At 43.2% G+C, this 60,424-nt stretch overlaps 3 protein-coding genes across 3 annotated transcripts; all 3 read right to left on the bottom strand.

Annotated features, from left to right (window-relative positions):
- Positions 1-4,203: 4,203 nt before the first annotated feature.
- Positions 4,204-11,399, bottom strand: LOC132592038 (vitelline membrane outer layer protein 1-like). The gene is made up of 3 exons (XM_060274005.2): positions 11,229-11,399; positions 7,888-7,985; positions 4,204-4,501 (listed from the first exon to the last, which is right to left on the bottom strand). The coding sequence occupies exons 1-3, from the start codon at positions 11,397-11,399 to the stop codon at positions 4,204-4,206; spliced, it is 567 nt and encodes a 188-aa protein (XP_060129988.2).
- A 5,402-nt stretch (positions 11,400-16,801) lies between these two features.
- On the bottom strand, positions 16,802-40,758 carry LOC132591962 (vitelline membrane outer layer protein 1-like). Its single transcript, XM_088669001.1, has 5 exons — positions 40,704-40,758; positions 39,599-39,614; positions 37,523-37,748; positions 18,244-18,341; positions 16,802-17,093 (listed from the first exon to the last, which is right to left on the bottom strand). The coding sequence occupies exons 1-5, from the start codon at positions 40,756-40,758 to the stop codon at positions 16,802-16,804; spliced, it is 687 nt and encodes a 228-aa protein (XP_088525127.1).
- A 12,510-nt stretch (positions 40,759-53,268) lies between these two features.
- Positions 53,269-55,733, bottom strand: LOC148686025 (vitelline membrane outer layer protein 1-like). Its single transcript, XM_088668992.1, has 3 exons — positions 55,563-55,733; positions 53,934-54,034; positions 53,269-53,554 (listed from the first exon to the last, which is right to left on the bottom strand). Exons 1-3 carry the CDS (start codon positions 55,731-55,733, stop codon positions 53,269-53,271), a joined length of 558 nt encoding a protein of 185 aa, XP_088525118.1.
- Between the last annotated feature and the right edge of the window lie 4,691 nt (positions 55,734-60,424).

The following is a 60,424-nucleotide window of genomic DNA, read 5'->3' as shown; positions in this document are numbered from 1 at the left end:
ATGAATTTTTATCAGCTTAATCTGATAGTCTGGAGGTGTCTTGTGTCCATTATCCAGGAACTTCCTGTTAGATTAACTGCAGTGAGTTATGGGTGGGGTGACTTTGAAAAGAGTACAGAAAGTTCCACATAGGGTACCAAGACTCTTAAAGGGCTTGTGGACAATTTCACTATATTGCACTAGTGATTTATGTCTACTCTGGCTTCCAGTCATTTCTGGTTCCCGTTCAAGGCACTGCTCTTGACGATTAAAGTCCTTAAATGGCCTGGGAGCAGCTTACCTCAAGGATCACCTCCTCCCAGGTGTACCTACCTGGACCCCAATATCACCATCAGAGGCTCTCTTCCAGTGCTCCTGGATACAGGGTTGTATAGATGGTGTCAGCCTGGTTATGAAATGCCTTCCCTGGAAAGGCCAACTTTGTGGTCATTATTGTCCGATGTTTTAAAACTGAACCTTTGAATCCTCAGCGTTTTAGATATGGCTGTATACTTTTTAGTGATGTTGTATATTCATCTTTATATTGTCTTATGCATCACTATTGAAACTGTTGCTTTTTAATGCTGGAATGCGGAGGCTGCTTTATTGAGATTTCTTTTCTATTGATTAAATGTGTTTGCCCAGAGCAGCACAAAGTAATTACAACCAGCCATTAGTGCATTTTAGGAAGCACTCCTATGTTTCTTAGAGGGCCCCCTAGGGGCCTATGAAGTGGGGCATTCGCCAGGCCCCGGTTCTCTTTTGGCAACATCTCTTCCCCCACCTCTTCATTTCACTTTAGTAAGCAGTTGTGCAAACTTCTGGCTTGCTGCATTCTGAGGCCTTTCCCTCCTCTTAGCCAGGTGACCTCTGCATCTTCCTAGGGCTGAGCACTATGAGAAGCAGCTCCTCCTAACCCACTTCTGTCTGCCATGACCACAAGAGGTGAATGTTTCACCTTATCACCCCTAATTTGCTCACACACACTCTGACATATTTTTCGCTCCATAAGACACACCTAGTTTTTAGAGGAAGCAAACATGGGGGACTTTTTTTCTAGCAAGCCTTCAACGGCTCAGAAGAAGGAATGAAGGAGGGAGGGAAGGGGTGAGAAAGAGAAAGAAAGAGAGACAAGGAAGGAAGGGGTGAAAGAGAGAGAGAGGAGAGAAAGAGGGAAGGGAGGAGGGGGAGGGAGGGAGGGTAGAGAAATAGAGAGAAGGAAGGAAGGAAGGAAGGAAGGAAGGAAGGAAGGAAGGAAGGAAGGAGAGGGGGGAGGGAGGGAGGGGTGAGAGAGAGTGAAAGAAAGAGGAGGGAGGGAGGGAGGAGGGAGGGAGGGAGAGGGGGGAGGAAGTTCTGCACCTACCAAGTCTCCTCTTGCGAGAAGCGATGGCAGGATCAGCGCCCCGAAAGGAGCCCCTTTAGGGCACTGATCCTGCCACTGGCTCTCGCAGGGGCAACCGCAGCTACTCCCCCGAGAGCCGGTTTCCCTCTGCGAGCGGCTCTGGCTTGGAGAGCTGTGCGTAGTGGATAAGTGGCTCGGGGTCAACCCGCTTTACAACGAGCTGGGAGAAGCCCTCCTGGCATGCTGTAAAGCGGGCGGGCAGAGAGCCGCTTAGGTACTGTGCCTAAAGATTGGCAGATGAAATTAGTGGGATATAAAAATTTGGCTATTCAAAATGGGATTTCTAAAGGATTGGGAAGGGAAAAAGCGGGTAAAAATTGGGAATCCTTTGAATCATATATGAAAAATAGGGTAGGATAAGCGAATCTTGTGGCAGAGGTATGAAGGGCAAGGAAATTAGAGGAAAGGAAAAAAGTGAATTAAGTATGCATCAGAAGAAAGAACTATAATCAACATATAGGAATGACTGGAAGTCAACAGGGGCGGAGGGCAGGGGGGAGGGTAATCACGCTTTTTTTTAACAGAACAAATGGTTAAGGTGAACAAGACTAGAACTTGGAAAGAACAGTGGGTTAAGCATGAATGACTTTTTGAATGAAGATTTAATTTGCTTATTTTTATTTGTCATCATTATAAAAAATTTCTTCTGTCTGATGATTAAGATTTTCATGTTAGCTTTGTTATAATTATGATTTGGATATATTACAAATATTGTTTTATTTACGTTATTGTTTTTGGTTATCAGTTTGATTTTTTTTATTTTTTTCTCAGTTTTTCTTCTTCTTTTCAATGTTATATCTTTTATATTTTAAATGGTTTGTATGGTCATTATCTTTTTAGTATGTTTGTGAGTGCATTGTCTAAATAATTCTAATTCTAAATAATTTTAAATAAAGGTTGTTTTATTTATTTTTTAAAAAAGGTACTGTACCCACTGCGCATGGCTCTAGCTTTGCTTGAGCGAGAGCCGCACGCAGCGGGTACCCTTCACTTCATAAGACGCACAGGCATTTCCCCATCCTTGTTAGGAGGAAAAAAGTGCCTCTTATGGAGCAAAAAAAATATGGTACATGTTCCCTGTATCTCCTCTTCCTGCTCCTCTCACAGCTGATAAGAAGGCACACACTTATTCTTCATTTTATTTTATTTCATTTTCATTGGTGAAAGAACAGAATAGGCAATCAACGAAAGTATTATAGAAAGATGTCTCTCCTGTACTTGTGTATGAGAGAAATAATCAAAAGGAATTCTGAAAGAGAAAATAACATACATAGTCTTTATTGTCACAAAATTTGGTATCCCAGTGATTCATAAATGACCTTCATTCCATCTTTCAATAAATTTGTCTGGAGTAGGAATATGTGTACCTTCCCCCCCCCCTCTCTCTTTCTCTCTTTCTTTCTTTCTTTCTTTCTTTCATTCTTTCTTTCTTTCTTTCTCCCTCCCTCTGTTGCTTTCCCTTTCTGCATCTGTGTCTCTTCCAGTTTGTCCTCTTTCAGTTTTTTTAAAAAATATTAATGGTTTCCCGATGAGATCCCTGGATTAAGCATTCCACTCTAACACAATACTTTGATCTGAGTGCTTGGGTAGGTTTGATCAAACTCTAAATGTCTGAATTTAAAACTGATATTTTTTTAAAAAAATTAAAAACCCCATTTTTTAATAACTTCTCCACTTAGAAAAATGGCGAGATGGATCCAGCTCAGTGACATCATAAATGAAAGAGCAATCCTGTCTCCTGAGATTTGCTGTTTGGAGGAGTAAAGGTATCCAGTAGTAGGAACAATGAAGTCCAGGATATTACAGGAATGAGGTTGGGGTGGTGCAGACCAGGCAATGATTCCACTAGATCCAAAGCTGCCACATTCTGCCAAGAGGGTGGCAGTCTGGGTCACTCGTCTACAACAGCCGTTTACCAGTGCAGCAAACGGAAGAGGGGAAGCCTTCTATTCTGGCCACCTGAGACTTTGGGACCACAGATGTGATCATGGATCCACTGCTCCACTGCTCTCTAACCATAGTTTTGATTGCTGTGCTTCAGGACTCAGAAGAATATAACATAATATATCCATTTGTCAATCCCTATATGACAGGAGCAGGGAAGCAATTTCACCCCAAGGGTTAGATTGGAATGTGGCCAATCTTCCATGCGTGGATGGGGCCAAAAGCAGAATAAAAATCCAAATAAATAAATAAATAGAAATAGAAAATATTGCACTTTGGGCTCTTGGTGGTGCTTGGTGCCAGGGGTGCCGACTTGAATACAATATGGGGGGAGGCAGGTAAGCTCCACCCCACATAATTGATCACATGATGCACGCCATTTGAATGGCAATGCCCATCAAGTGGGGGGGTGGAGGCATGACCCCCTCAAATAGTTTATGGGGGAGGCAAAGGACCACGGCCCCTAGGAGTTGGCTGCTATGCTTGGTGCTAAGATTCCTTCAAATCCTCAAATCTCACCGCATGGTTCTTAGATCAGTCATGAGAGATCTCTGTGCCTGAGATGGCTGGTGATTCGCAAGTGGGTGTGGTTTGTTCAAAGCAACCTCATGGGACAAATTGAGAGACGGGTGGGCCTGGTTAGATCAATGAACTAAAGATATCACACTACGGCTCTAGGATGGTACCCTCTTTGACATTGCATTGGCCTCCTATCCAAAACCAATTCATGCAGGATTAAAGAATTGAGATCAGGAAGGGACAAAGCTCCAAAAGGTACACACAACTCTTTTGTTAAGATTTATTGTTGGTTAAGTTTCATGCCAACAAACCATTGGAACACAGGCAGCTGTGTTGTAGCAGGATGAAGCCCAGGTGATTCAGTCGCAGCAGAAGAACTTGACATCATTAAGTCCTGTGTTATCACCTGCAACTAAACCCTCCACCTTTGTTTGGATCCCGCAGATGGCACCAGCGGGGCAGCGCTTGCTCCACGGGCCGTATTCACCGATATCAAATCCGTCGCCCTCCAGTCTAGTCCCATCTCCACAGTTGAAGTCGATGTTGCTGGCTGCTGTATCATCACGTAGTTTCCCTTTGTCGGGTTCCACTCTCAGAGAGAAGGCAACCAGGTAGGCCTTGCGGGGGCATTTCCTAACCTCTCCCCACCCTCCCCAACTGCAAAAAATCAAAAAGACAATATGGTAATGTCTGCCTCTCTGGAAATTCGAAATTGGAGACATCCTTTAACATTCATTCATATCTTATACAGTACGATATTTTTTTTTGTACTTCCATCAAACCGTCTAAAGATTTACAATCCTCCTAACTTATCCTTGTGTCCCCTAATTCACTATTACTTTTAATAAACAATAACCAATTGGTCCCGCCGGTTTTGAATTCTCCCTGTCATCTTGTCCAATTTTGTGTAGTCCATTAACTTCGTCTGCCATTCTTCTATCTTCGGTAATTCTTCTTGTTTCACATACAAAAACAGTTTTTTTAAATCTTGTCTTCTAATATCCTCTCCTACAATACCAAGTAGAAAAGCTGGGGTTTTTTTTAATGAATGTATATCTTAACATCTTTTTCATCTCATTATATATCATTTTCCAGAAGTTTTTCACTTTCTTACATTCCCACCACATATGACAAAACGTTCCTTCTTTTTCCTTACATTTCCAACATTTATTACCTGTTTTATACATTTTGGCTAATTTCACTGGTGTTATATACTATACATCATTTTCAAACATTACAAGCAGTAAATTTTACTCCTTTTCACAATTTCTCCCAATCCTCTAACAGTATATTATATCCAAAATCTTTGGCCCAATGTATCATGACCAAATTTACTTCTTCATCTTTCAAGTGCCATTCCAACAGCATTTTATACATTTTGGACAATATTTTACAACTATTACTAAGTATTTCAATTTCAAATTTTAATTTATTATGATCAAATCCAATTCTTTTAAATTCTCTTTGAACATTTCAGTGACTTGGTGATAGTGCAACCAATCATTTACGTACTCCTTAACGTCTTCATACAATTTCATTTTCCATTTTTTTCCTTCCTCTTTTATCAGTTTTTCACATGTAACCCATTTTTCACTCATATTTATCTTTTTCACACTCATAACTTCCAAGGGTAATAACTACCAAGGTGTTTTACCTTCTAATAGGCTTTTATACCTATCCCAAACTTCGAATAGAGATCTTCAGAATGTATGGTTGCCAAATCCTTTATGAACCTTTGTTTTATTATACCATAAATATCCGTGCCAACCAAACCTATTATCAAAACCTTCTAAGTCCAACAAATCTGTATTTTTTAACAATATCCATTCCTTTAACTAACAAATGCATGATGCTTCATAGTATATTTTCAAGTCTGGCAAGGCAAAGCCCCCTTTTTCTTTAATATCTGTTAATAATTTAAATTGAATTCTTGGTTTCTTCCCCTACCAGATAAATCTTGAAATCATTTTTTGCCATTCCTTAAATATCGCTGCCCCCTTGATTATTGGAATTGATTGAAATAAAAATAACATTTTTGGTAGCTCATTCATTTTAATAGCCGATATCCTACCCCATAGGGATAGTTTCATCCTTCCCCATACTTCCAGATCTCTCTTTATTCCATTCCACACCTGTGTATTATTGTTCTGAAATAAATCTCTATTCTTTGACGTTAACCAAATTCCGAAATACTTTACTTTTTTGACTATTTCTATACCAGTCTGTTGTTGCAACCTATCCACCAAATCTTGTTTCACATTTTTAGCCAACATTTTAGTTTTCTTTTTGTTTAATTTAAAACCTGCAACTTGTCCGAATTGTTCAATTTCTTCTAATACCTCATTAATACTGCATAATGGGTCTTCCACTGTCAATACCAAGTCGTCTGCAAAGGCTTTATACTCTTTTCTGCCCACTGAAATTCCTTTTATTTTCTCATTTTCCCTTATAGTCCTTAGCAGGCATCCCCAAACTCCGGCGCTCCAGATGTTTGGACTACAATTCCCATCATCCCTGACCACTGGTCCTGTTAGCTAGGGATCATGGGAGTTGTAGGCCAGAACATCTGGAGGGCCGCAGTTTGGGGGTGTCTGGTCTTTAGGAAGACTTCCAGAACCGAGATGGATAACAATGGTGACAATGGACATCCCTGTCTTGTACCTTTCGTAATCTCAATATTTTCTGTTACTACATTATTTACTATTAATTTTGCTTTTCGATTAGAATATATCGCTATAATTCCTCTTATACACAATTGTCCAATATCCATTAATAAATTCCCAGGATATGTTATCAAAGACCTTCTCTGCATCCAAAAAGATTAATCATAGAATCATAGAGTTGGAAGAGACCAGTCCAACCCCCTGCCCAGCAGGAAACACCATCAAAGCATTCCTGACAGATGGCTGTCAAGCCTCTGCTTAAAGACCTTCAAAGAAGGAGACTCCAACACACTCCTTGGCAGCAGATGTCTTCTAAAAGTTTGGTAGTTGTTTTTCTCTTTGACATCTGGTGGGAGGGTGGGTGCCACTTACCAAAAAGCCCTCTGCCTGGTTCCCTGTAACTTGACTTCTGGCAGCGAGGGAACCATCAGAAGGCCCTCGGCACTGGACCTCAGTGTCCGGGCAGAGCGATGGAGGTGGAGATGCTCCTTCAGGTATACTGGACCAAGGCCGTTTAGGGCTTTAAAGGTCAGCACCAACACTTTGAAATGTGCTCGGAAACATACTTCATCTAACGTTTCCCCATAAAGTAGGAGATTATAAATTTTTTTAAAGTAATTTCGTATCACTCTTGACTATCTCTTTTTGAAAGTTTGAAACTGTATAACTAAAACCTTTCTTACTGTCTTCCTTAAACTGTTCATTTAATTGTCTATGATGTAACCAGCTCTGTAAGTGGTAGTGACTCTCCTGCAAGAAAGCCACTGGCAAAGCAGCACCTGCACCCCACAGGATCAAGGTCTCTGCTAAACAGCTGTTGAGTGGAGGCATTGATCTTTTAGGCCAGTTCCTCTGGCAGGTAGGAGAGCTTCAGTATTGTGCCTACTTTCTCTCAGGAATGCACAGCCACTGGTAAAGGTAGGTCTTGGCCTTTTCATACAGCTTTTTTGCTCAGCCTGCCTCTCCTTCCTGCCTGAGGTCCTGACCCCTAACAGTCACAGATATTCATGAGGACCAGACAGAGAAGTTAGGGGACCACATTTGACCCCTGGACTTGAGGTTCCCCACTCTCAGGATAGATGATGGTTTCCTCTTGCTCTCTCTTTCCTTGGGATGTGTGGTCCTCAGGAAGAAACTCTGCTTTTCCTGACCTTTGTACTCGGTTGTTGCAGTCTCTTTCCTCTTTGTTATGTGGGGCTTGGGTCCCTCTAAAATTCAGAAGGCAACCTAGAGTTGGTATCTTTAGACTCCGAGAGCTGAGAATGAGGCTGATAGACCCTGACATATTCCTGCCCTGGTGCTGAAGCATAATAGATTTCAGCCAGCCCCTCACACCATCACTTTCCAAGCAACAAAGAGAAAAATCAAGAAGATGCTTACATTCCGACGCTAGATTGTATAACTTCACCACTACTACAAAGGAGACGGATGCCATTGAGGCCGGTGTCATCACCATCAAAACCTTGTGGTACAGCATACTGGTGGAAAACAGAGAAAGAGACTGCAATAAAGCTGTTTTTGCAAGCTGGGACTCTGTTTTATATTCTTTATTGAAAAATAAGAAGTACAAAATTACAAGTGTACAGAGTAAGACCAGACACAAAGCCGAAGAAACAGGAAATAGTACCCATGTAGAAAACAAAACAGAAAAAAGATATTGTTTTATGTTACAAAAGGGGGGTTGTTATTGTAGTTAACTGAACTAGGACTCTGACAACACTCACATTCAGACTGCGTCTGCAGTCTGAATTTTCCAAACTACTAGCTTGCAACCTGAATTAGCAGTTATCTGTTCATAATTACAGGCCCCTACTTGTGTACAAGTATTACTGGTTATGGATTAAGGTTTACATTTCCAGCTGCATCAAAAGACAGTAGCTTTGTGGTGCAACCAGTCCAATGGCCCGAAGTAAGCAAATTTAATAAGAAAAAATTGATCTTGATAATGACTGGCTAAGGCACCCTCCATCCCTCTCTCATGTCTTCATATTCAACAGCAGGTTTCCTCCAGTTTATGAAGTTAGGGTTGCCATATTATTTCAAGAAGTGAAATCTGGACACGAAAATGTTGTTGAGCTTTTGGGGGAAAGTTGTTGAAATCCTGGATACATCAGGGAAAATCTGGAAGAATGGCAACCCACCTAGAAAGCACCAGAACTTATCAAGGTTGCTTCCACACTAACAGTTTAGTCTGTATTTGCCAATAGGGCGCTCACCTTTCAGGGAGATAAACCTGACCACAATATTGCCAGCTCATTGCACTCCAAACATGTCTGTATCCTTGTCCCTTTTTTCCGCCAGTCCATCCAGATTCATGGTAATTTTCTTTTATGTAAAATCCAATTCACTCTAAGCCTCTCCAGTGTGGATAGACAAAGTGGCATGGAGACTTTTTAGAGCTATTAAATCTTTAAGCATGGCAGTCAACACTTCAAAGCACCAGGCTTCCGATTCGTCGCGCTGGTGAAGTTGGACGCAGGGACTTCGTGCTCCGAAGTCCCTGGCTTCGTGGAGGGGGGGGAAGTCCGCAGAGCGAGCGGATTCCCCGAAAAAACACCGGGTAGAGAGTCCCGGTGACATAGTGCCCAGCTGTTTGCTCCGGACGCGAATCCTCTGCTGCCCGAGAGCTCAGTAGAGCAATCGAGAGCCAGCGGAGTGGAGTCGCGGGAGCCATTTTTGGGTTTCATCTTACCTCCTTGAAGTGAAGCTCCGAGTCCTCAGCCTGCAAGCGGCGGATTCTTCCAAGGAAATAAAAGACTTCTTCAAAGTAAGTCAAATCTCCATTCGGATCTTAAAAATTTTAAATTTGAAGATAGGAAGAGATTCTAAAGTAACGGAAGCCGATCTCTTCCAAATGGACAATCGGGAGGCGCATTAAATATTCCCAAGCCGAAAAGGGAAAACTTCTTTCAAGATTGCGGACCCGAGAGAAAGAAAGACTTTTCCAAACCTCCCCAGCCCCCGGTGTCGTTGCCCCTTGAGGCTCAGCAGCAACAAGGGGGAGGACGCTTTGACAGCTGTCAAAAGCTGTCAAATTGTTAAAGGACTAAGAAAGACGATTTTATTCCTGTGAATTGGAAAAATTGATTCAAAAGGTTTTAAAAGGATTTAAGTGGACTGTAAATTTGAAATCTGATGAGGTTAAAGACAAAGGATAAGAACAGCCAAGATGGAGCCGACAACGTTTTAGAGAGGAATTTTCCAGTACCCTTCTGCCCTTATCTCTGGTCTGCCTGTGGTTAAGTGAACTATGAAAACAAAATTCTCTCGAGCTTTCCAGGAGGCTGTGCTGGGCTATCTACAAACATGGGAAGATATCTACAAGGAAAGGCAATGCTTCAATCCAACAGAAAAGGAGAATGAGGTGCAAGAGCAAGATTTAGAGGATAATTTTGATTATGAGATTGTGTGTGAGGAGCAACAATTTGAGGACAATTTGGAGACTGATTCAGACCATAAAAAATATGTGTTGGATGATGAAAAACAAAGATCAGAACAAAGAGATGAGGCCGACAAGGAGAAGCAAAGTGAAGAGAAGATTGATGGAAGTGAAAATCCTGGAGAGACTGAAATGTTGAATGGTGTTAGTGAAGGGAGGGAAAGGCAGAAAGAGGGAGGAGCAGAGGTCTGGAAGTGGATGTGGGAAAGAATTGGTGTGGGGTAAAAATTTTAGTTTAAGGTACTTTTTTTGGTTTATGAACAACGGTGTCGGAATCTTGGCCTGCTAAAGGATATGCTGATCCAATTGGGAGGAGGGACATTGGGGGGGGGGAGGAGAGATTTTTATAGTTTAAGGTTAAGAGCTTTCTGGAGGGAGTAAAAAGAATGGCTGAGGAAATATGCTTAGAGTTTGTTTTTGAATAATTTTGGTGATCAGGAGGTGTTTGGGTGGAAAACTGCCTGTCTCCCCCTTCTTACTCTTGGTACCCAGTGGCAGGAGGTGCCTTGAGGGGAGAGGGAAGGGTGGAGGGAAACCCAGACACAAAAATGGAACCTTTTGACTGCTGGACTCCTCGGGCTACCCCAGTGGCAGGGGGGGGGCTCAGAGGGGGACAGCATGAAGAAGGAGGAGGATTGTGTTAATATTATAAGAATAAGATTCTGAATTGGATTAGAAAACCCGCCATAACTATGTAAAGAGGTTGGGAAATCCAGGAGGAGGAGAGTCGTGGAAGCCATTAATATTTTTCCTTTTTCCTTTTTTTTATTTCCTTTTTCCCCCCCTTTTTATATATTTTTTTTTCCCTTGTTTTTCTTTTTTCCAGTACAGTGAAGAAATAGCTGGGGGATAAGCCAATCCCCAGAGATCCTCCGCCTTTGTCCTCTCAGTGGCAGGGGGGGGGATGAGGGGGGAGGAAGGAGGGGGGAGGTCAAACCCAGCTTAAAATGGACCCCTTTGTTCCCCAATACCCATGGGTCTCACTGGTGGCAGAGGTGGGCTTGTGGGTGGAGGGAAAATGAAGGGACAGAGTTTATGTTGTATATTTTGTATGTGTTTTCTTTTTCTAAAAAATTAATAAAAATTATTTAAAAAAAAAAAACACTTCAAAGCACCTTGCAGGCAGCAATATACAGGAATTGGTTCAGAAAGAAAGATGGCAATCAACTATATATATATATATAGAGAGAGAGAGAGAGAGAGAGAGAGAGAGAGAGAGAGAGAGAGAGAGACTATTCCTTGGGATCAGGGTATCAAAAAGAAGATATAGAGAAGCCTTTACCTTCACTAGGAATCCTGATGCATATCCTGAAGGACAGAATTCAATTTTTCCCCATTCTCCCCACTTCCCGCCATTGGGCACCGTGAGGACTGAATTATACTTCCGATCTCCTGCCTCACAGAGGTGGTAGGTGAGGTACAGGAAGACCACAGCACTGGTAGAGAGATCCATGGAAGGTGGACTGCACCAGATCGAGCTGCAAAAAAACTGAATGGAAGAATAGCAGCCTTGACAATTTATTCCCCAGAAATTGTGGTTCTCTGTCCTCTGCTCAAAATCTTCCTGAATCTTGTGTTTCCCCCTAGAGGGAAACCCATCCCAGGCAGCCCTGACCCTTTCCCCTTAAAAAGCAAATACAAACTATACAATAACTTAACAAAATAATAAAAGTAGAAACAAAACAAGAAACAGTTATGCTACAGCCCACTACTACCCACCCTGACTAAACATTTGTCCCACCCCAAACAGAAAGATAATACAGTAATAAAATAATATAATATCTTACAGTTTGAGTTCCTCACTTGTACTTTTATAAATCATTTAATGTGTCAACAAGAAGAGAATAGAAATTATTAATATTGCAGTTGTTGTATAAGGGAATTATTATTATTATGACTGGAATTCAATGAAAATTAATAAGATTTTGGAATTCAGAAATAAAGCAAATAAACAAGCCATCAATTCTAGCACATGGGAGGCTACTTTACCTAAATTATATAATTCGATATTTGAAGGATTGATATTAATAATTGTATTATAAAATGGTATTGTTATAATGAAGCTATTATTGGATTGTAAATGAAAACTAATAAAAATATTATTGAAAAAACTAACTAAAATGTGCATTTCTTACCTACCCTTTGCCCTTGCTAAAATGTCTCTCCTATGCAAACTCCCTCCAATTCTGTTTCATAGACTTGCAACCCTGCAGGCAGAAGGAGAGAGTCCATAAACTGAGTGAAGAGACATGACTGTGAACAGGGAATTTAAAGGGTTCAGGACAAGGAAATGTAGGAACTCTCTGTCCTGAGCAACGCAACTCCCATGCTCCACTGATCCATCACAGAGCAGAGCAGATGGAGAAGGCTATGAAGTCTTCCTGGTCCTGTGCTTTCCTCACCTCTATTACCAGTGGCTTCTACAAAGTTCCTGCACAAGCAGAAGCCATTTCCCAGGGGGAGTGGAGAGACCTAGCAGAAGGGTGAGGACATCCTTTCAAGGCCAAAGACCAGGACCGTACATCTTGCTTTAGAACAGGGTTGGGCAAACTGTCACTCTGGAGCCACATGCGGGTCCTCAGCCTGACAGTTCACTTGGTAGAAATCTGATATAACTTTGTGGTGTAGATATGTCCACAGAATACCAGAACTGCAGAATTTCACCCTCAGCTGCAGATGACACCAAATTGGGAGGGGTGGCTAACACCCCAGAGGACAGGATCACACTTCAGAATGACCTTAACTGATTAGACAACTGGGCCAAAGCAAACAAGATGAATTTTAACAGGGAGAAATGTAAAGTACTACACTTGGGCAAAAAAAAATACTGATACTGCTAAGCTGGAACGTGTCCAGAAGAGGGCAACCAAAATGGTCAAAGGCCTGGAAACAATGCCTTATGAGGAACGGCTTAGGGAGCTGCGTATGTTTAGCCTGGAGAAGAGAAGGTTAAGGGGTGATATGATAGCCATGTTCAAATATATGAAAGGATGTCATATGGAGGAGGGAGAAATATTGTTTTCTGCTGCTCCACAGAGGCGGACACGGAGCAATGGATTCAAACTTCAAGAAAGAAGATTCCACCTAAACATTAGGAAGAACTTCCTGACAGTAAGAGCTGATTGACCAGAAACAACCCCGGGGTCAACTGGGGGCTCATGATTGACATGTTGTACATGCCTGGCGTAGAGGAGAGCATGAGACTTTTAATCTCAAGGTCATGGGTTTGAGCCCTACATCATGCATTGCATGGGGCGGGACTAGATGAATTTCACACTGCTGTTTCTAAAAAGAATACACTCTATTATTTCTTTATCTTCTACATATTTTTGCTAATGAAGGTGTGAGTGTGATTGGGAATGATTTGTGGCTGACCTCTGTGTCAGCGGAGTTAAGGGATTAGTTACAGATGTGAGTGGTTGGCGGCAAGCGCGGGTGCTTGTGTGGTGGATAGGCACTGGTTCAGGTGATAGGGATGGGAGAACGCTCTCGCCATCCCCATGTGAAAGGTATTCCGTTAAAGGAATCCAGGGACTCAAATGGTTTGGTCAACCCCTGAGAGTGGGTTGTGCCCGTGCCTGAGTCCAGGGGGACATCTGGGTGGCGAACATAGTCTGTTCCTGGCTTTTCACCTATCTGGGTGTTCACCTTGGTTGACCTATGCTGGGGACCCGGGTCAGCGCTGCCTGCAAGAGTGCAGTGAGCTAGTCGAACCAGAGCCTATGCAACCACTCACTTTCTGTAATCGATAAAGTCATGGCCTAAATTCTGCCAAAAACCGAACTGAAATTTGAGTCAAGTGTCAATTTATTTAGCTGCGAGGTCTCTGGGTCTGAACACGCAAAACTGGAAAATCCAACTACCAAAGCTAACTGCTGAAACTAACTGCTGCTTGAAGGTAAGCACTGAAACAAATTGCTGAACTGTCCATTTCACCCATTGTTTGCTTAAATGAATCATCCAGGCAAATGAATTTTTATCAGCTTAATCTGATACACTATAACCTTACCGGGCTGGAGGTAGTCTTGTGTCCATTATCCATGATCTTCCTGTTAGACTAACTGCAGTGAGTTATAGGTGGGGTAACTTTGAAAAGACCACAGAAAGTTCCACATAGGGTATCAAGACTCTTAAAGGGCTTGTGGACCATTTCACTATATTGCACTAGTGATTTATTGTCTACTCCTTAAATGGCCTGGGAGCAGCTTACCTCAAGGATCACCTCCTCCCAGGTGTACTTACCTGGACCCCAAAATCACCATCAGAGGCTCTCTTCCAGTGCTCCTGGATAGAGGGTCTCATAGATGGTGTCAGCCTGGTTCTGAAATGCCTTCCCTAGAAAGGCTCCCCTGGTGCCAACTTTGTGGTCATTATTGTCCGATGTTTTAAAAGTGAACCTTTGAATCCTCAGGGTTTTAGATGTGGCTGTATACTTTTTAGTGATGTTGTATATTCAACTTCATATTGTCTTATGCTTCACTATTGAAACAGTTGCTGTCTTGGGCCCAGTCTTATTCAACATCTTTATCAATGACTTGGATGATGGGCTTGAGGGCATCCTGGGCAAGTTTGCAGACGACACCAAATTGGGAGGGGTGGCTAATACCCCAGAGGACAGGTTCACACTTCAAAATGACCTTAACAGATTAGACAGCTGGGCCAAAGCAAACAAGATGAATTTTAACAAGGAGAAATGTAAGGTACTACACTTGGGCAAAAAAAAATGAAAGGCACAAATACAGGATGGGTGACACCTGGCTTGAGAGCAGTACATGTGAAAAGGACCTAGGAGTCTTGGTAGACCACAAACTTGACATGAGTCAACAGTGTGATGATGCAGCAGCTAAAAAAGCCAATGCAATTCTGGGCTGCATCAATAGGAGTATAGCATCTAGATCTAGAGAAGTAATAGTACCACTGTATTCTGCTCTGGTCAGACCTCACCTGGAGTACTGTGCCGAGTTCTGGGCACCACAGTTCAAGAAGGATACTGACAAGCTGGAACGTGTCCAGAGGAGGGCAACCAAAATGGTCAAAGGCCTGGAAACGATGCCTTATGAGGAACGGCTTAGGGAACTGGGTATGTTTAGCCTGGAGAAGAGAAGGTTAAGGGGTGATATGATAGCCATGTTCAAATCTATGAAAGGATGTCATATGGAGGAGGGAGAAAGATTGTTTTCTGCTGCTCCAGAGAAGCGGACACGGAGCAATGGATTCAAACTTCAAGAAAGAAGATTCCACCTAAACATTAGGAAGAACTTCCTGACAGTAAAAGCTGTTCGGCAGTGGGATTTGCTACCAAGGAGTGTGGTGGAGTCTCCTTCTTTGGAGGTCTTTAAGCAGAGGCTTGACAGCCATATGTCAAGAATGCTTTGATGGTGTTTCCTGCTTGGCAGGGGGTTGGACTGGATGGCCCTTGTGGTCTCTTCCAACTCTATGATTCTATGATTCTATGCTTTTTAATGATGGGGGGCTGCTTCTACTGAGATTTCTATTTTATTGATTAAATGTGTTTGCCCAGAGCAGCACAAAGTAATTACATCCAGGCATTAGTGCATTTTTGGGAGCACTCCTATGTTTCTTAGAGGGCGTCCTAGGCCCCGGTTCTCTTTTGGCAACATCTCTTCCCCCACCTCTTCATTTCATTTTAGTAAGCAGTTGTGCAAACTTCCGGCTTGCTGCATTCTGAGGCCTTTCCCTCCTCTTAGCCAGGTGACCTCTGCATCTTCCTAGGGCTGAGCACTATGAGAAGCAGCTCCTCCTAACCCACTTCTGTCTGCCATGACCACAAGAGGTGAATGTTTCACCTTGCCACCCCTTGCTTGTTTGCTCACACACACTCTGACATACATGCTGCCTGTATCTCCTCTTCCTGCTCCTCTCACAGCTGATAAGAGGGGACACACCTATTCTTAATTTTATTTCATTTCATTTTCATTGGTGAAAGAACAGAATAGGCAATCAACCAAAGTATTATAGAAAGATGTCTCTCCTGTACTTGTGTATGAGAGAAATAATCAAAAGGAATTCTGTAAGAGAAAATAACATACATAGTCTATATTGTTACAAGATTTGGTATTCCGGTGATTCATAAATGAACTTCATTATATCTTTCAATAAATTTGTCTGGAGTAGGAATATGTGCACATGTTGCCTTCTACTCTCAAATAGCAGCCCGAGGCTTACAGGTATCTCTGAGCTTAGCACTGTTGGGCAGAGTGCTAAAATTCAGGATAAGACTCTGCTTGCACTTTGGGCTCTTGGTGGCGCTTGGTGCCAGGGGTGCCGACTTGAATACAATATGGGGGGAGGCAGGTAAGCTCTGCCCCACATAATTGATCACATGATGCACACCATTCAAATGGCAATGCCCATCAACTTGGGGGGTGGAGGCATGACCCCCTCAAATAGTTTATGGGGGAGGCAAAGGACCACGGCCCCTCGGAGTTGGCTGCTATGCTTGGTGCTAAGATTCCTTCAAATCCTCAAATCTCACCGCATGGTGCTTAGATCAGTCATGAGAGATCTCTGTGCCTGAGATGGCTGGTGATTGGCAAGTGGGTGTGATTTGTCCAAAGAAACCTCATGGGACAAATTGAGAGGCTGGGGGGCCTGGTTAGTTCAATGAACTAAAGATATCACACTACGGCTCTAGGATGGTACCCTCTTTAACATTGCATTGGCCTCCTATCCAAAACCAATTCATGCAGGCCTAAGGAATCGAGATCAGGAAGGGACAAAGCTCCAAAAGGTACACACAACTCTTTTGTTAAGATTTATTGTTGGTTAAGTTTCATGCCAACAAACCATTAGAACACAGGCAGCTGTGTTGTAGCAGGATGAAGCCCAGGTGATTCAGTCACAGCAGAAGAACCTGACATCATTAAGTGCTGTTTCATCATTACTTGAACCTATCTCCACCTTTGTTTGGATCCCGCAGATGGAACCAGCGGTGCAGCGCTTGCTCCACGGGCCGTAAGTACCGAAGTCCAGTCCCTTGCCCTCCAGTCCAGTCCCATCTCCACAGTTGAACTGGATGTTGTTGGCTGCCGTATCATCACCAATCTTTTGATTGGCTTCCACTCTCAGAGCGAAGGAAACCAGGTAGTCCTTGGGGCAATCCTGAATCTTTGTCCACTCTCCCAACCTGCAAGAAGAAAAGAAAAGAAAAGAGACAACGTGGTAAGGTCTGCCTCCTCTGGAAATATGATCCAAATTGGAATGAATTGCTCTCCACACGAAAGTCAAGAGGGCAGTTGCCTCCTTAGATTTTTTAAAGGCGTCTATTGTAGACCTCATCAGGTATAGTATGTCTCCCAAACCTCATCTTCTAAGAAGGGCTGTGTGTTGTGACCCCTGGATTAGGTGGATTTGCCCTGTGTCACCCAGGGGTCACCCACACCACACCCTCCCAATCTGCCCCTGAAACAATCTAGGGATGGAGCTAAAGAATCTTTAAAGGGATTTTAAACCCTAATATTCTGTTAAGAATGGGGTTTGTTTAAGGTCAGGGTGCATCAGTGCTATGCAGGATTTACTCCCCTGCCTAACAGATATTACGCAGAACGACCTGATTCTGTGGGGTGTTGCTACTCCTTCATGAAGTTGAGTGACCAGCACCAACCCAGAATGGGATCCACTCACTTAAGTGGTAGTGACTTTCCTGCAAGAAAGCCACTGGCAAAGCAGCATCTGCACCCCACAGGATCAAGGTCTCTGCTAAACAGCTGTTGAGTGGAGGCATTGATTTTTTAAGCCAGTGCCCCCAGCAGGAAGGAGAGCTTCAGTATTGTGCCTACTTTCTCTCAGGAAGGCACAGCCACTGGTTAGGTAGGTCTTGGCCTTTTCATACAGCTTTTTTGCTCAGCCTGCCTCTCCTTCCTGCCTGAGGTCCTGACCCCTAAAAGTCACAGATATTCATGAGGACCAGACAGAGAAGTTAGGGGACCACATTTGACCCCTGGACTTGAGGTTCCCCACTCTCAGGATAGATGGTGGTTTCCTCTTGCTCTCTCTTTCCTTGGGATGTGTGGTCCTCAGGAAGAAACTCTGCTTTTCCTAACCTTTGTACTCGGTTGTTGCAGTCTCTTTCCTCTTTGTTATGTGGGGCTTGGGTCCCTCTAAAATTCAGAAGGCAACCTAGCGTTGGTATCCTTAGGCTCCGAGAGCGGAGAATGAGGCTGATAAACCCGGACCTGACATTATCCTGCCCTGGTGCTGAAGCATAATAGATTTCAGCCAGCCCCTCACACCATCACTTTCCAACCAAAAAAGAGAAAAGTCAAGAAGATGCTCACGGTCCGACGGTAGATTGTACAACTTCACCTTTACTGCAATGGAGACGGATGCCATTGAGGGAAGTATCATCAGTAGTACCACCTTGTTTTCCCTGTACCTGGTGGAAAAGAGAGAAAGAGACTGCAATAAAGCTGTTTTTGCAAGCTGGGACTCTGTTTTATATTCTTTATTAAAAAATAAAAAAATTACAAGTGTACAGAGTAAGACCAGACACAAAACCGAAGAAACAGGAAATAGTACCCATGTAGAAAACAAAACAGAAAAAAGATATTATGTATGATACAAAAGGGGGGTTGTTATTGTAGTTAATCGAACTTGGACCCTTCAGCTCTCTATATTGGACAAACAGGCCAAACCCTACGCCAAAGGATAAATGGACATAAATCTGACATCAGGAACCAGAAGACAGAAAAACCAGTAGGAGAACACTTCAATCTCCCAGGACATTCTATACAAGATCTCAAAGTAGCTGTCTTACTACAAAAGAATTTCAGAAATAGACTGGAAAGAGAAGTTGCTGAATTGCAACTTATCACCAAGCTCAAAACCATAGAGGGACCAGGTTTGAACAGAGATATCGGATTCTTATCTCATTATACATGATAAGCGATCTTCAGCCATCTCAACCCTTGCTTTTTCATACAAAACCATTTGCAGTCGTTTCCGGTCATCAACAGCTATCAGTCAGTCAATCACCCATTTCCACCACCCTTCTGAGTGATCCCCCCTCCCCATCCCCACCCCTCCCCACCCCTTCTCTACATAAGTGCCTGGAAACTTCCATTTCACTGTATCTGAAGAAGTGTGCATGCACACGAAAGCTCATACCAAAATAAAAACTTAGTTGGTCTTTAAGGTGCTACTGAAGGAATTTTTTTATTTTACTTCGATCCAGACCAACACGGCTACCTACCTGTAACTTGGACTCTTCAGTTTGTGAAGTTAGGGTTGCCATATTATTTCAAGAAGTGAAACCCGGACACAAAAACTTGTTGAGCTTTTTTTGGGGGAAAGTTGTTGAAATCCTGGACATGTCAGGGAAAATCTGGATGTATGGCAACCCTCCTAGAAAGCACCAGAACTGACCAAGATTGCTTTCACACTAACAGTTTAGTCTGCATTTGCCAATTGGGCGCTCACCTTTCTGGGAGATAAACCTGACCACAATATTGCCAGCTCATTGCACTCCAAACTTGTCTGTATCCTTGTCCCTTTTTTCCTCTAGACCATCCAGATTCATGGTAATTTTCTTTTATGTAAAACCCAATTCGCTCTAAGCCTCTCCATTGTGGATAGACAACACTTCAAAGAACCTTGCAGGCAGCAACATACATGCAATGCATTCAGAAAGAAAGATGGGAAGCAACTTGTAATATATATATTATATTATATTGTATTATATTAATTATACTATACTATACTATACTATACTATACTATACTATACTATACTATACTATTATATTATATTATATTATATTATATTATACTACTCCTTGGGATCAGGGTATCAAAAAGAAGATATAGATAAGCCTTTACCTTCAATGAGAATCCGTATGCATATCCTGAAGGACAGTATTCAATTTTCCCCCATTTTCCCCACTCCCCGCCATTGGGCACCAGGAGGATTGAATTATAGCTTCGACCACCTGCCTCACAGAGATGGTAGGTGAGGAACAGGAAGACCACAGCACTGGTAGAGAGATCCATGGAAGGTGGACTGCACCAGATCGAGCTGCAAAAACTGAATGGAAGAATAACAGCATTGAGAATTTATTCCCCAGAAATTGTGGTTCTCTCTCCTCTGCTCAAAATCTTCCTGAATCTTGTGTTTCCCCCAGGCAGCCCTGACCCATTCCCATTTAAAAGCAAATACAAACTATACAATAACTTAACAAAATAATAAAAGTAGAAACAAAACAAGAAACAGTTATGCTACAACCCACTACTACCCACCCTGACAAAACATTTGTCCCACCCCAAACAGAAAGATAATAATAAAATAATATAATATCTTACAGTTTGAGTTCCTCACTTGTACTTTTATAAATCATTTAATGTGTCAACAAGAAGAGAATAGAAATTATTAATATTGCAGTTGTTGTATAAGGGAATTATTATTATTATGACTGGAATGCAATGAAAATTAATAAGATTTTGGAATTCAGAAATAAAGCAAATAAACAAGCCATCAATTCTAGCACGTGGGAGGCTACTTTATCTAAATTATATAATTCGATATTTGAAGGATTGATATTAATAATTGTATTATAAAATGGTATTGTTATAATGAGGCTATTATTGGATTGTAAATGAAAACTAATAAAAATATTATTGAAAAAACTAATAAAATGTGCATTTCTTACCCACCCTTTGCCCTTGCTAAAATGTCTCTCCTATGCAAACTCCCTCCAATTCTGTTTTAGTGAGTGAAGAGACATGACTGTGAACAGGGAATTTAAAGGGTTCAGGACAAGGAAATGTAGCAACTCTCTGTCCTAAGCAATGCAACTCCCATGCTCCACTGATCCATCACGGAACAGAGCAGATGGAGAGGGCAGTGAAGTTTTCCTGGTCCTGTGCTTTCCTCACCTCTCTTACCAGTGGCTTCTACAAAGTTCCTGCACAAGCAGAAGCCATTTCCCAGGGGGAGTGGAGAGACCTGGCAGAAGGGTGAGGACATCATTTCAAGGCCAAAAAATCAGAAATCTGATATAACTTTGTGATGTAGATATGTCCACAGAATACCAGAACTGCAGAATTTCACCCTCAGCTGCAGATGACACCAAATTGGGAGGGGTGGCTAATACCCCAGAGAACAGGATCACACGTCAAAATGACCTTAACAGATTAGAAAACTGGGCCAAAGTAAATTAGATGAATTTTAACAGGGAGAAATGTAAAGTACTACACTTGCGCAAAAAAATATATATGAAAGGCACAAATACAGGATGGGAGACACCTGGCATGAGAGCAGTACATGTGAAAAGGATCTAGGAGTCTTGGTAGACCACAAACTTGACATGAGTCAACAGTGTGATGCAGCAGCTAAAAAAGCCAGTGCAATTCTGGGCTGCATCAATAGGAGTATAGCATCTAGATCAATGGAAGTAATAGTACCACTGTATTCCGCTCTGGTCAGACCTCACCTGGAATACTGTGTCCAGTTCTGGGGACCTCAGTTCAAGAAGGATACTGACAAGCTGGAACGTGTCCAGAGGAGGGCAACCAAAATGGTCAAAGGCCTGGAAACAATGCCTTATGAGGAACAGCTTAGGGAGCTGGGTATGTTTAGCCTGGAGAAGAGAAAGTTAAGGGCTGATATGATGGCCATGTTCAAATATATTAAAGGATGTCATATAGAAGAGGGTGAAAGGTTCTTTTCTGCTGCTCCAGAGAAGCGGACACGGAGCAATGGACTCAAGCTACAAGAAAGAAGATTCCACCTAAACATTATGAAGAACTTCCTGACAGTAAGAGCTGTTCGACAGTGGAATGTGCTGCCAAGGAGTGTGGTGGAGTCTCCTTCTTTGGAGGTCTTTAAGCGGAGGCTTGACAGCCATCTGTCAGGAATGCTTTGATGGTGTTTCTTGCTTGGCAGGGGGTTGGACTGGATGGCCCTTGTGGTCTCTTCCACCTCTATGATTCTACCCTTCAGACTTTTACAGGATGCCTCACACTGTGAGGTTTATTAGAGACCTGCAAAGACCTGTTGGATGATACAAACAATCATGAGGAAGAAAGGCCAATGTTGAGCTGCAAAGTCTTTAAAAATGTTTAAGGGGAGTGGGGAGATGGTGGCATGAGGCAAGCGCTTCCTATCCTGATGCAGAAATGACTATCCCTACTAGCCATAAAAATGGGCCAAGATATACCACACTTTGTGCCTTTAGGTGTGGAAATTCAGCAAGCACCACTTCAACGAATGAAAGCAACATTGCCCACTACTTTTCTTTGAATGGAAGGCACTTAAGGGCACATCCCAACAGGGAAGCAGACCTGAAAAACATGGTTCCTACTCTGAATGAAAAGCACTCCAGTGGACAGCTTTAGTGAATGCTTTGAAGGAAGAAATGTCTCTGCAATTGATGTCTAAACAGGAGCATATGAATATGTGGATGGACATTCTGGAAGCAAAATTTGGGAATTTAAAAACAAAGGTGGAGGATAATGAAACAATGATCCATTCACATGGACATCAGAAATCTGTTTGTACCATGGGACTTCTCGTTTCTTTTCTCCCTCTGCCAGCTCCTCACACACACAATCTAAAAATCAGCTCTGTAGGGTTCCCCAACCCTTTGGAGCACATTTTGAGGTTCTGCAGAGGATGCAAACAGAGGAAAGGACGTCCCATTGCTCGAGGGAGTGTTCTACATCCGAGTACATCCATGACCTTTAATTTCTAAAATGGATTATTGACGCTAGAAATCGTGTCTTCCCTAAAAGAGGGCACATGTTGCGGTAAGACCTGGAGACTGACCTCCTATGTTGTGGGTGGGTAAGATTGGTCAGTCACAACACCTGATTGGTAGGTCCCTCGATGTTGGGTTCAATCTGGCCAATGGGTCCAAACGGATCGAGGGACCTATATATACCCATCCACATGACCCAGACCTTCCTCTTTCGGCCTGTGCATTCAGAACAAGCTAACAGCATGTCCTCTGTGCAGCCGAGAGAGACTTGCCTTTAACGGATCGTCCTGGTCATTTCTTTCCCTTCTCCCTTCTTTCCCTTAATTCCTTCCAATTGTTTTCTTCCCCTCCTTTGTTAATTATTATTCCTTTCCCTTCCTTTCCCCCTGGAGGGGCTTTTGCCCCCTAAGCGCTCCCTGTTTGCGGAGCTTGCCGCTACCTGCTTAACTTTGCCTTTGCTCTTTGCACAACAGCTTTTTATTCTCAGTTCTGGCTGGGGCTGCAGCTTTGGGGGTTTGAATTTATCGGGTGATTTGTGGGTTTCATTGTCTGGGCTGTTCTGTCCAGCTGATCGCTTTGGGTATTGTTTTTGAGAGTTCCCTCTCTGATAGATTAGCAAATTTTCCCTCTCTGATAGATTAGCAAATTTTCCATTTCCCGTTCTGCTCCGGGGCTGGTGGGAAATTTCCTAGGGAACCCCCCCCCCTTTAAGCCTGATCACCATTTTGTCCTCCTTTCTGAGTTGGGGAAGGTTTATCCCCAGCTGCTTGTTTGGTAAGAGCACCATCTTGTTTTGGCGGGAGTGCCACCTTGATCACCAGAGTGCTTTTATTATTGTGTGTACGTTTCAGTAACCCCCCCCCCCCGGCTTAGTAAAGAAGGGATCAAGATGCCTATTAAGAGGAATCCCAGTCCTGCTCTCCCTTCAAAATGGGTGATTAGAGGCCCATCTCAGTCATTGCATTCAGCGCCGGCCCCAGCGGTTCCTCAGCATATGCTGGATCGCTTGGGTGCAATCATGACTGATATTGGTTCAGACCCTGCGGCCATGTCAAGATTTAATCTGGAACTTGAGTCTTTGGCTTAGTAATTTGGGAGGCAGCCTGATTCTCAGCCCAGCCCCTCCACGTCTTCCACTGTTTTTGAGGCTCATGGTCCTTCAGATGTGAGTGAAGGGAGCGAGGCTTATGACCCTTCCGGGGCCTTGCTCTCCTAATTTCAGCCTTCCAGGATCCCAGTCCCAGCTAGCCCTAGTGAGTCGTACTAGGAGTATGGGGGCCATGATACAACGGGCCTTCCAGTCTGGTCTGCCTCGTTTGCAGTTGGCACCCCCGGGGTCTGGGAGTTCCAGGCCTTAATTTGCACAGCATGTGAGGGATCTTCCCAGCCAAGCTCCTCACATGTTTTTAGTTCTGGGCAGGCTCAGTCGCCTCCTTCGAGGGAGGCGCTCAGCATCCAGTCTTCATAGGAGGATCTCCCAGTGCCTAGAGTCCCTTCATCTGGCGGCAAGCAGCAGAGGAGTCGTCGCTCCACACACAGGGCCAAGAGGCGCAGAGATGGTGATTCCTCCTCTTCTACTGGTACATCTTCTCAGACCTCCGATGATGATTCAGACGTGGTTCTGGGTCTGTATTGGGGTCACGGTGAGGGGGCTTCGGGCCTGCCCAGGTGGGCATGGCAGCGTAGAGCCATCACGCACAGGGCCAGGTATGGCCTTCCTCTCGAATGCATTGATGGTGAACTGGTCAAAGACGTTAAAGTTTTGACCAATGCTGTCAGGGATATTATTCCAGGTGCACATTTGCCATCAAGGATGTGAAATAGGATACTCAACTGTCATTATGTGGATATTTTCAAACTCCTTCCCCCTACTGAATTCCCAGACAAGGACAAGCAGGTTGCATCAGGCAAGGCCAGCTCCCTTAAAATGGAGAGAACCTTTGAGAAGTGGCTTGATGCTTTTCAAGTATTTGCTGGGGTTATTTCTGCAGCTTACCCCAAGAGAAGTTTGCACCTCTGAATTTATCAATATTTGGTGCAAAAGACCTTTGCATTGGCCAGTGAGGCGGCAGCTATAAGCTACAATGAGAGTTTTCTATGTCGGGCCACCAGGATCCCTTCTGCTCGAAATCCCTTCCGCAAAGATGCCTGATGTTGCAAAGCAAAAGATCAGGAAGGAACTGGCTTTGGGTAGGATAGCTGGTCCATTTGAGTACCTTCCCTACCCGGATTTCCTTTCCCCTTTGGATGTGGTGCCTTAAAAGGCCCCTGGGGAATTTTGCTTAATTCATTATTTATCTTACCCACAGGGCTCATCAGTAAATGATGCTATCCCTCTTGAGTTGTGTTCTGTCAAGTATGCCACTTTTGACCAAGCAGTTAAGTTGATAAGGAGCTTTGGGAAAGGTGCACTTTTGGCAAAGTGTGGTGTGGAAGCTGCTATCGCTTACTTCCTGTGCATCCACATGATTTTAAGTTGCTTGGGCTCCAGTTAGATGGAGCGTATTATGTGGATAAGGCTATGCCTCTGGGCTGCTCTATATCCTGTGCAGCCTTTGAAACCTTCAGTACATTTTTGGACTGGGCCTTGCGTACCAAGACAAGTTTTAGGAGCGTGTCCCATTACCTCGATGACTATTTATTAAGTTCTGCAGCCGATTCGGATGAATGCTTGCTACTATTGCATGCTTTTAACGACCTAACTGAGGAGTTAGGCGTTCCATTGGCAGCTGATAAGACTGAAGGCCCAGTCACGAGGTTGTCTTACCTTGGAATTCAGTTGGATACTGTTCATAGCTGCCAAGTTATCCCTTTTTTACAGGGATTTTCTGTGACGGGTATAGGGCTCCGTTGAGTTGTTTATGACTCAATTAGGAGCCTCTGATTATCGCCCGGCGCGCTTCCTCTCCGCTTCTCTGCTTCCGTAGAACCGGGCTGGCAGTAAAACACACACACAGCAGAGTTCTTCTTCTCACACAGCGAAAGCTTGTATAGCCGTTGGATAAAAAGCCTCTTAAGAACACACAGAGTCCAAAGTGTTCTAATAACTACTTAAGTTTATTCTAGAGAGAAAATAACAAACAACCTGGTGAGAGCGCAGACATCTTGCGACCGTCTCCCAGGCAGAAACGAAACCAACTGCAACATACAGAAACACTTCTGGTACATTCTGTAACATGATCTTCCTCAGTGGTCAGGTGCTACAGTACACAGTTAACTCTTTAGTTACTTGTTACTCATCACACACCCCTCTCACCTGAACACTGGGGATAGCGGGTATCCAAACTTACCCCAAAACCAACCCTTCACAGAATTCCCCATGCCGTTGGAAACTCAAGGGTTTTGTGAACCCATCTGCTAGGTTCTCTTGGCTTGGACAATACCTCAACTTCACCAAGCCTACCTGTATGCTCTGACATACGTTTCGGAAGCGGATGTCTAAGTGTTTGGTTCTGGCCTTGAACTGTCCAGACTCCGCCAGTCTCAAAGATGGTTGATTGTCGCCCCAAACAGTGATGGGCTGGCTACAATCACCCCAGATTTCCTGGACCAAACATCTGTAGTACTCCAATTCAGTGCATGTCGCAGACAACGCACAGAATTCGGCTTCCGTGGAAGACATTGCTATTAGGCTTTGCCTGCGCGACCGCCAACCAATCAGGGCATTTCCAAACTTGACTACCAAACCAGTCACTGACTTCCTGTCCTCCTGATTGGCCCAATCAGCATCTGCAAAACAAGTGAGTTGTGGCTCACCTTGCGCTGACATCTCCAAACAATACTCTTTGGTCTCCTGCAAATACCTAAGCACTCTCTTAATGCCATTCCAAGCATGCACGCTAGGTTTTGATGCTTCTCTACTGAGCAAATTGACTGCAAAAGCAATATCTGGTCTGCTCCATTGTGACAAATACAACAGACTCCCTAGCGCTGACTGAAACACTTCAGGACTCTCAAACGCTACTTTGTCCTTCACTTGTGAATCTTTCACAAAGTTTGTCTCCATGGGTGTTCTGACCCCTTTACAATCAGACATTCTGAACTTCTCAAGCAAATGTTCAATCTTGCCTTTCTGACTGAGCAAGAAACTTCCATCCTCAGTTCTGTCTATCTGCACACCTAGATAAACATTCACTGCACCTAGATTCTTGAGTTTGAACCTCTTGCCTAGCTCTTTTGCAAACTTCTGCACTTGCATCTGGCTCTTTGCTAAGCAGATCAAGTCATCAACATAGACAAGCAACAGTTCTTGCTGTTCTCCTTCACCTCTGAGATACAGACAACTGTCAGCTAGACTCTTCCTGAAACCTAGGCTCTTCAAAACAGAATCAAGACATGAATTCCAATTTTTAGCTGATTGCTTCAGACCGTAGATCGACTTGTGCAGCTTCCACACCTGACCTGGCACGTCACTCTCAAACCCTGGAGGAGGCAGCATGTACAACTCCTCCTGGAGGTCAGAGTTCAAATAAGCGGTGTCCACATCAAAGTGGTTGACCACTAGGCCTCTCTGCGCTGCAGTCGCTAAAAGCATCCTGAAAGATTCCGCTCTCGAAGTCGGACTAAAGACATCTGTGTAGTGGATTCCTTTCTTCTGAGTAAAACCTCTAGCCACTAATCTAGCCTTGTACTGAGGCTCTCCAGTCACTGTGGGTTTCAGCCTGTAGACCCATCTACAACTGACTGCTTTCTTGCCTTCTGGCAACTGTGTTAGGCTATACACACCAAGAGATTGCATGGAGTTCAACTCTTTCTCCATTGCAACTTTCCACTTACTAGCTTCCTCCACTGACAACTGTTGCACCTCTTCAAAGCTTTCAGGCTCACACACTGCTAGGTTCGCCCATACACTGACAGCTGTAAACCTTTCAGGTGGTTTACCTTTCGTGGTGCGTTTTGAACGCCTTGGTCCCACATCTTCCCCCTCTAAATCCGAACTGCTTGTCTCTGACTGTGGCTCTCTCGGACTAGCAGCACTGTCAAGAGACCTACTACGCTTTGCAGCCCCCTCTGGGCTTGCTTTGGGTGAAGTGGGTGACCTACCACGTTTGCTGTACTTCCCAGGCTTGACCTGGGGTGAAGTCGGTGCGCTTCTGACTACTTGCTTCACTTCCTTAGGAGCTACACCACTTGGACCAGCTGCCTGACCTGGATCTGGTCCTGCAGCACCTGGAACTCCAGCATCAGCTACCTGAGTTTCCTCCTCCTGGTCAAAACCTGAAGACCAGTCAAGAAGAACTTCGGGGTTAGCATGAATGCGTCTCCAGCCCTCTTGTTCACAGAACGTAGCACTCCTGCTGATATGAACGCGGGTTTGGTCCCCCTCTGCTGGTACAAACCTCCAAGCCTTTGAGTTTGGTTCGTAACCACAGAAGATCATTTTTCTGGATCTTGATCCTCCCTTTCTGCGCTTCTGCTTTGGAATTAGAACCCAAGCCTCACACCCAAAAGTTCTGAAATAGTGCACCTTCGGAACTTTGCCATACAACATGTAGTAGGGTGTGTTGTCCACAACTGAATTAAAAGCGCGGTTTGAACAATAATTCACAAATTTATAGCATTCCCCCCAAAACTTCTGGGGTAGTCCTGCATCAAACAACGTTGCCTCCACCAGTTCAGACAGCGTTCTAAATTTCCTTTCAGCTAAACCATTCTCCTGTGGACTAAAAGGAGCGGTTTTTCTGTGCCTAATTCCCTTGCTACGGAAAAACCCTTGTAGTTCTGCACTCAAAAACTCTCCCGCCCTGTCACTCTGAAAACACTGGACAGTGACGGAGAACTGTAGTTCTACCTCGGCTACCCACTCCTGTATCACTCTGGCAGCCTCCCCCTTCTCTTTCAGTGTTATCACCCAGGAAAAATGGCTGAAATCATCCAGAAGACACAAAACATATTTTGAACCACCTAAACTTAACGTTGACATAGGCCCAGAAATATCCAAGTGAACTAACTGAAATGGCTTTGTGCTCTTCCTCTCAGACCTAGGATAAGAGCATCTCTTCGTCTTCGCTTTCGCACATGCGCGGCATTGCAGGTGTTTTTGACATGGCTTGAACCTGCAACCTTTGACAAAATCAGGGGCTTTTTGCACATAAGGAAAAGACATGTGACAATATTTTCTGTGCCAAGCATGAATACAATCCTTATGGATGGCGCCCTCTGTGCCCTTTGGGGTATTGGCACTTTTAGCCTGAGCATCACCAGTGTTACTTCCACCTGCTTGCCCCCTCCCATCTAGGACAAACAGACCATCAGACCCAACAGTAACACTTACCAGCTCAGCCCCATCTCTGGCAATTTTGCAAACACCATTGGCAAAACTTATTTCAAAGCCCTCACGCAATAAGCAAGACACACTTAAAAGACCATTCTCCATGCCTGGTACAACATAAACATCAAGGTTAGTGTCTAAGCATTGCATATAAAAAACACCCTTGCTTTTAATTGTTCCAGAAGAACCATCAGCAAGATGCAGGCTTTTTTCATCTTCAAGTGGCCTGCAGTTCAGGATCTGTCCTGAAGGTGGTACAAGATGATGGGTGCTGCCTGAGTCGATAATAAAAGTGAAACTGTCCTGTCCTCTGTTTCGAACCGTTGCTAAGGCAACAGAAAGACGGCTGACAGGCTTATCTGGAGTTTTCCCACGTCCTCTGCCTCGGCGCTGCTGGCTGGTCCCACGACCACGTCCGCTGGGTTGCCTGGCACCTGGCTGAGTGACCTTGGCTGCTTCCGGAGCTGGGCAAAATCTCGCTACGTGCCCTGGCTGCTGGCACCGATAGCAAAGCCTTGTTGCGCACGCACTCACAGTGGATTCCTCAGTGCTTCTTACTGCACCCCCACTGGCTTCTCTGCGCCCATGGCCCCCCTTCTCAGCCGATTCTTTCTGGCGTCTCAGTTCCTCATCCGCCAAACGCCCAGAAACATAAGCAATCGTGAGTTCAGATTCAGGCATTGACTCAAATGTTAAACACAAATGTTCATAGGCGTTTCCCAAACTAGACAGCAAAATATAAACTTTTTCCTTCTCTTTGAACACAAGCTCATGCCGCTGCAGCTTATGGAATGCATCAATCACATTGGCAATGTGCTCCTTAATGGGTTGCCCTGGTCTCAGTCTCAACTCAAAGAGATGTCTCATAGCATGCAGCTTAGCTCCAGCTGTTTTTCTCTGATGGACCCTTTCCAAACTGTCCCAGGCTTCCTTGGCATTTTCAGCATTTTGCACATAGGGCAGTTGTGTAGCATCGCAGCTCATGGCAATGGCACATAGAGCCTTATTGTCTTTTCTGGTTTCTGCTGCAAACCTCTGTGCTTCAGCTGCTGAATTATCAGCGACAGGGGTTGGAGGATTTAACACACAAGTCCACAAATCCTTTCCCAGCAACCACATTCTGGCCCTTTCTCTCCACTCTGCATAGTTGTCGCCATTCAACCTCTGGAACGGCACGACAAATGACTCCTGTAGCTGCTCCGCCATCTTGTCCACCCCCGGGCTCCGTGTCTGTGTACTCACTCAGAATAGCTCACGTTGCTCCTCCGGGTAGACTGCGAATCCCAGCCTTCTGGTACAGGGTCTTTCTGCTAGCGAGTGCATCTATTGATTGCCGACTGCAAAACAACAGGTTTCTCCCAGCTAGCTCTTTACACCGGCTTTCTCCAAGGCTTTTACAGCTGCAATCACCTTTTATTGCTTTGGTGATTGATTAGGTTCTATGACCCATAACCTGTGACGGGTATAGGGCTCCGTTGAGTTGTTTATGACTCAATTAGGAGCCTCTGATTATCGCCCGGCGCGCTTCCTCTCCGCTTCTCTGCTTCCGTAGAACCGGGCTGGCAGTAAAACACACACACAGCAGAGTTCTTCTTCTCACACAGCGAAAGCTTGTATAGCCGTTGGATAAAAAGCCTCTTAAGAACACACAGAGTCCAAAGTGTTCTAATAACTACTTAAGTTTATTCTAGAGAGAAAATAACAAACAACCTGGTGAGAGCGCAGACATCTTGCGACCGTCTCCCAGGCAGAAACGAAACCAACTGCAACATACAGAAACACTTCTGGTACATTCTGTAACATGATCTTCCTCAGTGGTCAGGTGCTACAGTACACAGTTAACTCTTTAGTTACTTGTTACTCATCACATTTTCCCTTATGCTGAATAGGCTTCCTTGCGAGAAAAGCGAAAACTTGGCAGCTATGATACTGTTGCAGTAACTTCCGCTTTGCCTGAAGTAAAATTGGTGGCTTTGTGTGACAGCATTATGGATTTTTGCCATGGGAAAAATTACTCTGCAGCAGATTCAGTCCCTGTTGGGCCATTTGAATTTCGCATGCAGGGTGGTAGCCCCTGGTCGCCCCTTTTGTGCACGCTTAATCAGACTCTCTACAGGCCTGCGGTCACCCCATCCTCGAGTACAGTTGCCCAGTGAGGTCAGGGCAGATATCGAGATGTGGCTTGAATTCCTGAGGGAGTTCAATGGCGTATCCTTGTGGCAGGATACTTTGAATCTGCAATTCGATTTCCAGGTCCATTCGGACGTGCTGGTTCCTTGGGTTTGGGGCTTCATTTCCATGGCTGTTGGCACGCTCAGTGGTGGCCTGAGCACTGGCAGCCATTACCCATGATTTAACCTTTCTTGAGTTTTCCCCCATTGTAGTGGCAGTGCACATCTGGACCATGGAGTTCAAAGACTGGCAGCTCTCTTTCTGGTCCGATAATCAGGCCGTGGTGAGTGGCAAAGCAGTTATTTAACTTGAAACAGCTGCATACTTCCTATCAGCATACTTCCAATCGGCTCAATAAAGTAAAATAATTTAAAGTGAAGACATGTATAACATTTAAATAGAATTGACAGGAGACTCCACTCTGCTGCTTGCCATCATCACAATTTATTTGGCAGATGTGTACTAGCAAGTAGAAAGCAAAAATAAACAAATAAAAGGAGGAAAGTACTTCCTCTACATTTGTCTTTTTGCTCCAACCAGCTCTCATTTTTCACCTCAAGGGGTGTCCCCTCAGTGCATTCCTGTAAGTGTAATTCTGTGTATCTGTTACAGGTAGGTAGCCATGTTGGTCAGCCATTGAAACAAAATCGAAATAAAATAGAAAAATTCCTTCCAGTAGCACCTTAGAGACCAACTAAGTTTGTCATTGGTATGAACTTTTGTGTGCATGCACACTTCTTCAGATACCGTAGGTGAGGTGTACAAATCAATCAGTGTACACTCTTTCACACAAGCACTTGTATAAGTGTAGAGAAAGGATACACCTCTCCCCAGTGTAGTGTGTGCATAAACCTAAAGACTTGTGCCTAACTGAAGGTGGGTGAGTTTTCCTTACTTCTGTCTCTGCCTAATGCCGTAGGGTCTTAGCAGAGCCAACTACCTTCCCACCAACCCATCCTTCAGCATCTTGGAATTTATTATAGCAAACTCACAGCATTATTAATTCCGCACCAGAGCACCAGTTTGAAAAACAGTTGGAAACTGCTCCTAAGGGATGAACTGGTCCTCTTTCCCATGGCTTTGCAGGGCACAGTGGGAGATACCAGTGAGCTTCTGCAGGCACCAGTATTCTGCTGGGCTTACTAAAGGCTAATGTTGGTGGGAGAGGGATAAGACAACACAGGGGAGTAGATATATTTCATAGCCTTGCAGTATCCCTTAGGCCAACCTTTCCCACCCTGGTGAATTCCATGTGCTCTGGCTGCAAATCCCATCCATCCCCAGCCAGCCAATATGGTGGTGGTTCCAGCTGATGGGAATTGTAGTCCAGAATATCTAGAGATCATAAGGTTGGGGAATGCTGCCATACATTTGCAACACTTCCAAATGAATGCATCGTTAAATACCCTGAAATCTTTTGTGAAAAGCGGGGTACACTTTTCACAAAAACAAGGGCCTAATACCACTAACACAAATGCTTGACTGGATCCCCACTGGTTACTGACTACTGATCAGGCCTCTGAAATTCTGGCCATGTTGCAACCCTTGTCTTCCCTTACCAAACTTCTTAGAGCAGAGCAATGTAGTTCTACTTACTGTCTCTCAGCTGCCAGGCAGAATAAGAGCTTCCTTAAGCCGAGTGATGAAATATGAATGTGAGCAGGCGATTTAAAGGGGGCAGGACAATGAAGTGTAGGAACTCTCTGTCCTGAGCAACACCTTCTCTGAGCCATCACAAAGCAGAGCATTGGGAAGGCTATGAAATCGTCTTCGTCCTGTCCCTTCTTCACCCCCCATTACCAGTAGCCTTTTAGGAAGTGCCTCCACAACCAGAACCCATTTACCTGTGGGCGGGGGGGAGGGCTGTCGGATGGGTGAGGACATCATGTCAGTGCCAAAGACCAGTACTGTGCACTTTGCGTTAGAACAGGATTTGGCAACTTGCTGCTCTATCATCCATTATCAAAAACAGGCAGTGATCTACCACCAAGAGTTGGGTGCACAGTGGGCAGGCGGGTATTGGCTGCTTCCCCCAAGGGGGCAGGGATGGATGCAGCGTGGGCTGGCACCTATCTGTCTTTCTCTCACCCCAAAGCAGCCCTTTCTCCCCCCCCAGCAGCTCTCTCTCTTTCTCTCCCCCCTCAAACACATTGGGCTGCGGAGCTGTCCCATGCAAAGCTTCTTCTACCCCCACCCCCAAACCAGCATGTGATCACTCTCCCCCCCTCCCCCGTCAAAGGGAGGCTTCCCACGCAGCTCCTCCTTGTGCCTCCATCTGTCTCCGGCAGCCACCCCCTTCCCCATGAAGGAAAACTACACTAAGCCCGCCTCCTGCACCTGAGCTGCTGCATCTGAGGTTGCAGAGAAAGGCCCTGTGATTGACCAGAAACAACCCCGCGGTCAACTGGGGGCTCATGATTGACATGTTGTACATGCCTGGCGTAGAGGAGAGCATGAGACTTTTAATCCCAAGGTCATGGGTTTGAGCCCTACATCATGCATTGCATGTGGTGGGACTAGATGAATTTCATACTGCTGTTTCTAAAAAGAATACACTCTATTATTTCTTTATCTTCTACATATTTTTGCTAATAAATGTGTGAGTGTGATTGGGAATGATTTGTGGCTGACCTCTGTGTCAGTGGGGTTAATGGATTAGTTACAGGTGTGAGTGGTTGGCGGCAAGCGCGGGTGCTCGTGTGGTGGATAGCCACTGGTTCAGGTGATAGGGATGGGAGAACGCTCTCGCCATCCCCATGTGAAAGGTATTCCGTTAAAGGAATCCAGGGACTCAAATGGTTTGGTCAACCTCTGAGAGTGGGTTGTGCCCGTGCCTGAGTCCAGGGGGACATCTGGGTGGTGAACATAGTCTGTTCCTGGCTTTTTGCCTATCCGGGTGTTCACCTTGGATGACCAATGCTGGTGCCCTGGGTCAGCGCTGCCTGCAAGGGTGCAGTGAGCTAGTCGAACCAGAGCCTATGCAACAACTCACTTTCTGTAATCGATAAAGTCATGGCCTAAATTCTGCCAAAAACCAAACTAAAATTTGAGTCAAGTGTCAATTTATTTAGCTGCGAGGTCTCTGGGTCTGAACATGCAAAACTGGAAAATCCAACTACCAAAACTAACTGCTGAAACTAACTGCTACTTGAAGGTAAGCATTGAAACAAATTGCTGAACTGTCCATTTCACCCATTGTTTGCTTAAATGAATCATCCAGGCAAATGAATTTTTATCAGCTTAATCTGATACACTATAACCTTACCGGGCTGGAGGTAGTCTTGTGTCCATTATCCATGATCTTCCTGTTAGATTAACTGCAGTGAGTTATAGGTGGGGTAACTTTGAAAAGACCACAGAAAGTTCCACATGGGGTATCAAGACTCTTAAAGGGCTTGTGGACAATTTCACAATATTGCACTAGTGATTTATTGTCTACTCTGGCTCCCAGTCATGTCTGGTTCCCGTTCAAAGGAACTGCTCTTGACGATTAAAGCCCTTAAATGGCCTGGGTGCAGCTTACCTCAAGGATCACCTCCCTTCCAGGCCTTATGAGGAACGGCTTAGGGAACTGGGTATGTTTAGCCTGGAGAAGAGAAGGTTAAGGGGTGATATGATAGCCATGTTCAAATCTATGAAAGGATGTCATATGGAGGAGGGAGAAAGATTGTTTTCTGCTGCTCCAGAGAAGCGGACACGGAGCAATGGATTCAAACTTCAAGAAAGAAGATTCCACCTAAACATTAGGAAGAACTTCCTGACAGTAAAAGCTGTTCGGCAGTGGGATTTGCTACCAAGGAGTGTGGTGGAGTCTCCTTCTTTGGAGGTCTTTAAGCAGAGGCTTGACAGCCATATGTCAAGAATGCTTTGATGGTGTTTCCTGCTTGGCAGGGGGTTGGACTGGATGGCCCTTGTGGTCTCTTCCAACTCTATGATTCTATGATTCTATGCTTTTTAATGATGGGGGGCTGCTTCTACTGAGATTTCTATTTTATTGATTAAATGTGTTTGCCCAGAGCAGCACAAAGTAATTACAACCAGCCATTAGTGCATTTTTGGGAGCACTCCTATGTTTCTTAGAGGGCGTCCTAGGCCCCGGTTCTCTTTTGGCAACATCTCTTCCCCCACCTCTTCATTTCATTTTAGTAAGCAGTTGTGCAAACTTCCAGCTTGCTGCATTCTGAGGCCTTTCCCTCCTCTTAGCCAGGTGACCTCTGCATCTTCCTAGGGCTGAGCACTATGAGAAGCAGCTCCTCCTAACCCACTTCTGTCTGCCATGACCACAAGAGGTGAATGTTTCACCTTGCCACCCCTTGCTTGTTTGCTCACACACACTCTGACATACATGCTGCCTGTATCTCCTCTTCCTGCTCCTCTCACAGCTGATAAGAGGGGACACACCTATTCTTAATTTTATTTCATTTCATTTTCATTGGTGAAAGAACAGAATAGGCAATCAACCAAAGTATTATAGAAAGATGTCTCTCCTGTACTTGTGTATGAGAGAAATAATCAAAAGGAATTCTGTAAGAGAAAATAACATACATAGTCTATATTGTTACAAGATTTGGTATTCCGGTGATTCATAAATGAACTTCATTATATCTTTCAATAAATTTGTCTGGAGTAGGAATATGTGCACATGTTGCCTTCTACTCTCAAATAGCAGCCCGAGGCTTACAGGTATCTCTGAGCTTAGCACTGTTGGGCAGAGTGCTAAAATTCAGGATAAGACTCTGCTTGCACTTTGGGCTCTTGGTGGCGCTTGGTGCCAGGGGTGCCGACTTGAATACAATATGGGGGGAGGCAGGTAAGCTCTGCCCCACATAATTGATCACATGATGCACACCATTCAAATGGCAATGCCCATCAACTTGGGGGGTGGAGGCATGACCCCCTCAAATAGTTTATGGGGGAGGCAAAGGACCACGGCCCCTCGGAGTTGGCTGCTATGCTTGGTGCTAAGATTCCTTCAAATCCTCAAATCTCACCGCATGGTGCTTAGATCAGTCATGAGAGATCTCTGTGCCTGAGATGGCTGGTGATTGGCAAGTGGGTGTGATTTGTCCAAAGAAACCTCATGGGACAAATTGAGAGGCTGGGGGGCCTGGTTAGTTCAATGAACTAAAGATATCACACTACGGCTCTAGGATGGTACCCTCTTTAACATTGCATTGGCCTCCTATCCAAAACCAATTCATGCAGGCCTAAGGAATCGAGATCAGGAAGGGACAAAGCTCCAAAAGGTACACACAACTCTTTCGTTAACATTTATTGTTGGTTAAGTTTCATGCCAACAAACCATTAGAACACAGGCAGCTGTGTTGTAGCAGGATGAAGCCCAGGTGATTCAGTCACAGCAGAAGAACCTGACATCATTAAGTGCTGTTTCATCATTACTTGAACCTATCTCCACCTTTGTTTGGATCCCGCAGATGGAACCAGCGGTGCAGCGCTTGCTCCACGGGCCGTAAGTACCGAAGTCCAGTCCCTTGCCCTCCAGTCCAGTCCCATCTCCACAGTTGGACTGGATGGCCCTTGTGGTCTCTTCCAACTCTATGATTCTATGCTTTTTAATGATGGGGGGGCTGCTTCTACTGAGATTTCTATTTTATTGATTAAATGTGTTTGCCCAGAGAAACACAAAGTAATTACAACCAGCCATTAGTGCATTTTAGGGAGCACTCCTATGTTTCTTAGAGGGCCTCCTAGGGGCCTATGAAGTGGGGCATTCGCCAGGCCCGGGTTCTCTTTTGGAAACATCTCTTCCCCCACCTCTTCATTTCATTTTAGTAAGCAGTTGTGCAAACTTCCGGCTTGCTGCATTCTGAGGCCTTTCCCTCCTCTTAGCCAGGTGACCTCTGCATCTTCCTAGGGCTGAGCACTATGAGAAGCAGCTCCTCCTAACCCACTTCTGTCTGCCATGACCACAAGAGGTGAATGTTTCACCTTGCCACCCTTGTTTGTTTGCTCACACACACTCTGACATACATGCTGCCTATATCTCCTCTTCCTGCTCCTCTCACAGCTGATAAGAAGGGACACACCTATTGGCAAGTGGGTGTGATTTGTCCAAAGAAACCTCATGGGACAAATTGAGAGGCTGGTGGGCCTGGCTAGATCAATGGGCTAAAGATATCACACTACGGCTCTAGGATGGTACCCTCTTTAACTTCGCATTGGCCTCCTATCCAAAACCAATTCATGCAGGCCTAAGGAATCGAGATCAGGAAGGGACAAAGCTTCAAAAGGTACACGCAACTCTTTCGTTAACATTTATTGTTGGTTAAGTTTCATGCCAACAAACCATTAGAAAACAGGCAGCTGTGTTGTAGCAGGATGAAGCCCAGGTGATTCAGTCACAGCAGAAGAACCTGACATCATTAAGTGCTGTTTCATCATTACTTGAACCTATCTCCACCTTTGTTTGGATCCCGCAGATGGAACCAGTTTTGCAGCGCTTGCTCCACGGGCCGTAAGTACCGAAGTCCAGTCCCTCGCCCTCCAGTCCAGTCCCATCTCCACAGTTGAACTGGATGTTGTTGGCTGCCGTATCATCAGACATCCCTTGATCGTCTTCCACTCTGAGAGCGAAGGAAACTAGGTAGTCCTTGGGGCATTCCTTAATCTTTGTCCACTCTCCCAACCTGCAAGAAGAAAAGAAAAGAAAAGAAAAGAAAAGAAAAGAAAAGAAAAGAAAAGAGACAATGTGGTAATGTCTGCCTCCTCTGGAAATACGACCTAAATTGGAATGAATTGCTTTCCACACGAAAGTCAAGAGGGCAGTTGCCTCCTTAGATTTTTTTAAAGGTGTCTTTTGTAGACCTCATCAGATATAGTATGTCTCCCAAACCTCAGCTTCTAAGAAGGGCTGTGTGTTGTGAGCCCTGGATTAGGTGGATTTGCCCTGTGCCACCCAGGGGTCACCCACACCACACCCTCCCCATCAGCCCCTGGAACAATCTAGGGATGGAGCTAAAGAATCTTTAAAGGGGTTTTAAACCCTAATATTAGGGCGTGTTGAATTTTCCATCTTTAAAAATCTTGATTTGAGGGGTGTTAAAAAGTTGTGGTATGCTGAGGTAATTTGAAATCTAATTTGGTTCCTTGTAAATATTGAGGTCTTGCTTGGTAAATCTCTATGTGAAAAGTTCCTACTTTTAAACATTTTTTTTTAAAAAAAATCTGTCATTGAAACGTATAGGTTATTCCCCAATTTTCATGAAAACAGATGCTGGTAAGTGCCTAAAATTGATTACAAGATACAGTGGTACCTTGCAAGATAAAAATAATTTGTTCTGTGAGTTGCTTTGTATAGCAAAAAATTCATCTTGCAAAGCATGGTTTAAAATTTTCTTGGTTTACCCAGTCTACCCATTTAGTTAATGCGTTCCTATTCATCTTGTCAGGGCCGGCTCTTCGTAGACCCCCGGTGGCGCAGTGCACCATGGCACGGGGCTGGCAAAGCCGCACAGAAACCAATTGCGCCCTGCGAGGGCGGGGCGGGCGGCGGAGAGATCGCTCCGCCGCCCGCCCCTCAGCACCAGGGCGCGCGATCTGCTCAAGACGGCCCTGCATCTTGTGAAGCGCGGTCATAGGAAACTTCGTCTTGGGAGACGCCTCGCGCAATGCAAAACGCTTTCATCTTGTGAGTTTTTCGTTGCATGAGGCATTCGTCTTGTGGGGTACCACTGTATTGTAGTTCTCTTATATATATATTGTAGTTATCTGTACTATTAATATTAATATTATACAACAGTATGTGATATCTTTTTTGCTTTCTACCACCAGTCCACCACTGAGGTGGTTGGGGTTTCAAAGCCGAAATGCTCTGACAAGTAGATTTATCGTCTATCCAAGATAGACAAAATGGGGTGGCATGAGGACATCTAACCAGCCCTAGCAATTGTCTTCTGTGTTGCATTGGAGACTGGGGGCTGGGGTCTTGCTTGAATATGTTACAGAGCATCTCTGGTACCAAAACAATTGTGTGGTCATCAAAGGAGCTGGGATATCTGTAACAGTCACAGATATTCATGAGGACCAGACAGAGAAGCCTAGGGGACCACATTTGACGCCTGGACTTGAGGTTCCCCACTCTCAGGATAGATGGTGGTTTCCTCTTGCTCTCTCTTTCCTTGGGATGTGTGGTCCTCAGGAAGAAATTCTGCTTTTCCTGACCTTTGTACTCTGTTGTTGCAGTCTCTTTCCTCTTTGTTATGTGGGGCTTGGGTCCCTCTAAAATTCGGAAGGCAACCTAGAGTTGGTATCCTTAGGCTCCGAGAGCTGAGAATGAGGCTGATAGACCCTGACCTGATATTATCCTGCCCTGGTGCTGAAGCATAATAGATTTCAGCCAGCCCCTCACACCATCACTTTCCAAACAAAACAGAGAAAAGCCAAGAAGATGCTCACAGTCCGACGGTAGATTGTACAACGTCACCCCTACTGCAATGGAGACGGATGCCATTGAGGGAAGTATCATCAGTAGACATACCTTGTTTTCCCTGTACCTGGTGGAAAAGAGAGAAAGAGACTGCAATAAAGCTGTTTTTGCAAGCTATGATTCTGTTTTATATCCTTTATTGAAAAATAAAAAAATTACAAGTGTACAGAGTAAGACCAGACACAAAACTGAAGAAACAAGAAATAGTACCCATGTAGAAAACAAAACAGAAAAAAGATATTATGTATGATACAAAAGGGGGGGTTGTTATTGTAGTTAACCGAACTTGGACTCTGACAACACTCCCATTCAGACTGCGTCTGCAGTCTAAATTTTCCAAAGTAATACCGTAGCTTACAGGCCCCTACTTGTGTACAAGTATTAACTGGTTATGGATTAAGGTTTACATTCCCAGCTGCACCAAAAAACAGTAGCTTTTTGGTGCAACCAGTCCAATGGCCCCAAGTAAGCAAATTTAATAAGAAAAATTTGATCTTGATAATGACTGGCTAAGGCACCCTCCATCCCTCTCTTATGTCTTCATATTCCACAGCAGGTTTCCTCCAGTTTGTGAAGTTAGGGTTGCCATATTATTTCAAGAAGAGAAACCCGGACACAAAAACTTGTTGAGCTTTTTTGGGGAAAGTTGTTGAAATCCTGGACATTTCAGGGAAAATCTGGATGTATGGCAACCCTCCTAGAAAGCACCAGAACTGACCAAGATTGATTTCACACTAACAGTTTAGTCTGCATTTGCCAATTGGGCGCTCACCTTTCAGGGAGATAAACCTGACCACAATATTGCCAGCTCATTGCACTCCAAACTTGTCTGTATCCTTGTCCCTTTTTTCCTCTAGACCATCCAGATTCATGGTAGTTTTCTTTTATGTAAAATCCAATTTGCTCTAAGCCTCTCCATTGTGGATAGACAAAGTGGCATGGAGACTTTTTAGAGCTATTAAATCTTTAAGCATGGCAGTCAACACTTCAAAGAACCTTGCAGGCAGCAACATACATGCAATGCATTCAGAAAGAAAGATGGGAAGCAACTTGAAATATATATATTATATTATATTAATTATATTATACTATACTATACTATTATACTACTCCTTGGGGTCAGGGTATCAAAAAGAAGATATAGAGAAGCCTTTACCTTCAATGCGAATCCGAATGCATATCCTGAGGGACAGATTTGAATTTTTCCCCATTCTCCCCACTTCCCGCCATTGGGCACCATGAGGATTGAATTATAGCTTCGACCACCTGCCTCACAGAGGTGGTAGGTGAGGAACAGGAAGACCACAGCACTGATAGAGAGATCCATGGAAGGTGGACTGCACCAGATCGAGCTGCAAAAACTGAATGGAAGAATAACAGCCTTGAGAATTTATTCCCCAGAAATTGTGGTTCTCTCTCCTCTGCTCAAAATCTTCCCAAATCTTGTGTTTCCCCCTGAAGGGAAGTGTGATCACTTCTGTTTGATGAGTAAAATCAATTAATGGCTTTTCTGACTACACTTCTGATTTCAATAAACAACTCAGAGTTGCCGGACATTGGGGCTAGATCAATTCCTCAAACAGAAAGGCAAGGCAGGGTGGCAGGAATTGGCTTATGTAAGCTAACTAACTAAAATGTGCGGCTTCCAGTTCCGTTCTGTCTTTGTGGAAGCAGACCCCATGGCAATGGGAGACTGTTGGCGAAGGAAAAACAAGGATGTTTGAGGGTAATTATCCTTGCAAATCCCCGCCCCCCAAGGATGGGGGGGAATAGGCTTCACTCGCAGTTCATCTCAGAACCTGGCTCTCGCTCTGGCATAACAGGGAGGCGCTGAGTGCAAAAGCACTTTGCCTGTTGAAAACCCTCCAACACCTCCATCAAGAAGCAGAGGTTCTCCTGTAAATTAGAGCTTAATTGGACTAAAGTACAGGCACACGCTAGAAGAGATGAGATCACAAACTGCAGAACAAAACCAACTACAAGGACTTTAAGGTTTAAACTTGAGAGAAGACTTCATCTGGTGCGAAAGATGGTGGAGGGAGGGGAGCCTATGGCTTCTTTATTTAAAGTTTTCTTCTCTACATTTATGATTTGGCAACCCTCCTCTGAGTGTTAGTTCAAATTATATTTGTACAAGCAAGGTTGGAAGAAATTGGATTATAGATACGAAATATAACATTAAATGGGAAAAAAGGAAAAAGGGAGGGAAGCAAAGGTTGACGATGGAAACAGAGAGCTGACTCTTCCCTATCCTTTATTATTTACAGAGTGATCTGAATAATGCTAAGAGGACTTGGAATTTAAGTGTTCAGACCCCTGGGTTGTCACTTGTGGGGTGCCTCAGGTTTCTGTCCTCTCCCCCATGCTTTTTAACATCTACAGCCGCTGGGACAGATCATCAGAGGTTTTGGGCTGGGTGTTCATCAATATGCGGATAATACCTAGCCCTACCTCTCTTTCAAATCAGAACCAGTGAAGGCGGTGAAGGTCCTGTGTGAGTGTCTGGAGGCGGTTGGAGGTTGGATGGCAGCTAACAGATTGAGGTTGAATCCTGACAAGACAGAAGTACTGTTTGTGGGGGACAGGAGGCGGGCAGGTGTGGAGAACTCCCTGGTCCTGAATGGGGTAAATGCCTCTGAAGGACCAGGTGAGCAGCCTGGCAGTCATTTTGGACTCACAGCTGTCCATGGAGGTGCAGGTTGATTCTGTATCCAGGGCAGCTGTTTATCAGCTCCATCTGCTACGCACGCTGTCTCACCAGAGTGGTGCATGCTCTAGTTATCTCTCGCTTGGACTACTGCAATGCGCTCTACATGGGGCTACCTTTGAAAGTGACCCAGAAACTACAATTAATTCAGAATGCGGCAGCTAGACTGGTGACTGAGAGCAGCCACCGAGACCACATAGCACCGGTCTTGAAAGACCTACATGGGCTCCCAGTACGTTTCCGAGTACAATTCAAAGTGTTGGTGCTGACCTTTAAAGCCCTAAACGGCCTCGGTCCAGTTTTCCTGAAGGAGCATCTCCACCCCCATCATTCTGCCTGGACACTGAAGTCCAGTGCCGAGGGCCTTCTGGCGGTTCCCTCGCTGTGAGAAGCCAAGTTACAGGCAACCAGGCAGAAGGGCTTCTTGGTAGCGGCACCTGCCCTGTGGAAAGCCCTCCCACCAGATGTCAAAGAGAAAAACAGCTACTAGACTTTTCGAGGACATCTGAAGGCAGCCCTGTTTAGGGAAGCTTTTAATGTTTAATAGATTATTGTATTTTAATACTTCTGTTGGAAGCCACCCAGAGTGTTTGGGGAAACCCAGCAAGATGGGGCGGGGTATAATTAATAAATTATTATTATTATTATTATTATTATTATTATTATTATTGGAAGTGTAATTGCTCATATATCTTCGATTCTAAGGAAGGATGAAAGGAGTCTGTGAACTTGCCAAGGAACTGTTAGTGTTCATTACTGAGTCATCTGCAGTTCAACAGACCACTCTTCTTCCCAGGCTGAGAGGGAAAATGGTAAAAACAGGTTATTTAATTGGGACAGAGTGACTTTTGCAGCTGTTGTTAAAGTTGCAAAACAATGAAGCACAGGACAGATCAATAGAGAAATTTCTAGAATAACAATGAGATATCCGTTCTGCCCAAGGCATGATGGATAACAGTGACAACTGGGGGAAAGAAAGACATAAAAGAACAGGAAGAAAAACCACGGACAGAATAATTTCCACACACAGGAGAACAAAAATATAGTTTGAGTTCCTCACTTGTACTTTTATAAATCATTTAATGTGTCAACACAGATAGAAATTATTAATATTGCAGTTGTTGTATAAGGGATTATTATTATTATTATTATTATTATTATTATTATTATTATTATTATTACAACCACCGGAATGCAACGTGCTCCAGAGTTCCTGAATTTATGACTCTAGCTGACTCACCCTTACTCTTTGCTGTGGCGCAAAACACTCTGCTGAAAAGGAAGATTTACGTCTGGAAGCGCGACTGGACCGGTAAATTTGTTTACTTAAACACAAGCTAATTAAAGCTTATGGACAATATTGCAGCTGTTGTATAAGGGATTATTATTATTATGACTGGAATGCAATGAAAATTAATAAGATTTTGGGATCCAGAAATAAAGCAAATAATCAAGCCATAAATTCTAGTAGGCGAGCGGCCACTTTATCTAAATTATATAATTCGATATTTGAAGGATTGCTATTAATAATTGTATTATAAACTGGTATTGTTATAATGAGGTTATTATTGGATTGTAATTGAAAACTAATAAAAATATTATTTAAAAAACTAACTAAGATGTGCATTTCTTACCCACCCTTTGCCTTTGCTAAAATGTCTTTCCTATGCAAACTCCCTCAATTTCTGTTTTATAGACTTGCAACCCTTCAAAAGAAATGTATATTCCTACGTATAAGACTACCTTTTAACCCAGGAAAATTTTCTCGAAAATCAGGGGTCGTCTTATACGCCAAGTTGTATTTCTTAAACGGCGAGTATATCCCAAACTCTATATTTTAACTGGAAAAGTTGGGGGTCGTCTTATACGCCCAGTCGTCTTATACGCCTGAAAACTCCCTACATTTCTGTTTTATAGACTTGCAACCCTTCAAAAGAAATGCATATATAAATACCCTGAAAACTTGTGTGAAAAGTGGGGTGCACTTTTCACAAAAAGGGCCTAATACCAAGAACAAGAATACTTGGCTGAAACCCACCCAGCTCTACTTCACTCAAGTCTGACAGTTGACCAGGCCTGCATCATTCTGGCTACATTGAAAGCCTTGTCTTTTTTTGCCCTCACTTGGAGTTCTACTTACCGTCTCTCAGCTACCAATTACTCTGCAGGCAGAAGCAGAGAGTCCATAAACTGAGTGAAGAGACATGGCTGTGAACAGGGAATTTAAAGGGTTCAGGACAAGGAAATGTAGGAACTCTCTGTCCTGAGCAACGCAACTCCCATGCTCCACTGATCCATCACGGAGCAGAGCAGATGGAGAGGGCTGTGAAGTCTTCCTGGTCCTGTGCTTTCCTCACCTCTATTACCAGTGGCTTCTACAAAGTTCCTGCACAAGCAGAAGCCATTTCCCAGGGGCAGTGGAGAGATCTAGCAGAAGGGTGAGGACATCATTTCAAGGCCAAAGACCAGGACCGTACATCTTGCTTTAGAACAGGGTTGGGCAAACTGTCACTCTGGAGCCACATGCAGGTCCTCAGCCTAATTGCCACAAGTCCTCAAGCAGGGAGTTCAGACTTCCAGCAAAAGTGATGTTTCCTTCTCATGGGAAACCACTAGGCATGGAGGAAAGGGGAGAAGGAGGGTGACACATACAGAGGAGGCTGTCAGAGAGAGGAAAAAGAAGGTGTCTTGTATCTTGATAACTGTGGCTCCACTGTATGTGTGGATTAGTTTTCTCAAGGGAGAGTTACAGTTCTCTCATCAATCTGCTGTTCACAAAACCATTCAGTTGAAGCCATGACAGTTCACCTGATAGAAATGTGATGTAACTTTGTGGTATAGATATGTCCACAGAATGCCAGAAGTGCAGAATTTCACCCTTGGTGTGGAAAGTCAGCAAGCACCACTTCAACGAATGAAAGCAACATTGCCCACTACTTTTCTTTGAATGGAAGGCACTTAAGGGCACATCCCAACAGGGAAGCAGACCTGAAAAACATGGTTCCTACTCTGAATGAAAAGCACTCCAATGGACAGCTTTAGTGAATGCTTTGAAGGAAGAAATGTCTCTGCAATTGATGTCTAAACAGGAGCATATGAATATATGGATGGACATTCTGGAAGCAAAGTTTGGGAATTTGAAAACAAAGGTGGAGGATAATGAAACAATGATCCATTCACATGGACATCAGAAATCTGTTTGTACCATGGGATTTCTCGTTTCTTTTCTCCCTCTGCCAGCTCCTCACACACACAATCTAAAAATCAGCTCTGTAGGGTTCCCCAACCCTTTGGAGCACATTTTGAGGTTCTGCAGAGGATGCAAAGGGAGGAAAGGAAGTCCCATTGCTCGAGGGAGTGTTCTACATCCGAGGACATCCATGACCTTTAATTTCTAAAACGGATTATTGACTCTAGAAAACTGGCAAATCCAACTACCAAAGCTAACTGCTGGAACTAACTGCAGCTTGAAGGTAAGCATTGAAACAAATTGCTGAACTGTCCATTTCACCAATTGTTTGCTTAAATGAATCATCCATGGAAATGAATTTTTTATCAGCTTAATCTGACTATAACCTTACTGGGCTGGAGGTAGTCTTGTGTCCATCCATGATCTTCCTGTTAGATTAACTGCAGTGAATTATAGGTGGGGTGACTTTGAAAAGAGTACAGACAGAAAGTTCCACCTGGGGTACCAAGACTCTTAAAGGGCTTGTGGACAATTTCACTATATTGCACTAGTGATTTATTGTCTACTCCTTAAATGGCCTGGGAGCCGCTTACTTCAAGGATCACCTTCTCCCAGGTGTACTTACCTGGACCCCAATATCATCATCAGAGGCTCTCTTCCAGTGCTTCCCTCTTCCTTGACTAGTGGTTTTCCAACTTACTCTCTATTATTGCACTTGTTATTTTAATTATTACTCTTATATCCATATCTTAAATAAACAAATTAAAGATTATTCTTTGCAATAATTTATACTGTTAACCCCAAAAACGTCCTGCAACCCTACTAACAAAGTCAATTGTTCACAATTACTGTATCTTTCAAATATATCATAAATCTATTCCAGTCTTTCAGGAAACTCCAATCTTGCTGGTTCTGAATTTTCCCTGTTAGTTTCGCCAGCTTGGCATAATCCATCAACTTCATCTGCCAGTCTTCTTTCGTTGGTATTTCTTGCTGCTTCCATCTTTGGGCTAATAATATTCTTGCTGTGTTTGTTGCATATAAAAACAGTTTCTTATCTTGTCTATGTATTTCACTACCCACAATACCAATTAAGAAGGCTTCTGGGTTTGTTTGTTTTTTACAAATGTATATTTCAATATTTTTTAAATTTCATTTTAAATAATCTCTCAGAAAGCCTTTACCATCAGATATGGTAGAAAGTACCTTCTTTTCCTTTACATTTCCAACATTGGTTATTTACTTTAAACATTTTTGCTAACTTCACTGGTGTAATGTACCATCTACACATCATTTTCATTATATTTTCATATAGATATGTGTATATATATACATACATACATATATATAATAGAAGTATTTTATTTTCTTCTCATGCGTATTAATACAAAATGCAAAGATTTCAACCATAATACAAAATTAACTTATAGAAAGCATCAGACTTTTAATTACCCTGTATCCCCCCGCACCTCCAGCACGTATTTGCTAAGTTTTTATATATTTTTGCCAGTCTGGAGGGGGTTAGATACCATCGATGTTGAATTTTTAGCATATTTTATTTGATGTTGTAGTTTGCAGTGAAATTCATATTTACAGTGGAACCTCGGTTTACGAACACCTCGGATTACGAATTTTCGGTTTATGAACGCCGCAGACCCCTCTGGAATGGATTAATTCACTTTCCATTACTTTCAATGGGAAAGTTCGCTTCAGTTTCTGAACAGACTTCCGGAACCAATTACACCCATGCTTCGGGTTAAGTACGCTTCAGGTTGAGTAGTCCGTGGACCCGTCTGGAATGGATTAATCCACTTTCCATTACTTTCAATGGGAAAGTTTGCTTCAGTTTATGAACACTTCAGTTTAAGTACTCCGCGGACCGTCTGGAACAGATTAATCCACTTTCCATTACTTTCAATGGGAAAGTTTGCTTCAGTTTATGAACGCTTCAGTTTATAAACAGACTTCCGGAACCAATTGTGTTCATAAACCAAGGTACCACTGTATTTTCAACAGGTGTTCCCACTCGGCCACCATTATGGGTCGTCCGATGTCTTGCGCCCATCTTATCATGTTTACCTTAACTGTTTCCTCCATCACTTCAAAGTCTAATAGGAGCTTATACATTTTTGATATTATTTTGATTTTATTGTTTATTGATTCCATTTCCAATTTTGATTGCTGTTTTTCAAATCCTATTTTTTGTCTTCTTTAAACATATCATATATTTGGTAATATTCCAACCAGGTTGAGAAATAATTTCTCACCTCTTCATTTTTTTTATTTTTATTTGACCATCAGCTTCAATTAATAAGTTGTTATACGTTATCCAGCTCCCCTTCATGTTCTTTTTTTTAAAACCGTAATTGCTTCTAGAGGAGATAGCCATCTTGGCATCTTGGGTTCTAGAAACCGTTTGTATTTTCCCCATACCCTAAATAGAGAGTGTCGTATAATATGGTTGGTAAAGCCTTTATGTGCTTTAATCTTTCCATAGTTTAAATACGCATGCCACCCAAATCGGGCATCATGCCCTTCTAAGTCCAGTAGTTCTGTATTGTTTAGGAGAAACCATTCCTTTAACCAGGACAAGCATGCAGCGTCATAATATATCTTTTGGCCCGGAAGTCCGAACCCTCCTCTTTCTCTGGTATCAATCAACACTTTATGTTTTATTCGAGGTCGTTTCCCTGACCATATAAATTTTGATATTTCCTTTTTCCAATTGTTTAATGAGTCCATTTTCCTTATTACTGGGATAGTTTGAAACAAAAAAAGAGGTCTGGGCAGGATATTCAATTTTACTGTCAATATTCTACCTAGAAAAGATAAGTGCATCCTATTCCATCTTTCCATATCTCGTTTTATTTCTCCCCAGACTTTCATATAGTTATCCTCATAAAGGTTTATGTTTTTTGGTGTAAGCCAGATTCCTAAAAACTTTATTTTGGAATATATTTTTAGATTTGTTACTTTTTCTAATTCTTCTTGATCTGTCGTTAAATTTTTTACTATTAATTTTGTTTTATTTATGTTTAACTTGAATCCCGAAACTCTCCCACAGTCCTGCATAATTTCTATTGCTTTACTTAGGCTCTCCTTAGGCCGCTTCGTTGTTATGATGAGGTCGTCTGCAAATGACCTAATTTTATATCTGTTGTTTTCCAATTGTATGCCTCTAATATTTTCTTCACTTCTAATCTTTTTGCATAGGATTTCCAATACTAATATAAAAATCAGTGGTGGGTGAGAGGGGGCACCCTTGTCTTACTCCTTTTCTGATTTCACACTCTTGAGTTATCACTCCATTTATTAAGATTTTTGCCTTCTGATTGGTGTATATTGCTTGAATACTATTATTATATTGTTCCCCGAACTCCATTTGATGTAATATCTCTTTTATAAATTTCCACGAAACCCTATCAAAAGCTTTCTTGGCGTCTACTGCCATTAAGGAGGCCGGCTTGTCGATTCTTAAATGTAAATATTCCAAGATGTTAATAATTATCCTTGTGTTATTTTGTATGTGTCTGCTGGGGAGAAAGCCAGCTTGATCTCTGTGAATAATGTCTTTCAAAAAATAATTTGTTCTTTTTGCCAATATGTATGTAAATAATTTGTAGTCATTATTTAGGAGGGCTATGGGCCTGCAATTGGTTATTTCTTGTTGGTCCTTACCTTGTTTCAGTATTACTGTAATGTAACTGTCTCTCCATGAGTCTGGCATTATTCCATCTGACTGTACTATATTCATAATTTTCCTCAGGGGTTCAGAGAGTATTTCCTCCAGTTTCTTATAATATATCGCCAGGAGACCATCCAGTCCCGGTGTCTTTCCTGCCTTAGCTTCTTTTATTGCGTTTTGAACCTCAAATGTTGTAATTGGGGCGGATAATCTCTCTCTGTGTTCTTTCTTAAGTTTTGGGAGGCTGTTTTGATCCAGATATTCTTTTATCTCGTATACTGTTTCTTTCCTTTCTTTATAGAGTTCTCTGTAGAATTCCCCAAAACTGCTTTCGATTTTTTTACGGTCATTTATTATTTTATCCTCGATTCTTAATTTATTAATTAATCTATCACATTCTTTTTTCTTTAACTGCCAGGCTAATGCTTTTCCCAGTTTATTAGCCCATTCAAAAAAAATTGTTTCATTAATTTTAATTTCCACTCTATTTCTTCGTTTATTAACATCGAATATTGTGATTGTAAAATTGTTATATTTCTTTTTATTTCTACATTATCTGGCTTGCTTTATAATTCCCGTTCATTCTTTCTAATTTGTTCTATCAGATCTTGTTTTTTCTTTTCCTTCTGCCTCCTATGAATTACGTTTTGTTTTATAAAGAAGCCCCTAAGGACCGCTTTGCTAGTGTCCCAAACTACATTTGCATTTATTTCCTCTGTTGTATTAAGTTTAAAGAACTCAATTAGTGTCTTTTTGGCATCTTCTAATATTTTTTCATCTTTTAAGAGGGACTCGTTCAACCTCCATCTTATTGTTGTTTTCCTATTCCATTTTAACCATACAGTAACTGGATTGTGGTCCGATAGGGTTTTGGGTTGAATTTCTGTTTTAAAATTTTTTAGAGTCAAATCTTTAGATAGCCAAATGGTGTCTATTCTTCCAGCTGAATTTTTTTGGGTAAGAGAAAAAGGTAAAATATTTTTAAAATGGATTTTGATGCCTCCATGCATCTTCTAGATTCAGCATTTCTATTAATTGGAAAAAGGTTGTTGGTAATTTCATTTGTTTTCCTCCCCACTTTTTACCAATCTGTCTAATTCCGGAGCTACAACTCCATTTTGGTCACCCAATAAGATCGTCTTCTCTCCAACATTATCTAATAATTTCCTTTCTAAGGTTTGGTAAAACTCACTTCTCTTTTCATTAGGTGCATATATGCCAATTACAATGATCCTTTCTCCTTGGACTGTTATTTCAATCACCACGACCCTACCTTGCGAGTCTTTATTAATCATTTTTGGCTCTAATTGAGGTTTGGCATAAATTACCACTCCTCTTTTTTTGTTTTTGTTTTTGTTTTATCTGATGATATAAAATCTGTTCCTAAACTTTTATATGCCAAAATTCTCGAATGTTTTTCAGTGATGTGTGTTTCCTGGACGCATATTAAATCAAATTGTTGCTTCTTAAGAACGTGCTCTACCTTATTTCTTTCTTTCTTTTTATTCAGTCCATTTATGTTCCACATAACAATTTTCAAGTCCATTAGGTACTTTATTAGAATAACATACGCTAGGCAACTGTGAAACCTTTAAAATTCCCTTTAAAGTCAAATCAGTAAAGAAGACAATCATGCTAGTTCTCTGGATTATGTAGTCTTCTTTATCCCTTATTTTATATTATTCCTCTTTTTCTGAATGATCTCCACTATCCTCTGCCCTTCCACCCAATTGTCTTTTTCCTCCCAGTTGGTCTCTATACTTTCTCCAAAATTTATCTGCGTCTTCCCATGAGCTAAATTTTCTCCTTTTTCCTTTAAAAAAGAAAGATATTCCCTCTGGGAACCTCCATATGTGTACTATTGATTTCTCTCTTAATGCTTCTACCAATGGTTTGAATTTTTCTCTTTTTTTCAACAATCTAACTGGAATAATTTTGTGTATAATGATATCTACCCCCTGGATTTTTAATTTTTTCTTACTACATGTTTGTAAGATTCGATCTCTGATTTCCATATTCTTTAAGTGAACTGCAAGCTGTAAAGTTTATTCCTTCCTTCTATATTTTTTCCTAATCCTCAAACTGTATATTATGGCATATATCTTTACCCCAGTGTGTCATAACTGATTTATACCCCAGTGTATCATAACTGATTTAACCTCTTCATCCTTGACATGCCATTCCAAAATTAATTTATACATTTTTGACAATATTTTAACCTTATTACTTAACAACTCTAATTCGAATCTTGATTTTGTATATTCAAATCCATTTTTCTTTTTATCTTCTTTAAACATTTCAGGGCTGGAGGTAGTCTTGTGTCCATTATCCATGATCTTCCTGTTAGATTAACTGCAGTGAGTTATAGGTAGGGTGACTTTGAAAAGACCACAGAAAGTTCCACATAGGGTATCAAGACTCTTAAAGGGCTTGTGGACCATTTCACTATATTGCACTAGTGATTTATTGTCTACTGTGGCTCCCAGTCATGTCTGGTTCCCGTTCAAAGGAACTGCTCTTGACGATTAAAGTCCTTAAATGGCCTGGGAGCAGCTTACCTCAAGGATCACCTCCTCCCAGGTGTACTTACCTGGACCCCAATATCACCATCAGAGGCTCTCTTCCAGTGCTCCTGGATAGAGGGTCTCATAGATGGTGTCAGCCTGGTTCTGAAATGCCTTCCCTGGAAAGGCCCCCCTGGTGCCAACTTTGTGGTCATTATTGTCCGATGTTTTAAAAGTGAACCTTTGAATCCTCAGCGTTTTAGATGTGGCTGTATACTTTTTAGTGATGTTGTATATTCATCTTTATATTGTCTTATGCATCACTATTGAAACTGTTGCTTTTTAATGCTGGAATGTGGGGGCTGCTTCTACTGAGATTTCTTTTCTATTGATTAAATGTGTTTGCCCAGAGAAACACAAAGTAAAAACAACTAGCCATTAGTGCATTTCAGGGAGCAATCCTATGTTTCCTAGGGGCCTATGAAGTGGGGCATTTGCCATGCCCGGGTTCTCTTCTGGCAACATCTCTTCCCCCACCTCTTCATTTCACTTTAGTAAGCAGTTGTGCAAACCTCCGGCATGCTGCATTCTGAGGCCTTTTCCTCCTCTTAGCCAGGTGACCTCTGCATCTTCCTAGGGCTGAGCACTATAAGAAGCAGCTCCTCCTAACCCACTTCTGTCTGCCATGACCACAAGAGGTGAATGTTTCACCTTGCCACCCCCCTAGTTTGCTCACACACACTCTGACACACATGCTGCCTATATCTCCTCTTCTTGCTCCTCTCACAGCTGATAAGAAGGGACACACTTATTCTTCATTTCATTTCATTTTTATTGGTGAAAGAACAGAATAGGCAATCAACGAACGTATTATAGAAAGATGTCTCTCCTGTACTTGTGTATGAGAGAATTAAAATCAAAAGGAATTCTGTAAGAGAAAAATAACATATATAGTCTATGTTGTCAGAAAAAATGGTATTCCGGTGATTCATAAATGAATGTCATTCCGGCGTTCAATAAATTTGTCTGGTGAATGTCTTTTTTTTATTTCTATTTTCAATGAGTTTTACTATAACAATAAAAGAGTGAACTATAACAAAATGTATCTAAAATGATCTCAAATGAATGAACCAAACATTTTCCCCAAACAGGATTAGCATGTGTAATATTTTAAGACTTAATTGAAATAAGAGAATTACTTAGCTGGTTTTTATCATCTGGTGCATGAAAACTTCATTATTAGTTAACTTGATTTTTTTAAAAAAAGCAGCCCAAAAATGTTGAAAGAGAACCCAGAGGTTACAAATATCATGCTATTTTCTGTCTAAACACAATCCCTTTCTCTGATTTGGGGGTGCGGGTGGGGAAAATCGGTGACCCTTCCAACAGATGAGTTGCTGCGGCTTACAAGGAAGGACAGAAAGAGAAGAAGTCAGTACAGTGCAAACACACAAGCAGGAGTACTGGATTGGCTCTGCCAGTGTGTTTGCACCACACCAAGCTCCCCAATGCCTTGCCCCTCTCCCTTCCAGCAAGCAGCAGCAGTTCAGCTTTCAGGAGGTCAGGTAAGCACCACCACTCCACCCGGTCATCCTTTACTGCCAGTGAAAGAGGGCTGTGCAGCAGGGTGGCAGATCAGTCACAACAGAACATCTTTACATCCCGAAGTTCTACTGTAGTCATTTGATCCGCCACCCTTGTTTGGATGCCACATATGAAGCCACTAGGGCAGCGCTTGCTCATTTTGCCCTCTTCCATATGCTTAAAGATATCGTTCTTCACTTTAGCCCCACCACTGCAGAGGACCTCGAGGTTACTGACTGCATGAGAAATTAGTGCTTGTGGTAATTCAATAGTCAAAGAAAAGGACACCATGTTGCCTTTGGGGCATTTCTGAACCTTTTTTGTCCATTCCCCGAACCTGTAAAGAAAAGGACAAGGATGGCAATGTCGAAATAGAAATTTATATACCACAACTTTGTCAATGGATTTTTATTTTTAAAGGCTCTCCAGAGATATAATTCCAATTTAGAGCAAAAGGCTTTATTTCAGAAAGGATGTATAAAACAGGTTTGTCTTCAAATTTGAACCAATTTGAATTTTGCCTCCATCCCTGGCCTAGAAGTAAGTTCCACAGAACTTTGTGCAAGCACGATATTTTAGGGCTGTTAAACTCAGAGTGTGTCCATTTGCCTTTAATCTAGCATTAAATGTTTCAATCTACCCCTCTCGCTCCTACCCCAAACTTCCAAGTAACAAGTTCATAAAGGACGAGAAAGCAAAAAAGCTAAACTACTCACCCTCCACTTTTAGACTCTACTGTTTTGCCGTCAGTGCAGTGGAGACGGATACCCTTCAGAGCGAAATCTTCTCTAAAGGCCTCACTTACATCGTGGCGAACCTGGTGGAGAACAGGGGGGGGGAGACTGGTGCTGCAATCTGCATCTGCAGTACTGGCAACATTTATGTGTGAGCAAAACATGTTTTCAGTGCAAATTTCTATGTGCAAGGGCTTGAAATAACCTATCTAGATGAGCAATGAGCAGTTCTAGCTCAAGCCATGTGGCACACTCTGAGGAACCCCCAGAACTCTGCACCCGCTGCAACCAAACCAGCCACGCTCCCCGAAATCTGCCCCTGCTATTTGCCGGCATAGACAACCTGCATCCAGTTCGGTGCAATCCAGATGAGCAAACGTGATGAGAAATGTAACAGCTCTCAGAATGAAATCCACACCGGCCTGTTCTTATGTCTCTTTATTATTTAAGAGAAAGGAGAAAATCCGCCCCGTACGTTTAGTATGTCAGACCATTTGGTTATCTAGACCCTTTCTGCCTACTCTGACCAGGAATAGCTCAACAGGATCTCAAAGCAAACCCCATCCCAGACTTGTAATCTGGAAATCATTAGGTTTTAACCTGAGACCTTCCAAAGGAAAAGCATATACCCTGCGACAGAGCTTTGGCCCTTTCAGCCTACCCACTCCCCTCCTTTAACAGCTCAAAGTTGCATAAGCTGTTTGGACGCCAGGTGAGAAGAGGTCTAGAGCTGTTCTTTTCCTCTCCTGCTTCTGCCTTTTTCTGGTTCTTGGAATCTCCACCGTTTGCCCTTACTTTTTTCCCAAAGACCAGGATGCATCTTTCTTGTGGTTGGTTCATCTGAAATCGGGTACTCCCTGGAAGTTATTTTCTGCAGTTCCTACTGCAGGATAATTGAGAGCGGATTTGAAATAATCCCCTCCACACACACAGCAGCTGTACTTTGCAAAGAAGCTTAGGCATCTCTGAAGAATTCACTGTATAATTAACTTAATATCATGGTATAATGGTCTATTCAGAAGTCTTTCTTTGTTTAATGGGGCTTACTCCCAAATACATGGGTACAATATTGCAGCCCTTGCTTTGTTTTAGGGTTAGCCTGGAGGGAAAGTAGGGTATTTGTGCCTTTCCCAGCTGTGTCACAGGCAGATATCCAGCAGGTTACGCCTTCTCTAGTATGGAAATAAGAATGATGGGGAAAAGCTTTACCTGTTTGTATTCTGTCTGTGAGACATTTTATTATATTGGTGGTCACTGTTTCATTTTGGGGCACTCTACTCCACCCTCAAAAGAGAACAATATCTGCGTACTACACAAAGCATATTCAAATTTAATGAAAATCTGTCCTCAGAGGACCCAGTCCATATACTGTGTGTTGGGCCCAGAAAATCTTGTTGGCATCCCTGGGATTCAGTAATTACTAAATTGAACTGTATATAGTTCAATATATATAGTATATCTTGGTGTTTCTGGGACCCTGCATGGGTTCTGTGATGTTTGTGTTTGTGTGTGCTTTTCATATGTCTATATGTGTTTTCATATCTCTATATAAAATTGTGACCACGCCTTAGCATCAGGGTGTCAAAATTGAGAATATAGATAGGCATTTACCTTCATTTGGAATCCATTTGCATATCCCTTGGGACAGAATTCAGGTTTTCCCCATATACCATCCTTCCCTCCATTGGACACAGTGAGGACTGCATTATGTTTTCTGTCTTGTGCATCACAGAGATGGTAGGAGAGGACGAGGAAGACCACAGCGCTGACAGGGAGGTCCATGGAAAGTGATCTGCACCAGATCTAGCTGCAAAAACTTTGTGCAGGAATAACAGCATTGAGAATTTATTCCTTCCTTGGGAATAGTGGCTCTCTTTCCTCTGGTCCCAAATTTGCATTTTCCTCTGGAGGGAAGTGTGATTACTTTTGGTTGATGTAGTCAAAATCAGTTGATGGCTTTTTTGACTACACCTTTTGATTTATAACTAACCAAAACGTGCATTTCTTACCCACCCTTCACCCTTGCCAAAATGTGCAGCCGTACCTTGGTTCTTGAACAGAAACCATTCCGAAAACCCGTTCAACTTCTGAAAACATTAAAAAGCAAGACACGGCTTCTGATTGGCTGCAGGGGCTTCTTGCACTCAATCGGAAGCCATGGAAGCACCGTCGGATGTTTGGGTTCCAAAGAACATTTGCAAACCAGAACACTCACTTCCAGGTTTGTGGCGTTCGGGAGGCAAAACGTTCGAGTCACAAGGCATTCAACAACTAAGTTGTTTTATTTCCTGCATTCCTATGTCTTGGCAATTTGGTCTTCCTATTAAAACTCCTCCTCCTATTTCTGTTTCTCTTTTTCTTAAGGGATTTCACACACACACACACACACACACACGAGTCTCAGGTGTAAGACAGAAGGGAGAAATTGCCACATATGCACACTTCCAATCAGCCCCAAACAGCACAATAAAGTAAAATCATTTAGGTGAAGACAGGAGACTCCACTCTGCTACTTGCCATCATCACAATTCATTTGGAAGATGCTCATAATAGCAAGTAGAAATCAAAAATAAATGAATAAAAGGAGGAAAGTACTTCCTCTACATTTGTCTTTCTTGCTTCAGCCTGCTCACATTTTTCACCTCAAGGGGTGTCCCCTCAGTGCATTCCTGTAAGTGTAATTCTGTGTACCTGTTACAGGTAGGTAGCCATATTGGTCTGCCGTTGAAACAAAATAAAAATAAAACAGAAAAATTCCTTCCAGTAGGACCTTAGAGACCAGCTAAGTTTGTCATTGGTATGAGCTTTCGTGTCCATGCATACTCCTTCAGATACCATAGCTGAGGTGTACAAATCAATCAATGTACACTCTTTCACACAAGCACTTGTATAAGTGTAGAGAAAGGATACACCTCTCCTCAGAGTAATGTGTGCATAAGCCTAAAGACTTGTGCCTAACTGAAGGTGGGTGAGTTTTCCTTACTTCTGTCTCTGCCTAATGCCTTAGGCTCTTAGCAGAGCCAACTACCTTCCCACCAACCCATCCTTAAGCATCTTGGAACATTATAGCAAATTCACAGCATTATTCATTCCACACCAGAGCACCAGTTTGAAAAACAGTTGGAAACTGCTCCTAAGAAATGAACCGGTCCTCTTTCCCATGGCTTTGCAGGGCACAGTGGGAGATACCAGTGAGCTTCTGCAGACACCAGTATTCTGCTGAGCTTACTAAAGGCTGATGTTGGTGGGAGAGGGATAAGACAACACAGAGGGAGTAGATATATTTCTTCTTCAAAGCTCTTTATTATAGCCATTTTTTGCCTACAAAAAAAACGTATTCAGCTTGGACTAAGTGCCTCCAACATCACAGATATCCACTTTAGCAGGGGCTTCCTTCTAGGAACACAGAGAATTGCCTTATTCTAAGCCAGGCCATTGGTTATCTAGCTTAGTTCTGTCTACACTAGAGCTACTTTCCGAAGTTTCAGACAGGGGACTTCCCAGCCCTACTTGGAGATGCTGGATGATACACCTGGGACCTCCTGCATGTACAGAAGATGCTGCAACACTGATCTACAATATTTTACATGGAAAGAGCATAGCCTTGAAGTGCCCGTTCGGCCAACCTTCCCCACCCTGGCAAATCCATGTGCTCTGGACTGCAACTCCCACCATCCCCAGCCAGCAGACATGGTGGTGGTTCCAGCTGATGGGAATTGTAGTCCAGAACATCTAGAGGTCATAAGGTTGGGGAATGTTGCCATGCATTTGCAACACTTCCAAACGAATGCATCATTAAATACCCTGAAATCTTTTGTGAAAAGCGGGGTACACTTTTCACAAAAAGTAGGGCCTAATACCACTAATATGAATGCTTGACTGGAACCCCACTGGTTACTGACTACTGATCAGGCCTCTGTAATTGTGCCCATGTTGCAACCCTTGTCTTCCCTTACCAAACTTCTTAGAGCAGAGCAATGTAGTTCTACTTACTGTCTTTCAGCTGCCAGGCAGAATGAGAGCGTCCTTAAGCCGAGTGATGAAATATGAATGTGAGCAGGCGATTTAAAGGGGGCAGGACAATGAAGTGTAGGAACTCTCTGTCCTGAGCAACACCTCCTCTGAGCCATCACAAAGCAGAGCATTGGGAAGGCTATGAAATCTTCTTTGTCCTGTCCCTATTTTACCCCCCATTACCAGTAGCCTTTTAGGAAGTTCCTCCACAACCAGAACCCATTTGCCTGTGGGCGGGGGGGAGGGCTGTCGGATGGGTGAGGACATCATGTCTGTGCCAAAGACCAATACCGTGCACTTTGCGTTAGAACAGGATTTGGCAACTTGCTGCTCTATGATCCATTATCAAAAACAGGCAGTGCTCTATCACCAAGAGTTGGGTGCAGGGTGGAGGTTCCGGTTTTCGCCTGCAGGAATGGCGGACCTGTTTTCCATCTCTCTGACCTTCGTAAGGAATTTGGCGGTTGCTAGGGGAGTAAATGGCAACCCCCTACCCTCTCCGGGGGTTACGGAGAGGGGCCGCTGGCCCGCGATGCCCCCAGACCCACTCCGACTGTTTTTGGAGTGGGGGGAGCTTGGGCTGAGCACTTACGAGGGCCAGGACTCCCGGACGCTAATCTGCATGGCGGGGATTTCCATGGTTAAAGAAGATAATTAGGCTTAAATCTATGGACATACTTCAGAAGGAGGGGAAGAAGCGCTGTTTACTGCTGAGAAATTTATGCTGCTGAGGGAGAGGAGTCAAAGACTGTACTGCATCTGGAAGAAGGATTGATGGGGACGGAGCGATAAGGGAAGTGAGTTTTTATTTTTATTTTTTCATATTGTTGCCTCGTACCTTCCCGGACGCGATGTCCTGGCTTGTTTGGAGTGAAAGAGAAGCAAAAGACTGTGTGAGTTGAACTTTATAACTGTTGTTACTGAGCATATTTTTTAAAGATGTGGAGTTGCCGATGAGAAAAGCCCCCCCCCTAGTCGGACGGAAGGAGTTCTGGACGCGCTCGGAGGATTTATGAGCTGTGACGCACTTTAAATTGGAGCAGCGACCTGAAGCTAAGTTCAGCTATAGGGCAAGGAGATCCATTAATTTACCAAGAGTTTATGGTTTGATGTTTGGGTCTCCTGCCTGGAAAAGCTGTAAATTCTATAATGATCGTAAATCTTCATGGCTATGAGAGAAAACGAAAGTGATTTGAGCTTTTTAAGATGGCGCTACTTCGAGCTGCTTCGACGCAACAGGGAGCTCCATTAAGAAGATTTATGGGGAGGCTGGACTGATTAACTCACACAGGAGAAAGAACATCTGTGAAACTTTGTTTGATATTTATCTCAGCAGCTGGGAAACAATCGGATGAAAGTGGAAAACATCTATGTGACTGTAAGGGGAAGATCTGGATTATTATGAACTTGGAGGACGATTTGAACTTTAGAAAAAAGACGGCAGTGGACAGTTGCGAGGAATTCCCAATTTCTTGAAGCATGGGAACCCAAATAAAAAATTCTTTAGATGATTTGGCATAACATTCGGTTTGATTGATATATATATATGTATAATTTGAAATATTGAAATATTGAATGTGATATAATTGGTTTTAATTGGAAAATTAATAAAAATATTTTTTTTAAAAAAAAAAGAGTTGGGTGCAGGGTGGGCAGGCGGGTATTGGCTGCTTTCCCCATGGGGGCAGGGATGGATGCAGGGTGGGCTGGCACCTATCTGTCTCTCTCCCCCCCCCAACCAGTCCTTTCTCTCTCCCCCCAAAGCTACCCTTTCTCTCCCCCCCCCAGCAGCGCTCTCTCTCTCTCTCTCTACCCCCTCAAACCAGTTGGGGTTATGGAGCTATCCCATGCAAAGCTTCTCCTACCCCCACCCCCAAACGAGCGTACAATCACTCTCCCCGGTCAATGGGAGCCATGCAGCTGATGTGGATCCCGATAGTGCGTGCCCCCTCCCTCCCTGTCAAAGGGAGCCTTCCCACGCTGCTCCTCCTCGTGCCTCCCTCTGTCTCCGGCATCCACCCCCTTCCCCATCAAGGAAAACTACGCTAAGCCCGCCTCCTGCACCTGAGCTGCTGCATCTGAGGTTGCAGAGAAAGGCCCTGCGATTGACCAGAAACAACCCCGCGGTCAACGGGGGGCTCATGATTGACATGTTGTACATGCCTGGCGTAGAGGAGAGCATGAGGCTCATAATCTCAAGGTCATGGGTTTGAGCCCTACATCATGCATTGCATGGGGTGGGACTAGATGAATTTCATACTGTTGTTTCTAAAAAGAATACACTATATTATTTCTTTCTCTTCTACACATTTTTTCTAATAAAGGTGTGAGTGTTTATTTAAATCCTGCCATCAAGTCAATAGTCTTCCTTTGTTTCTGCAAATATACTATAAATGGTTCCCATTCTCTTTCAAAGTCACTGTTGTCTTTTTCCCAAAGTCTGTCCGTCAATTTTGCCA

Source organism: Zootoca vivipara, chromosome 4, assembly GCF_965207765.1.
Source record: "Zootoca vivipara chromosome 4, rZooViv2.hap1.1, whole genome shotgun sequence".
NCBI classification, from domain to species: domain Eukaryota; kingdom Metazoa; phylum Chordata; class Lepidosauria; order Squamata; family Lacertidae; genus Zootoca; species Zootoca vivipara.
The sequence above is the reverse complement of the archived record's forward strand: the minus strand, read 5'-3'. Positions and strand labels throughout refer to the sequence as shown.

What these genes read in the sequence shown, in the direction of transcription:
- LOC132592038 (XM_060274005.2), bottom strand. Translation starts at nt 11,399, where the DNA reads ATGGATCTCTCTACCAGTGCTGTGGTCTTCCTGTACCTCACCTACCAC. An exon ending in CATCAGGATTCCTAGTGAAG is followed by an intron (nt 7,986 to 11,228) that starts GTAAAGGCTTCT and finishes GTTTTCCACCAG; the next exon opens with TATGCTGTACCACAAGGTTT. An exon ending in ATACAATCTAGCGTCGGAAT is followed by an intron (nt 4,502 to 7,887) that starts GTAAGCATCTTC and finishes GATTTTTTGCAG; the next exon opens with TTGGGGAGGGTGGGGAGAGG.
- LOC148686025 (XM_088668992.1), bottom strand. Translation starts at nt 55,733, where the DNA reads ATGGACCTCCCTGTCAGCGCTGTGGTCTTCCTCGTCCTCTCCTACCAT. An exon ending in CAAATGGATTCCAAATGAAG is followed by an intron (nt 54,035 to 55,562) that starts GTAAATGCCTAT and finishes GTTCTCCACCAG; the next exon opens with GTTCGCCACGATGTAAGTGA. An exon ending in GTAGAGTCTAAAAGTGGAGG is followed by an intron (nt 53,555 to 53,933) that starts GTGAGTAGTTTA and finishes TTTTCTTTACAG; the next exon opens with GTTCGGGGAATGGACAAAAA.
- LOC132591962 (XM_088669001.1), bottom strand. Translation starts at nt 40,758, where the DNA reads ATGGGGAAAAATTCAAATCTGTCCCTCAGGATATGCATTCGGATTCGC. An exon ending in TCTGCGGGATCCAAACAAAG is followed by an intron (nt 18,342 to 37,522) that starts GTGGAGATAGGT and finishes CTTTTCCACCAG; the next exon opens with GTACAGGGAAAACAAGGTGG. An exon ending in GTACAATCTACCGTCGGACC is followed by an intron (nt 17,094 to 18,243) that starts GTGAGCATCTTC and finishes TTCTTCTTGCAG; the next exon opens with GTTGGGAGAGTGGACAAAGA.